Below are 72,089 nucleotides of genomic sequence, written 5' to 3'. Positions count from 1 at the left end.
CTTAAGCAAAGACATAGGTCATTGGAAAGAATAAGTGGGAAGCTTGGTATGTCTTCTATGCTTTCCCTGTCATTAGGACTTGAGGCACACAACTCTTTGTGAACATAGAAGCATTTGTAGACCTCTTGGGCTCATGTAAATAATATCCTCATGTAGGGATGAGTGATAAAACACAGCAAATTACACAATGTGAGCATGAGATGTGGGGCCTTGCAGGGACACAGCCAAGAAGACTTGCCGCTCAGGGGCATCTTCTACTGTACATAAGTGCAGTGCATTGTGCTGGTGTGCACCCACAAGCTCACTTTACTGCATTTTTAATTTGTGTAGTGGCTTTTGGTTAGAGGAACTCTGCAAGTCATACAACAAACATGCAGAGGGTGACCTCAGATTGTAAGAATTATCACTATTAAATGGTTTGTAACAAATTTGAGTCTCTTGCTCTTCCAGCTGGGAAACTTTAAGGAACCCTAGTTTATAATGCTTGATATACTAGTTCAGGCTGTTCTCATAGAACCCTGTTTGCTTTGTCCTTCTTGTGACTTAGTCTGCATGCTACGCCTGTGGAATTCATAGGCTGATGATTTGAGATAATTTAGCTCTGGTGGTAAACCAGGTTTAGAACCTAGTTACCTGATCTTATGTGTTTTTCATACACACTAAATTTACATAAGCAGAATATGTATGGATATCTTTTCAGGTCTCACAGAAGATATACCAGTGCAGAGAAAAATGACTGAATTCCAAGCCCCTCACTGATGGGAAGATAGCTATTTGGCATCTTCTCTACCCTGACCAGTTTGGTGGCTGTGTGTTGGGATCCTTTCTGGCCTCCCTGAATGTATAAAGCCAGCTCTTGGACTCTATCTAGACCACTGGTAAACCCACAGAGGGCAAGGCTTTTCCTGAATTCAGGAGACAGAACCAACTTTGGCTTTCAAGACATTTGTCTGTTTGGACTGGACAGGTGAAAGACACATAAATTCCCTCAGTGAGGAGCCAGCACTAGGCAGGAAACAAGGAAAGAAGATAAAATAAACATCTAGGATGACAAAACACTGGAAGAAATGACTAGAAGTTAGAATGAAGCATGTCACATGTGAGACAAGCCAGCAATGGGCAGAAAACTACTTCAGGGGAATCTAGGTTAGTTTCTTGATACCTAGCATATTGTTCTCAGGAACATCTTTAACCTTCTAGTTGGTTCAATTGCCTCAGTTTCCTTTTATCCTTGAAGAAAGCTTGTATCCAGATGACTATATGCTTTGGTTTAAGGTCACTGTTTATGATAACTGGTGACCAGAGGGCTCCCATGCCTTGTTTGTTTGTTTGTTTTTTGTAACAAAGACCATTGCAATACATGTCAGAGGGGCAGTCAGTGTAGATCTGCCAGTCCCTCTTCAGATTCATTGCTGAATTCCCTGGACACATTGCTTCAGGACACATTGCTGAGTTCCTTGTAACTCAAAAACATAAGCATGAGGGAGTCTAAGCTGTGGGAGGCATAAAGTACAGAGAGGCCTTGCTGGATGATGAGTGGTCTCTGACACACAGAGTAGTACAGTTAGAGAAGTGGAAAGACAATGGAACAGGACCCTGAGTCTCCAGGGATGGCAAGTTGTGGGAGAGTAAACACATGGTAGGTAAAGCCTAGTGAGTAAAGCTGGATACGTTGTTTTAATGAATGAACTCTCCCTTATCTGCTGCTTCATTGCCTTCTGTTCACGGTCATGTACTTCAGCTTATAGATTTTCTGGGGTGGCATATGAGTCTCCCATGATGTGTTAAAACCATGTTTCTTTTCCTTCCCCCATCGTCTTTGATCTCTTCATCTTTATCCTCTTAGCACATTCAAAGTATAACATATTCTAGGTCTGGGGATGGGAAAGTGCAGGTTGGTAACAGAAGTTCTCCTGAGACTGATATGCATGAAACTAAGTAAACCCAATCCTTTACATCTGTGGAAAGGGGTTTGCTATGGACCATACACCATCACCTGATCTAGAAACTTGCATCAAGAAGTCTTCAGTTAAGAAGGAATGAAATGTGAATCTATAGCCTTAGTGTGACTAGGTCTTGTAGTCATTCTTGCATGTGGTGCCAACATGACGTCCCAAGCTGATATTATAACTTCAAATATATTAGTCCCTTCCCCTCACTCATCTTTTTTGAAGCCTTGCTGTTTTGTTCACTGCCAATCAAATAAGATTACAATTTGGCCCCCTGTGTTTCAGGAGTACCATTCATACCTCCACCATGAGCCTCACACATAGTTTTGCTTTCTGCAAGTAGAGGCATGAGTCTCTGACAAACCTGTTTTCTTTCCATTGGTCATCAAAGTAAATTGTTGGCACCAGTCCTGCAAAATGTTGTACCTCATCTTTTCACTTTATTGGTGGAGGGGCAAAACATTTGGCAAATGGGGATTGTTATTTTATGACTTGGTTTTGGACAAGCTTTGATTTACTCATTTGAAGAAGAGAAACTTGGTCTAGGCTTCTTTAGCTTAACATCTGCAGTTGAAGAAACACTAGGTTCTGTTTTCTCAGTTTCCTCTTTGAATAGAACCAATGTGAAAATCTAATTTTCCTTGAAATTCTTGCTGCTGTGGTTGAGTCTGACATTCAGAAAAAAACAAGTCAGTTAACAATGTTTGGTAGAAGCTTTAAATGAAATGGCAGCAGCATGCACACTGGAGGATTAGCTGAGTGGCCTCATGATAAAGAACATCTTTTGACAGTTATGTGGGTCCCAGTCAGTCTGAATTCAAGAATCCCCTAATCAAAACACATGAATCCTGCACTCTGGTCAGTCCGGGTTCCTCTGGCCACTTTGGTTCTGGATGTTCATTGGTGAGGTCCTCTGTGAGGCATAAATGGAAGCCATAAGTAGAGAGCCTCACCAAGGAAAGTCATGAGTTCACTTGAGTCAAGAGTAGAAAGATACTGGTCATAGTAGAACATAAGACCAGAACTAGGATCCAAAATAATTGGCCCGGAGCAAATGGGAGATAGTAACTTGACAAATCTTGAAATACTAGGATTGGAAGAGGGTAAGGATTATTGCTTGGAAGAAAGAATTCGTATACCTCAGATATCACATCGATATGGAGTACAGTTACTATCCATCGTGTTAGGGTAATAGAGGAATGGGCCTAGACATCTCCCGGACTTAGATGGTCTCCCTTTGAATGGAGTAGCCTTCGGAGTGTCTAAGGGATATACAAGCTTGCTTTCACGCCCGAATTAAGTGTATCAGTTTTAATTAAAATGAAACACCTTGACTGCTAGCTTTTGTCCTCTTATATGCAGACACCAAAGTGGGATTGGATGTTCAAAAGCTTTGAGAGTGGGAAGAAAGCCCGGGGAGGGAAATTGAGGAGGGAGCTGGAGGAGTCTGGGAGTATCAAAAAACAATGCATGCACATCTTACCTTCTCAAGGAAAGAAGAAAGGTCGGGTAGGAAGTGGCTTAGACTGAGGAGTACAATACTAAGTGTTTTGGCAAAGCAGATGGCAAGTCCCAGGTCCCAACTTGCCCATTTGGAGTTCCAAGTGTCCTAAATGAGCCTGCCATAGCCTCCCAGCTGCACTGAAGCATCAGCTGGAAGCAGCATGTAGGAAGTGTGGTGTTCTAATGGACCCACAGTTGGCCCCTGTGCTGCACAGATCTACTTCCCTACATCAGTCCACAGAGCAGTGACTCCATGTCCACAGGCCTCTATTTTTGAGAGGAAACTTACACAGAAAGATGTTAGGGGAAGAAATGCAACTCCTGTGGCTGAAGTGGATCTTGGCTCACAACTACTTCTCCTCTTCCACCACCAAAATCCACCCTGAATTCCCTTTGCACTCAGCTATCGCCTCAGCTGAGGATTGGTGCTGATCTGGTGGTGTGATCCACACCTTCATCCTGAGGTATTTCAACCTCTAGTGAATAGATGCTTAAGATAGGGCTGCCTAATGCCCCAGTTACAATGGGACAAGAAATAAGATACTCAAATGGAATACTTGGGTTCCATTCATGTTCTTTACTGCTCCAGGGTGCCCAGTCTCCTGCTGGTCATTCTGTTGCCCTGCCACAAGGATGACTCAAAGTGACCAGCAACTCACTTGAAGCAATAGAAAATGAGACCATTTTTCCTTCTTAACTGTAGGTTGCAGCATCCCTGTAGTCATTCTACTGGGAATCAAGCACCTCTGTAATGTACTACTGCATCATGAAGAAGGGCACTCCAAACTCTGAGCACATTCACTCAGTGCTGCTGCATGGCTTTCTGAGTCTCTCAGTGCTGAGGTCACCTGATTCAGAATGTTGTTGTATGATACCAGGTATGCCTGTGGAAAGAACATTGCAAATGATCCCAGATAGTGGTGGTGGTAGAGATTCCTCAAGGAAGAAAGGGAAATCCATAGTAAGATAGTTGTCTATTCCTGTGAGTGTATATGGCTGGCTCTTTTAGAATGGAAAGAGCTCAATGTAATCAACTTGCTAGCAAGTGGTATGTTGGTCTCCTTATCAGGGTGCTATATGGGGGTGCAACATTTGTCTAAAGAGCTGCACGTTCAGAGTTACTAGAGTGTCTCTAGAAATTGGCATTACATGCTGTTGGGCATGTGTGTAGCCTCCATGTCTGTTGCCACTATAGCCTGTATTCATTTGCTGATTGGCTGATAACTGGCAGTCATTTTGTCTGGGTGGCTCGGTGAGTTTCTGTGGTTGGTGCTCTGTAGTGTGTCCTCACATGTGAAATGAAATTTACATGTCTACATGCACACACCTTTTCAGGGTTCCTTGTCTGACTTTGCAGTCCATTTGCATCTGGTCTACTGATCAAGTGGTCGGGCCATGGGCATCTGTTGTAGATTCATAGTAGATTAATTTGAGCTGTCAATTACTTCCTCAAAGGTGAGGGCCTAGGAGGCATGTTTATTTGTGTCATAGCCATAGAGCATAGCCAAGAGGCTTTAGAATTAGAAATAGTGTTCTCACTTAGCAATTTAACAAGTTTGTCTTTCTTAATCCCAAAGTGGTACTAGTTTTGCTGATATAAGCTAAAACTCGTGAAGAATATTGCTTTATGACTTAGGTATATACATGCCTTGGTGTCTTGGCCCTTCTAATAAGGAGATGAAAAATATGTTGGAAATACATTTGGATTCTCAAAGTTGAAAGCAGGCTGGCCCTGGTATTCCCAGTACGGGTCAGTAATGCTTTGGCCTGCTCACAAAGCCTTGAGCCAAGGGTCAAGACAATGAGGAAGAAATACCCATCTGTGCTGAGCTGAGTGTGGTGGCAGAAATAGGTTTCTTGCTCAGATGGTATCTTCTCCCTTCAAGCCCTCTTCCTTTTGGAAAAAGTGAAACTTCCTTTCATTGTCCTTGTCTTTAGGATGGGTTTGAAATCTGCTGTGAGTTTAGACCTTTATCTGTTTCACAAGCCTCCCTGTATTGAGTTGAGCATGAAGACTCATCTTTCCCAGTTCCCTAATAAGAGTTCCCAGGCTTAAAGCTCTATGAGAGGTATGTCCAAACACACTCAGGCTTGGAGGATGTATAAGAGCTCTGCCTTCTAGCCCCTTGTCTTAATGTCCCCAATTTGTATGCAGAGTCGAACTATGTCACAAGTTTCCTAGTTCATAGACAGGCCTATAATTGAGTGATGGGGGATGGGGGATGGGGGAGCTTGACCTGCCAACTATGGCAGTCGCCTGCATGTTCTGGGGGAGTGGCTATGCCTGCATGTTCTGGGGGAGTGCTAGTGAGCCATATTTGGTGTTATTGGTTATGGAATAGGATATCACTGTTCTGTGGCACAGTTATATATTCTATATTTTCCTTCTAAATTGGTCATCTTTTATATCGTGGGACAGGCAAGGGTGTAAGTTAGAGCCTTGACCTTGGTAAAGGTTGCTTGGCACTTGGCACTTTGTTTTTTGGGGAACCAAGAGTTTATTTCTGCTTTTTAATCAGGGACGCACTCAACAGAGGTCTCCATGTGAAAGCAAGTCTGTACTAAAAAGCTAAACAGCACTTCTGTAGACCTCTCAGTGGTTATTTGATTGGATGGCTCAAAGTGTATCAGATCGTGAGGCTAACTTCCTGTTTGAGGGAGATGGCTTTAGAGTCCAGGATGAGGTATCTGAGCCCACAGGACACTGCTAGAAACTGACTCGCTGACTTCTATGCCTCACGAGATATGAGTGGTCCTGTGTATCCCTCCCAGGGTTTCTGGAAGTGCATGTGGGGTATAGAAGAATCAGACAAGTCCCAAAGGTAAACTGCCGGGGCAGAAACTCTGAAACCTGTTGCACTGTGTTGGCCGGAAGAGGGCAGCACTCATACAGCAGAACAACTTTACACATTCAGTGACTTCAGGAAGGATCCATACTCAGAGCCAACAATCCCTGAGAAAGCTTGGAGACAGGTTGGGGCCTCAAATGAGCAGCTTCTTAGTGATGTTTCTGGGAAGAAAGAATGGGCAGTGAGTGGCCTCTTGGCCTGATAAGTACTTTGCACTAAAAGAGATAGCAAGGCCTCAGAAGCAGTATCAGAAACAGTCAGTCTCTGACCTTCTGTTCTTTTGTCTCCTGTTTGTTCTTCCCAAGACAGGTCACAGATACTAGACTTCCTCTTCCTCAAGGCAAGTCATAGAAACTAGAAGCCCTCTTCCCCAAGGCCAGCTGTAAAACCTGGAAAGATTGCTCACTTTCTCCTTGCCTTTCTGTATAAGGACTGGCCATGAAGAAATTCTGACCTACCTTGACTAATAGTAGGTTATGAGACCCTCATTCCACAAGGGTCCTGCCACCAACCCAGGCAGAAGAAATGCCAGAGACAAAGAATCTATACAGGCTTAGGTGGCTTTCCCAACTCAGTCTATTAGCATTAGGTCATATACCTCTGACCATTTACAGTCCTAGATGGCTGTTCGTACATCATTAAACCTAAGCAGGAAAATAGAAAGTTTTCTGTTTCTCCATGGGTCTTCATTCTGAAGGTTCACATGTCAAATTTTGATAGCATTTCAAAAAATAAATTTGGGCATACAGCCCTGGACAGAGGCACTTCTTGGTAGGGAAATGGGTGAAGGTAAAAGGAAATCTGTCTCAAAGCAGATGATCCAGAGTAGGTGTTGGAGAAAGATCTCAGTGGGGGACCAGATGCAGAAAGATTAAAACAGAGCAAAGATCCAGAGAGGCAGAGTCAGCTCTTTGGTCAATAACAAGCACCTTGGTGAGTGGATGGTCACAGAATGGCATGTTTCTCAGAGGGACCTGTGCTTGAGCAGCACATACCTGCCTTAGTATCTTGGCCCATCCAATAAAGGGATGAAAAATATGTTGGAAATAGTTTGATTCTCAAAGTTGAAAGCAGGCTGGCCCTGGTATTCTAAATCCATCATGTGAGCACATTTCTCTTGTGTGCATAAAACGGCATCTCAGAAGGTGTAAGTGTATGGATTAGTGAGACTTCGATGCTTTTACCATGTATTTTTTATTGCTCACAAACTTTATTCAAACATGAGCTTTCCTAGGCTTACTTAATATTTCCCTTTGTGTGACTATCAGTGACAAAGTGCAGTGAATTAAGCAATGTGAGCATAAGATATGGGCCTTGTGAGAACACAGTGCACGTGGAAGGCCGTCGGCATCCTCCTTGCACTCATGTGCAGCTGGATTTGCTGGTGAGCACCCACAGAGTCATTTTTGTGTGTTTTCTGTTTGCATAGTGTCTCTTGCCTAGAACACTTTCCCAGGACATAACAATGACTACAGATGGTGACCTGAGATAGCAAAGAAAGTCTATGGTACATTGGTTCATGACAAACTCGGTCAGCTTTTGGCTCTTGTAGAGAAGCTCATGTTTTAAGAAAGAGTATTTTATACTAGTTAAGGAAGTTCTTAGAGTTCTGTATGATATGACTTTCTTGGGATTCTAGTCAGCATAATATGTGGAATTTATAGGCAAACAACATCCTAAGGTAATTAAGCTCAGATTTTAGTCTAGTTTTGAAACTCAGTTCTGACTTTACTGAGTGGCTTTTGTTACCATACATTTTCTGCTTATGTAAATTTAATGTTATCTACACCTAGGTCTCAAAGCATGCGACATTACTGATTTTTCTATCATTTTTTCTGAGGACTCTACTGGTGGGAAGATGAATATCTGGTCCTTCATTTCCTACTACTAGCTTGTTGGCTCTGAGTATGAATCCTCCCTAATGTTGCTGAATGTGTAAAGCCACTTGGGTGCTATCTAGGGTAAAGTGGGCAATACTTTACACCAATTCCAGGAGGTAGAACCAACTTGGAGGTTTTAGATGTATATGTGTTAGGTTGGATAAATAAGCCACACAGGAAGTGTTCTTGAAGAGCCATACACTAGGCAAGAAACCATGCTTAGTGGTAAAATCACTGCAATCGAGTGCCATAATGAGGTAGAAAAGTTGGCATGCAAATACTGATACTAGAGATGTCTAGGAACCATGACAGATCATGGAGTTGCCAGAACTGGGCAGAACATGTAATTGGAGAATGTTGAGAGTTGAGGGAGGACTTCATTGTAATGAACAGGCATTCTGGGCACAGAACAGAGGAACTGCATTTCTCTATGCCCTTTTGCCTGTGTTGTAGATTAGACTGTTTAGAATAAAAATTGAAGTGGAGTTTGGCAGGAAGTATGGTACGTAGAGATCAAATTCTATCCTGGATGGGAAAGGAAGCAGGATTGGGCGACAGGAGCACTTAACTGCAGTGCAGGCCCAGCAATGCCCTGGCCAGTGTTGGTATTCATGTGGCCCTTCAGGCTGTTCCATGGTGGCCTGAAATAGCTGACCTTTATGCCTCTGCTGCAGTCAGTGATTGGATGGGGGCTGCATGGGAAGGGCATGCCCTTGGAGCTGAGGCAAACCCTGAAGTTGACTGGAGGCTGCTGCCAGTGCTCCAAGCAGCTAGGGCAACATGTTTTTGAAAGGGATCTGGTTGGAGCATTCCCTTGCCCTCTAAATCCAGTGATTTGGTGGAATTCTCTACCCTTTCTAATCTCTGGCCTGTGTTAACACATGCATATGCTCAGTGTAGCTTTCTTTTTCTGGCCCTACCTTTCCTACTGAGCTCCAGATGGAATCTGAGCTTTAGGTATTAGATGACTGACATGAGAGACAGAAGCTATGAAGTGACTAGACAGGTCGGAGACCACTACATACCCATTTTCACTCCCATAACCTAATGAGGTTCTTGTTTGTAGAAAACTAAACTTTCAGAACAATTTCATGACACATAGCAAGTGCAGTCTATAGGCCTCCCACATGTCACTTCTACAGCTTACAAAATTGACCAAAGTAGTTCATGCTGTCTCCATGTCCCAGATGGTTTGGACCACAGGGAAAATTCACTTTCTTAGCCTTGGTCATAGGTAGGTCCAGGCTGTAGGACTTTGTGTCTTAAATCCATCCTCAATCTTTACGCTTCACTGCTTCTTGGAATCTTGCAAGAAAATGTGCTTAGGGCTCCTGTGACCCTTGCATGATATGTAAAAAGGATTGTACTGGGAGTCCCTCTTCAGGAATTGTGGCCCAGGTGCATTTAGCGGCCTGTGCACACTACTGATTAGCAGTGTCTGGGAGTGCCATTTGATGTTCCAGCTCTGAATAAGGGCCATTACCTAACAGCATATCCTTTGTAATGTCTCCGTGTCCAGCAGCACAGTTCTGTCTAGTCTGATCTGCACACATCTCTTGCCAATTTAAATTCCATGTTAAGTATGCACTAGCAGACAAACAAGTGTGAGCCAAATGTTTTACATCAAAGGGTAGAAGGAACATAGCACCAAATACGGATTCCAGCAATCCTAAAATGAATGGGCTCTGTACCCCATTATTAACTACACTAGTTTTTAATTCCTTCAACAACTTAAACTCTAGTGGGGCATGTTCATGAATAAACTGCTGTGGATTGTTTGGATCAGGCCTTACAGAAATAGGAAAACTGCAAGGTCCTAAGGGCTCACCAGTTATGGCAGCAGAGTTTAAAATTCTTTGTATTGGGGTCTCTATTTCTGCTACCAAAGGAGGTGGTACAGATGTTTCTGCTATTGGAGGGGGCAGTATAGGCCAATTTTTATCCTCGCTCTCCTGTTTTTTCATTTTCAATTTGTGCTGTGAGTGGGACAACAGATTCTTTCAGATTTTAAAACTCAGAACATGACTCCGGCTGTCCAGCAGAATAAGGAGATAATGGCAGAAGGACAGTATGAACTTAACTCCAAGTGGAGAAAACAGAAGGATCAAGTTTAAGATCTTTTTGATGAGCCATTTTAACCCTTCTCCTGCTCTGTCCCAATTTTCCACATCAAGAGTGCCTGTCTGTGGAAACCATGGGTTATGAGTAATAACCTCCTGCAGCATCTAAATGTCTGAGAATTAACTTGATCACCAGATTGTTTCAACAAAACTTTAAGCAACTGCACATAAGGTTTTCCTCAACAGACAAATTATGCCCCCATGTTACCCTGATTCAGAAAACTTCCCATTCCCAGTACTTCTTTAGAGCACTGACCTTGTATCACTCCCATTACCTCTTTAGGGCACTGATCAATACCTCTTTAGGGCACTGACATATCTGCTCCTGGCAGACTCATCCCAGGGTCCCCGTTCATCTTGTCAATTTCAATTCCTCTGCTCCAGCAGACCTTCTTTGTTCACACCCTCTAAGTCCTTGCATTTGGATGCCACTTGATGCGGATCCAATCCCTGTTGGACTGGACAAAGGAGAACGAACATGGGAATAAAGATAAAGACAAAAGAGTACATTTGGAATAAAAGGTCAGGGGGCTCCTTGCTTCTAGTGAACAAGGGCACTGAGCTTTAGAGCCCTTCATATTTATTGAGTAAAGGAGATAGGGAGAAGGGGGGTGGTTGTCAGTCAGCTGCTTGACTTAGAGCAGGCTTGCACAACAGCAATCTTTGAACAGTAATCTCCGGATGTTCCAGTAAATAACCTCAAGGAACACAGTGCCAGGGAGTGACTGCCCTCAGCAAGCCTTCTGTCTGCAGGAGCAGAAGTGAGATTGCCCACATTCTGCATTCATGATAAACAGTTTGTTGTTTGATCATATAACCTCAGTGAAATGCTGAGTTGGTCACTACCCACAGGCCTTTGGCTCTCTACACCCTACCTGACTCTCTCTGCACGTGAATGCAAACTGCAGGAGGGCAGGGACTTACTGTTCACTGCTGCACCTTCAGTGCCTAGGATTGTACTTGTCTGACAGTTTGGATATGGTGGTCATGCAGTTTGGTGCATGGAATATCACTGCTAAGAGTACAACATTTTTGTCAGTGCTTGGAAGGACTTTTGTACTTCTGAGATTACCTGGGATTCCTAGAAAATAGATCCTGAGGTAGAACTCGGGTGCAATAGTTTATTGGGTAAAGGAGTGCCTAGCCTCAGAATAGCAAGAGTGAGGGGATAAAGAGTGAGGCAGGAAGAGGGGAAATTGGGTGATTTTAGCTGCCCATAGCTTTACCAGAAGGACACAGCTGCTTGCCACACCATGCAGGCAAATTTTTCCATTGTTAGGAGAGAACTGAATTTATTTGCAAACATATGTAATTTAAGACTACGAGATTCAGGCCAGCTGTGGTGGCTCACGCCTGTAATCCCAGCACTTTGGGAGGCCAAGGCGGGTGGATCACCTGAGGTCAGGTGTCCAAGACCAGCCTGACCAACATGGAGAAACCCCACCTCTACTAAAACAAAAATTAGCCAGGCGAGGTGGCGCATGCCTGTAATCCCAGCTACTCGGGAGGCTGAGGCACGAGAATTGCTTGAACTTGGGAGGTGGAGGTTACGGTGAGCTGAGATTGTGCCATTGCACTCCAGCCTGGGCAACAATAGTGAAACTCTGTCTAAAAAAAAAAAAAAAAAGAAAAAGAAAAACTATTAGATTCATAGAGGCTTACTTCTGGCAAACTGAAACTTGCTGCTCACATTGGTTAATGATTTTATCTCAGGTCACCATCTTGTTTGGATTTTTAAACTAGCTCTTGTTATATTGCTATTATCTATTCCATCTTTGTTTTGGAAAAGTAACACACTTAAGGGATTGGGAGTTCAAATAGAATTTTAAAATCCAGTCTGGTAATATACTCTAACCAGATATTAGAAATCACAAGTGTCCATCTACCCTTATACTTTGTTTTGTTCTTGTGCTTCAACTCTTTTTGAGTTATGGAAAGAAGGAAAGCAATAAGGGGTTGTTACCAAAGGCCGTGTTCTCCTTGAGTATGTAGGGTGTCTCTCACAGCCTAGGTTCTCCTGGAGTGACTGCTGACATGGAGTTTGGGGTGCAAGTTTTTGGTTTGTATAACTACTGCAGTGGCTTTGTTTCCAAAAGTATGATGGCGCCTATGGCCTGTCTGAAGGATGAAGGGCACATAACCTACCTGCCAGCATCCTTCTTCCTTCTTTCCCTGTCTGCATCAAGTACTCCATATGTCCAAGTCATCATTTGTCCCCTCCAAGCAGCTGCTGGGAAAGCTGGCTCTTATTCCCCATGGTGTGTGGTGGTCTGCCTGAGTCCCAGTGGTGACGGAGGCATAACCTCTGCAATGGCGGTTGAGGCTAGGGCTCTCCACTGGGAAAGCAGCTGAGAGTAGGGCTGAGCTAATGTAAGGAGCATAGCAATCTGGTCTGTATCTCTAAATCATAAAGAGGTTGATAATTTAGGTGACATACATAATTCAGCCATCATATTATAGGCTATTTTTCTCAATTAAAATTAAAACAAATGTAAATAGCATTATCAAGGTTAGTACATTCTTCCTTTGAGCTGGAGCTGCAAGGCAAATTAAAAGCTAGTACATTCTAAAAAAGCATACTCATAGTTTCACTTCTAGTTAAATGTGTAGGGATAATTATGATATTAGCCTAATATTTGAAAACAAGGCAACTTACTTTCATTTCTAAAAGTGTCACTAAGATGGCATTGATGGCAGCAAAGTCTATTGGGTTAGCTAGAATAAGCAGTGAGAAATAGAGATAACGCTGGTTCTCAGATCCTTGTTTGGATACTGCTTTAAGGTATAAATCATATAAAGGTTATTTAGAAAATCACTATTTCCAAAGAACTGCCTTGATATACTGTGACACTTGCAAAAATTAACCTACATCTTCAGGTGGGTCATATTTCATTGATCACTATTGAATAAAAATTCTGGGGTAGAAAACTTAAGTCTTAACTTTCTTCAAAGAGACCTTTTAACACATTACATGTATCTGAGACATAAATGGCGTCTCTTTTCCCTTCTGGCTGTTCACATACACGTTTAATGTATTGATCATTCTTTTAACTGAAATTTAACACTACAGTTGAATGTATTTGCTCCTTCTGTTTGCAGACTTCATGATGATCAGAGTCCCAGAAGGAAGGGGAACATTCTGCACTGACTTCAGACTTTAGGGGGAACTTTGCAGAGATAGGGATAGATTACCCTAACTCAAGGATGTGAAAAGCCTAAGGGCTAGTGCCGGTGAATGACTTTACCACTACAGGCATGAAAGTGCCATGAGAAGGCATGGAATAAACAGAGCCAGGTAAAGGGGGTGAGGGGCTTCAACACCAGGAGCTGTGGTTCTAGAAGGTACAGTTTCTGGCAGAAGTGAGGTGCTGAGGATCTGAGAAGATGGGCGAATAATCACCCACTACCCTCCTGGGTGCCTCCTATTGTATAATCCCACTTGGAAGCAAGAGGGCAGAGGACCACATGTGATGTAATTTGTAAAGAATTGGCACAAACAGGCACAGATCAGGGCAAAGATGGAAAACCTTCATAAAGGAAGCAAGTATAGGAAAGCGGTGTGATTGTTTCATGTGGGAGATGTGCAACCTCCATTTCTAAAAGTGTCACTGAGATAGATGGGCACTTATTTCAGTTCTTTGGAAATAGTGATTTTCTAAATAACCTTTACATGATTTATACCTTAAAGCAGTGTCCAAACAAGGATCTGAGAATAAGTGTTAGCTCTATTTCTCACTGCTTATTCTAGTTAACTCAATAGGAGTACTAGGAGGGCCCTAAAAAGATATCTGGGGTATGAAACTCTGGATGGAGGCAGTTTTTGGAAAGGAGAATAGGTTAACCTAAAGAAAATGGGTCTCAGAGCAGATGACCCACAGCAGAAGGTGTTTTGAAGCAAGAGGATCTCAATGGATGAATAGATGCCGAAGCTTTAAAGCAAAGATCCAGAGAAGCCAGAGTCAGCTCTTCTATGTCAATAACAAACACCTTGTGAGGTAGATTAAGGCCACAGTAGTGGAGGATAGCATATTTTCTAAGTATGTTCTTCACAAACAACATGATGTTCATTTTTTTCTGTAATCATAGAGAAAAGCCATTCAAAGGAATGTAGGAGGCTTAGTGTATCTTTTACGCTTTTCAGTATATATTATGCAGGCAATTCTTCCTGTAACATAGAAGTATTTTTTGGCCTTAGGCTCATCTAATTTTCATTTGTAGGTAAGAATAATAAATCCCTACAAGAAATAAATCCCTACATCCCCACAATGTGAGCATGATATGGGTCTTGTGGGGACATAGCAGAGAAGATGGCAGCTCACTGGCATCTTCTGCACATAAATACAGCTGAATTTGCCCAGTGTGCACCCAAAGATTGATTTTACTGAATTTGTTGTTTCATAGCTTTGGTTAGAAAAGCTTTGCCAGTTGTACAAATAGGCAGAGGGTGTCCTCAGATAGCAAAGAATATCACTGAACTCGTTGATTCACGACAAATGTGTCTTTTGCTCTTCCAGAGATCCTGGAAGGCTTAAAGAATGCTAGTTTATAATGCATTTTACTCGTCTAGGCAGTTCTTACAGAGCCCTGTATGCTTGTTCCTTCTTGGTGCTTAATGTCTGTGTTACCATATCTGAAATTCATAGGCAACACTTTTCCCAAGATAATTTAGCTCCGGTATTAGATTTAGAATCTTCATCCTGGTTTTTTTGGTCTAGTTTCTCCCAAACATTATTAAATTTACGTAAGCATATTCATCTACATCTTTTTAGATCTCATGGGAGATATACCAGTACAGAGAAATGATGAAATTCTCAGCTCCCCACTCATGGGAAGACAGATATGTGGCATCTTCTCTCCCCCAACTGATTTTGTGGCTTTGTTGGGATCCTGCCTGGCATCCCTGAATCTGTAAAGCCAGTTCATGAACGATCTGGACATTGATAAACGCCATGGTGGGCAGTGCTGCTCCTGGATTCAGGAGGTAGGGCCACCTTTGGCTTTCTTGGACATTTGTTTCAGTTGGATAGGTGAAAGACACCTAGAGAATTTCATAAGTGAGGAGCCAACACTGGGTAGGAAACCAGGCCAGAGGATTAAATAAGTATCTGTGGTGACAAAGCACTGGAAGAAATTCCAGAAGTTGGAATAAACCATGTCCTGTGCTGTAACCACCAGAAATGGGCAGAACACCTCTTCAGGGGACTTGAGGTTAATGTTTTGCTACCTAGTAAACTGATGTCGGGAAGATCTTAAACCTTCTAGTCTGTTCAACTCCTTCAATTTTCCCTGAGCATTTAGGGCAGCTGGCATCCAGATGATTATTCCTTTAGGTTAAGGTCTGAGTTTTACTTACAATTACTGATTCCCAGAGGACTTACTCTCATTTTGGATAGTGAAGGCTGTGTGCTTGTCAGAACAGGGTTGTAAGTGTAGTAGAATTGCCAGTCGTCCTTCCAGGTCATGTTGCTAAAAACTCTGAAACTTAGAGTAAGGAGATTTCTAACCTACAGTAACCATAGACGCTATAAGCTTTGCCGGGTTCTTAGGTATTCTGATAGGAATGGGGGAAAGTGACCTGGGTTGCGGCAGGTCCTTTGAGGAACAAATGCCAAGACAGTATTAGATGGACAGGAATTCACTGGGGTAGATGTCTATGAGAGAAAAGAGTAGGGGCCACAGGAGGGGCTTTGTCCCACAAAGTAGAGAAGGAGGTCAGTTATAAAGCCTCAGATTGCAATGAGTTGCACAAGGACTTTGGGTAGGACAATAGCAAGTCTTTGATTCAATGTTTGACAGGGATCCCACAGTGAGTTAATGGGCTTGCCTTCATGTCTTTGTCATGGCACCTTGGCTGGACGTTTTAGTCAACTGCACTCCCTTCTGAAGGCATCTGAATGGAGCTTTCCTGTAACCAGTAGAGCTCTACCTGAGAAGAATCCTAGAATTTGGGTGTAGATCTCAGGGCTGTTTGTTTGTTTGTTTGTTGTTAAGGTATAAAGTCCACTTACATCTGAAGCAAGGTGTAGATCTTCATATTGCTAGCTCCAGATTCTACAGGGTGAAATAATCAGCTACTTAAATAGTTCTTGTTGTAAGCTTCACTGAGCATCAAGAAATTAACAACTTATGGCCAGGTGCGGTGGCTCACACCTGTAATCCCAGCACTCTGGGAGGCCGAGGCAGGCAGATCACGAGGTCAGGAGATAGAGACCATCCTGGCTAACACGATGAAACCCCGTCTTTACTAAAAATACAAAAAATTAGCCGGGTGTTGTGGTGTGCGCCTGTAGTCCCAGCTACTCGGGAGGCTGAGGCAGAAGAATGGCATGAACCCAGGAGGCGGAGTTGCAGTGAGCCGAGATCATGCCTCTGCACTCCAGCCTGGGAGACAGAGTGAGACTCTGTCTCAAAAAAAAAAGTTTTTTAAACAACTTATGCCTGAGTTTCATGTGCTACAGGTTACTACTTAACAAGTCTTTTGTAAAACAGGTGGCGTGTCCTGAAGTCTGGTTGGGAAACTGGAAATGCAATACAATCACTTTCTCCCTGGGTATATTGCATGCATTAGAATATTAGAGGTATTAGTGTAAATGGATTTCCTCTATTTGCAAGGTTAAAATGAGTCACTGGTTAGTAAATTTGGGGAGTTAGGAAGGTGGATTAAATAATTAAGAACCTGTCAACAGGGTAGCTCCTTTGGTATGGACAGTGAGAAGAGGGTACCCCCAATCTTAGATTCCTAAGGAACTGTTGTCTAAGCATAATACATCATAAGTGAGCTCACAAATAGACCACAAACCTGAATTTTTGAGTAGGCTAACAAGAAATGATTAGTATCTTTGGTTATCCCTTGATGTTAATCACATAGAGCAACACGACAAGTTTCAAGGTATAGTAGAGTCTAAGCTAGTCTTGATTTGAGTGAGAACTCCTCAGTGAGCAAGGTAGCATAAGCTCAGAGATCTAATGATTCTGTATACTTGTCTTGGGTTTTATAGAAGAGAGTGCGAGCGTTCAACATTTATTGCCACATTCTCAGCCAAACACATCCCTGACTTTCTTCTGGAGAGAATCTATTCCCCATCTGCCTCTCCCCTTGGTCATTCTTAGCTGTAGGTCTAGATGACTTTTTATTAGGGTAGTATCCCATTTCCTTTCCCACATCCCCATAACTACCATGACTAGTTCAAGGAAGGGCATGCTATCTAGATTGTCATACTACTAAAACTCAATATGTGCTAAAACTGACATCTGTTCCAGAGCAGCTTTTGGAAGAAATATTTGCAAAATAATGCATTATGGAGCACAGGCTCTCACAAGAGTATGAAATTCCCAATCGGGGGGGGGGTGGTATTAGGGCGCTATGTGGACTGTGAGAATGAATCTGATACCAGGGAAGGTAGAGGACACAAGAAAATCTAGTTTTTGGAGAAACTGAGCCTGTCAAACCAGCCTTACTTGGACCAGTCAAACTCAACCAGCGTTGACTTTATTTATTCCCTAACCTGTCATGCTGCCTTATGTGATTACGATCAAGGGATACTGTTAAAAAAAAAAAACAAAAAAAAAAACCTGGTCATTTAGTGTTGGTTCGCCTACTCAGAAATGAAGTTCTGCTTTCTGGTATATTTCTGGGCCCACTTATGTGGATATTACTGTTTGTGAGCCAATGACTTATTTTCACTTAAGCTAGTGTAGTTAGGTGTTTGTCACTTGCAGACCAAAGAATCCTAAAAGTTATAGCCCAATGCATCACTAATGTAGGTATTAGAGTAAATGGGTTTCCTCTATTTGCAAGGTTAATGAAGTTAGAGTGAATTGAATAATTCAGGTTTCTCAGACTATGCATTTTAAAATGGGAGAAGGTAGTTTCCTAAAGGGATCCAGAAAGCTTATGCCAAGGCCAATATAATGAAATTATTTCATACCCATGTGGCTATCTTGTTTTTAATAAAACTAGCATATATGCCACTTTATAAAGGCAAGATAGTGCTCTTAAAGTCATGACTAATGCATGCATAAAAAGTTAGGTATCCCCTACCATATGTGGGACTACTGTCCAGAAATGATGCTAGTTAAAGCAAAGAAGAGGCTTTAAATGAAATAAAATACAAAATGAAGGACTAGCTCAGTGGTGTCATGGTTAATAACAAACCCTTGTGCAAGCGAGTTGCCTGTATCCTAGTGAGTCAGTAAATCCAGGGAGCCTCCAATCAAAATAAATGAATTCTGGCCTCATTGGTCAGCCTGGATTCCTTGGGCCACTTAATTTTGGATCGTCCTTGATGAGCTGCTTTGTGAGACATCAATGGGAGCCATAAGAGAGCTTTGCCCAGGAAAGTCACAAGTTCACTTGGGTCAAGAGTAGAAAGATACTGCTTGTAGTAGAACATAAGGCCATAACTAGGAATCCAAAATTGGCCCAGAGCAAATGGGAGGTGACAACTTGACATACTTTGAAATACTGGTAGTAGTAGGGAGTTTTAGAAGGGGAGATCCATATACCTCAGACATCACATTGATATGGAATCAAGTTAATAACCATAGTTAGGGTAATGCAGGAATGGTCCCAGTCACCTCTTCTGACTTAGATGGTATTTTTTGCTACTCCATTTCCTCTGAATGGAGTAGTCTGTGTCTACAGGGATGTGCAAGATTGCTTCCACATCTGAATTATAGGATGAAGTTTCATTTGAAACTACTCTATGCTGGCTTTTGTCCTCTTACGTGTAGATGTCAGGGTAGAACTAGATGTTCAAGAGATCCAGAGGTAAGAAGAAAGTGCTGTGAGGGAAATTAAGGAAGGAGCTTAGAAGAGTCTGGGAGAAGATCAGATCACAGTGTAGGTCTGGCCTTGTTAAGGAAAGAGAAGAAAGATGTTTGTTAGGAAGCACCTTAGACCGAGGTGCAATACTAAGTGTTCTGGGAAGGCTGAGGACAAATACCAGAGCCCAAATTGCCCATCAGAGGAGTCATGAGTGTCCTAAATGAGGCGGCCTTAGCAGCCTGGTTGCGTTCAGGCAGAATGAGGCAGTGGAAGTATAGCATTCTAATAGCCCCTACAGTTAGCCCTTGTTGTGCAGACTTACTACTTTGCAGAGTTCAGAACAGTGATTCCTTGTCCTATAGGACACCCTTCCTGAGAAGAATTTCAAGAGGATACTACTAAGATGAAATAAAGCTCCTGCCACTGAAGCTGATCTGGGGTCACAACAGATACTCATCTTCTGCCTCCTTTACCATCTACCCTGCTTTGCCTTTAGCTGAGGTTTAGTGCTTACCTGATGATGTGACCCAAACCTTCATCTTAAAGTGTCTGAACCCTAGTGATCATGTGCTTCTCAAGAAAGGGCTGCTGAATGTTGGGGTTACAATAAGGGCAAGAAAAGTATGAGGAGATACTGAAGTGTATCACCTAGGTTTCATCCATATTCTTACTGCTCTCAGAGTGTAAGATAGCACAATCTCTTACTGATCGGTCACTTATCCCTGCCATGAGGAAGACTCTAAGTGACTAGTGGCTCATTCAGAGCTATGGAAAATGGGGTCATTCTTCTAAATGTTGGGCCCTGCATCAGAACAGCTTATTAAATGTTCTTGCTTTTAGTGAATGGAAGAGTTTAACAGGATTCAGGTGACTGTAGGGGAACACACTGCACCAGTGCTGTCTTCCCACTGGGGATACAGGGCTCTATAGGTGCTTCTGTAATATACTGCTGCATCATGAACTAGGGCACTCCACACATTTAGCATGTTTACCTGGATTAATGCTTCTGCTGTGTTTTCTGAAGGCTCTTCCAACACTGAGGCTACATGCTTCTGAATGGTGGTAATATGACCAGTTGACCTCATGAACAGGGGCCCACTCTGTAACTTCTATGACCTCAGTCCATTCATAAGATCCTTTGCTAGGTATGATTCCACATCTGTGAATGATGTCATGCAAATGTCTCCAGACAGTGGTTGTGGTTAAGAATCTGCAAGCAGGAAAGACAAACCTATACCAAAACATATTCCTGTGAATGGAAGCAGCTCAACGTAGTCAACTTGACAAGTGGCAAGTCTTCTTAAATAGTGCTGTATTGGGATTCAACACTTGTCTCACAACAGGCTGGGCATTCAGCCATAGCAGTAGCTAGGTTGTCTCTAGGAAATACAGTCCAATGTTGGGTACCTAAGTAGCCTCAATCTCAGCCACCATGATCATTGTCATTTTCCCATTGTCTGACAAACATTGGCTGACAACTGGAAAGGCTATTTTGTCTGGTTGTTCATTGAATCTTCTGTGATTGATGCTCTGTAGTGGGTATTGATTAACATCTGACATGAAATCTACATGTCTTTCACATGCATGTCCTATAGACTTTCTTGTCTCTAGTCCTTCCCATCCAGGCTACTGACCAGATGACTAGGCCATCAGTCCCTGCTGAGAGATCAGTATACATTCTCTTCTTGGGCCATGTATTGCTCCACTTAAGGTAGATTCACAGTGAACTAGCTCAAGTTGTTAATTATTTTTCCCAAAGTTGGCATTTTTATGGCTGCTGAAACCAGAGTCTAGGTAAGATGCTTTTGAATTGAAAATAGTGTCCTCAGCATTTGGAATACAAGTTTGTCTCTCTCCTAATCCCAAAATATTTTTTTTCTGACAAAAGCTTATAAATTCCTGAACAACCTAAACTTGGATTCACTGACATATGTGGACCCTTTTGATAAGGGGTCCTTTTGATTAAGGGGTTGAAGAAAATATTTGATTACTTGATAATGAAATTCTTGAAGCATTGTTTCTCACTTAATAGAAGTTGAAAGCAGGCTGACCCTAGAATATTCCAGGTTCTCATCAGCAATGCCCATGAATGCTCAAATTCCATGTTCCAAAAATTCAGGCAAGGAGGCAGGATTGATGCCCGTCAGGTTTGGGCTGAGGAGTGATAGCACAAACCAATGTCTTTCCCAGGTGGTATAACTTGATTTCAAGCCTTAGTCCTTATGGATTAGGTGTGATGAAATACACAGCTACTTACCTTTGCATCTGTAATGAGTAGAATCTATAACCTAGGGGTTAAGTACTTTTCCTTGGTGGAGTCTTTCCAGTTGGTGTGAATATGTGACATAAACTGGTATGTTTCTCAATAGTTCATTTGTCAAAACAAATACTTAGCCTATTGGCTATTGCCTGCATTTCTGCATGAAAATACTATAACTGGAAGTTTTTCCTCCTCTTGTATTTCTTGAAAATTTTTAATTTCCGTAGGTTTTCAGGGAACAGGTGGTATTTGGTTACAAGTAAGTTCTTTAGTGGTGACTCGTGAGATTTTGCTGCATCCATCACCCGAGCAATACACACTGAACCTGAACCTGATTCGTAGTCTTTTATCCCTCACCCCTTCGCATCCTTTCTCCCTGAGTCCCTAAAGTCCAATGTGTCATTGTTATGCTTATAGCTTAGCTCCCACTTATGAGAACATATGATGTTTGCTTTCCATTCCTGAATTCACTTAGAATAGTCTCCAATCCCATCCAGGTTGCTGTGTATGCCATTAATTCATTCCTTTTTATGGCTGAGTAGTATTCCATGGTGTGTATGTATGTGTGTATATATATACCTGCTACAGTTTCTTTATTCATTCATTGATTGATGGGCATTTGGGTTGGTTCCACATTTTTTGCAGTTGCAAATTATGTTGCTATAAACATGCATGTGCAAGTATCTTTTTCTTCCTTGTGTAAGCAATGTCCCAATAAGAAGAGTCTGCCTACTAGCTTGAGAGGGAGTCTGTTTCTTTCTCTAAACCTGTTTCCTGATCTTTGTCAGGCATCACATTTCATCTACAAGAGTTGAGCAACAGAATGCATGGGAAATCACTTCGAATGGAATAAACTATATTTTTTTCCAGAAGATATATGTGCTTAAGGAAGAATGGCAGAAAAACTATTTCTGTGGGCCAAAACTTGCAAGCTTGCCCTAACTGGACATTCTCTTGACCCTGTGGCTGAAAAATTATCTAAATGTGAGACTGGACCCTATTATATGCTGGAAGGAAACTACTAGGATAGCCAAAGAACCTGAGCTTTTGTTTAGGGATCTGTAAGAATTTATTTTGTGACTGGATAATGAATGACTCTAATGAGTAATTCATATACATTAGTCTCAACCCACATTCAAATACAACTGTATGTGTGTTCTATACCATGGACATTTTACACTGAAAAGTAGTGGCAAAAGCTCCTTACTTGTTCTTGTGGTCTAAAGCTTAACCTGCACATGTAGACTCTACACATACCACCTGTGTGCACAAAATCTGAGTGCCCCAAGTAAAATAAGGATAAAGGAAAGTCAGTGTTACAAAATGTGGTCATGCAACTGTTGCTGAATGCCAGGGGTTCTGCCTAGGTCTGGTTGCTTTCCACACAGAAAGCCAATTACTGAGACAATGAGTATTGCCAGGGAAGACCGACTTTACCCCAGGTGATGTCAGCAGGGAGACTTCCTTTTTTAGGAGCTCACTTTTCTTGTCTGATAGTTGGTTTCCTAAGGAGGGAACTCAGACAAGACAAAGGTAAGTTTCTCAAGGTTTAAGACTGGAGGGTCAATTTTTATGTCTATTCAAAAAAACACGTAGGTATCAGTTATCTGGGAAAATTCGGCCAGTTTCACAACAATCTCAGTTAATGGCAGATTAGAGCAAATCAAAGATGTGCTGTATGCACTGGCAACCTTAATGAAAACAGGACTGCTGCTTTCCCTATCACAAACCCACTCCACATCCTACTTTGTTTTCTTCATAGTACTTATGCCTGTTTGTATCCGCATTTGAGTTCAAACTGCAGGCAGAGATTTATAGTTCACTGTACCTCAGTGCCTGGGCTCATGCTGGCCTGACTCTGTCAATGTTCGATATGTTGCTTATTGGGTACAGCAGTCACATAGTAGTGCATGGAATATTATCACTAAGAGTGCAACCACATTATTGCTTAGAAACAGGACTTGGGTGTTTGAGATTACTTACCTGGGATCTCTGAAAGATCTTGAGAAAGCTTACATGCATTTGTATAATCTTTTGAGGAAGGCAGTATACAGGACAGCCAGAGTAAGAGAATGAAGTGAGGCAGGAAAACTGTGGTGACTTCAGCTGTGCACCACTTTACTGGAAAACACACAGCTGCTTGCTTCCTCTGCAGGCCAAGTAAAAATAATGTAACAACATCTGCTGGAGAACACTGCAGTGTAGTAGACTGCTGAAATTCTTGCAGTTGTGAACTTCCATGTACTTCTTAAGGTTCCTATTAGGTTGCGAAAGTAACTGTGATTTCGGCCAATATGCAGGAGGTGGAGGCTGTGGTGAGCCAAGATCGGGCCACTCCACTCCAGCCTGGGTGACGAAGTGAGACCCTGTCTTCAGAAGATTAGAAATCACAAGTGTCAATCCACTGTTTTGTGACTTCTGTTCTATTTTTGTGCTTCAACTATATTCCTCAAGTTATGGAAAGAGGGAAAGCAGTAAGGGGCTGCTACCAAAAGGACCATGTTCTCCTTGATCATGTGGGACCTCTCTCACAGCTTGGGCTCTCAGTCATTGCTTCCATGGAGTTTGGGGTGCAAGGTATCCTTTTGCATATCTACTCCAGTGGCTTTAAAGTAGTATGGCTCTCATGGCCTGTCTGAGGGGATGGAGGGCACAGAATCTAACTGTCAGCATCCTTGTCCTCCTTCCCCTGTGCATGAAATTCCCTGCACTTCCAGATAGTTGTCACTTGTGCCTTCCAAGCAGCTGTTGAAAAAGTCAGCTCTCACACCCCACGGTGTATGGTCTGCAAGAGTCCCAGTGGTAACGGAGGCACATGACCTTAGTGAGATGATGGTTGAGGCCAGGGATCTCCACTGAGCATGCAGCTGAGAGGCAGGGAGGGCTAAACTGACTTTAGAGATGCATAAAAATTGACATACTTCTCAAACCATAACTTTTACAAAGCTCACGGGCATATATATATATATACCTATGATAATGGCTATAACTATGAATATTCTACACTAATTGTCTCTTGATAGTCATATCAAGCCTTAACATTAGCACATTCTAACAAAGCATACTCATACTTTCACTGATGAGTTAGAATAAACAGAAAACTAAAGCAGTATCAGAACAAGGATCTCTGAGGACCAGTGTAAGCTCTTTAAGGTCACAAATTATAGAAAAGTGGTTATTTGGAAAATCACTTTATTTCCAAGGAATTACTTTCCTACACTACGACACTCAAAATTAGCTATAAGAATTGATCTACATCTTCAGTTGGGTCACATTTCAGTGAATGCTATGTGACTGGTAGTGACTGTTTACTACCAAAAAAAAAATCTCAGGACAGAAAACATATAGAAAGTTTTGCCTCTTTTCAAAGGGACCTTATGACATAATACATGTACCTGCTGTGATTGTGTGCCTGGGATTCCTAGAAGACAGATCCTGAAACAAAATATAGAAGCATTTGTGTACTGGGGAAAGGAGGCTGCAAACCCAGGGCTGCAAGAGCGAGGGAATTAAAGTGAGGCAGGAAAGAGTTATACGACTGCAGCTGCTCAGTTACCAGAAGACGCTCAGCTGCTTGCTTCCTGTGCAGGTCAAATAAAAACACTTTAAATATTTGGAGGGGAACACTGCTGTCTTGGCCTGCTAAATTTCTCCTTGCAGTTGTGACCTTTCACATACACGTTAAGGTTATCAGATTCATAGAAGCTTGTTTCTGATGAATTTATATTTGCCAAAATTAGTTGGTGACTTTATTTCAGATAATCATTTTGGTAACTCTACCAGCTCTTTTGATACACTATTCGTATCTGTTCTCCTATCTTCTTACTCAAAGTGATATACTTAAGAAATTGGAAACATATATAGCACTTAAAAATCCAGTCTGACAGTGTTCTTTAACTAGAAATACTAGAAATCATGAGTGTCAACCTACTGTCTTTGTGTCTTCTGTCCTGCTTTTTGCTTTCTTTGAGTTACGGAAAGAAGGAAAGCAGAAAGGGGTTGACACCAAATGGGGCATATTCTCTTTGATTGTACAGGATGCATCTCTCAGCCTTAGCTCCATAAAATGTCCTTGCTGAAATGGAGTTTGAAGTATGAGATTGTCTATAAGGAATGGCTGCCTATGGAAGGGAGGGGAAGAAGGCAGAATTAGAGAAGAGGTCAGCTGTGATCTGGGCACCCCAAAGTTTTCACTAATGTGGTAGAGAGTTCCAGAGCTAGTATTGCTCCTCAGTGTCTGTGATGGTTGGGCCTCTCTAGGCTACCTTGCTCAGATATCAGATGTAGGCTGTATCCCCACCGGCTCTCTGTAGCTGAGGCTGACTTTGAGATGTCGCCTATCACAGCTGGACCATGGAGACAGTGCCAGAGTGCAGTCATCTTCCTGGGGGAAGCATAGGTTGCTGGCAAAGCCAGAGATGGGGGGGTTGCGGGTGGCAGGGTGGGGGTGGTGATGGTTGAGGCTGGGGTTCCCCACTGAGCAAGCAGCCAAGGGCCAAGAGGCAGGTAGGGCTGGGCAAATCTGGAAAGGTCAGACCAAATTGACACATCTGTAAGACACAGCTTTTATGTTTTACCGGCTCTTAAACTCACAGGACTAAATTTAGGAATATATACAATAATGGCAACAAATTTTGGTATTTCTCTAGGCTACTTTTCTTATAATAAAGAAATATTGAATAGTCTTGTCAACATCAGCACATTATAACAAAGCATACTCATATTTTTCCTATGTTAAATAGTATTTGTAGAACTATAATCATACTATTAGCTTACCGTTTCAAAAATAACTTTAGATTCAGGGGGTACATGTGTAGTTTTGCTACCTGGAGAGATCGTGTGATACTGAGGTTTGGGGAATGATTGATCCCATCGCTCAGGCAATGAGCATAGTGCCCAGTTGCTTTTCACCTCCTGCCCCCCTCTTTTCTTCCCTCCCCCTTTTCATCCCCAGTGTCTATTGTTGCCATCTTTATGTCTATGAATACTCAGGGTTTAGCACCCACTTACAACGGAGAATATGTGATACTTGTTCTATTCCTGCATTAATTTGCTTAGGATAATGGCCTCCAACTGCAAGCATTCTGCTGTAAAGGACCTGATTTTGTTTTTAATGGCTGCATAGTATTCTGTGGTACACACGTACCACATTTTCTTTATACAAGCCACTACTGAGGAGCACCTAGATTGACTCCATTTCTTTGCTACTGTAAATAGTGCAGTGATGAACATGGGTGCATGTGTCTTTTTGGTAGAATTTCTTGTGGATACATATCCAGTAATAGGATTGCTGTGTCAAATGATAGTTCTAAGTTCTTTGAGAAATCTGCAAACTGCTTCCCTTAGTGTCTGAACTAATTTACATTCCCACCAATAGTGTATAAACATTTTCTTGTCTTTATAAACTTGCCAACATCTGTTAGTGACTTAATAGCCATTCTGACTCTGAGATGGTATCTCATTGTGGTTTTGATGTGCATTTATATTTGATAAGGGATTTTGAACACTTTTTATGTGGGTACTTGGCCACTTGTGTGGTTTTTGAGAAGTCTGTCTTTTGCCTACTTTTTATGGGCTTATTTTTTGCTTATTGATTTAAGTTTCTTAGGCTTTGCTTTGACAAAGGTCTAATCTCCATAGTTTTCAAACACTTTCTCCCTTTCTGTAGGTTGTCTCTCTGCTCAGTTTCTTTTGCTGTGCAGAAGCTCTTGTTTAATTAGGTCCTGCTTGTCAATTTTTGTTTTTGTTGCAATTACTTTTGGAGTCATCATGAAATCTTTGTCAGAGCCTATGTCCAGAATGGCTCTGACAAATGGCTTCCTATATCTTCTCTAGGATTCTTATAGTTTGCGGTCTTATGTTTAAATGTTTAATCTATGTTGAGCTAATTTTTGTACGTGGTAAAGGGTGGGGGTCCAGTTTCATTCTTCTGTATATGGCTAACCAACCATCCCAGCACCATTTATTGAGTAGGGAGTCCTTTCCCCTTTGCTTATTTTTCTTGGCTTTGTCAAAGATCAAATAGCTGTAGAGGTATAGCTTTATTTCTGGGTTCTCAAATCTGTTCCATTGGTCTATGTGTCTGTTTCTGTGTCAGTACCATGCTGTTTTGGTGACTGTAGCCTTGTAGTATAGCTTGAAGTTGGGTAGTGCGATGCTTCTGGCTTAGTTCTTTTTGCTTAGGATTGCTTTGGCAATTCAAGCTCGTTTTAGTTGTATGCAAATTTGAATAGGTTTTTATGAGTCTGTGAAAAATGTTGGTAGTTTGATAGGAATAGCATTAAATCTGCAGACCACTTGGGCAGTATGGCCATCTTAACACATTCTTCAAATCCATGAGCATTGAACGTTTTTCTGTCTGTGTCATCCATGATTTCTTTCAGCAATGTTTTGTAGTTTTCCTTAGATCTTTAGCCTCCATGGTTAGGTGTATTCTAGTATCTTTTCTGTATGTGTATATTGTAGATGGGATTGTATTTTTGACTTAGCTCTCAGCTTAAATGTTACTGCTGTATAGAAATGCTACTGATTTTTACACATTGTTTTTTTCTTTTTTGGAACCTGAGAATTTACTGAAGTCACTTAGGTCTAGAAGTCCTTTGTCAGAATCCTTAGGGTTTTCCAGGTAGAAAACCATATTGTCAGTGAAGAGAATCTGACTTCCTCTTTTCCTATTTGGATACCCTTTATTTCTTTCTCGTGCCTGATTGCTCTGCCCAGGACTTCTAGTACTATGTCGAGTAGAAGTGGTAAGTGTGTGGGCATCTTTGCTGCCTTCTGATTCTCAAGAAGGATGCTTTCAGCTTTTTCCCATTCAGTTTGGTTGTGGGTGTGTCATAATGGCTTATTTTTTGAGGTCTGTTCCTTCAGTGCCTTGAGGGCCTTCATTGTGAAGGGATGTTGGATTTATCGAAAGTGATATTGTCTTACCATTTAAAGACAACTACAAAAAGTAACTCCCTGCTTATTTTACATCTCTAAAAGTATCACTATGATACATTTTTATTGCAGTAAATTATTAATTAGAATTAGCCGTGAGAAATCAGTCTCAGAACAAGAATCACTGAGGGCCTAGTATTAGTTCTTTAAGGTCACAAATTATGTAGACAAATGTTAGTTAGGAAATCATTGTCTTATTTCTAAAAATTGGCCCCAGGAATTAATCTACATCTTCAGTTGGGTCACATTTCAGTGAATGCTATGTGATTGAAAATGACCACTATTGAACAAAAATCTCAAGCAGAAAACAGGAAGTGGGAAAAGTCTTATTTCTCCCAAAAGAGTTATTTTAATATCTGCTGAGACACTAATGGCATTTAATTTATTTTATCTGTTCAATGCTCAGCTGAGGCTGTGAGGAAATGGGGGACTAGTCCCCCACTAATCACCTGGGTCCCTCCTCTTTAACCCCACTGGAAACAAGAGGGCAAATGGCCACATATGGTGCAGTTTGTAGATAATTTGCACAATTGGTCACAGAGCAGCAAGGTAAAGAAGGATTTAAAATATTTATAGAGAAAGCAGTATAGAAAAGCAGTTGGATTGTTTCATTTTTAATGGATATATCATCTTCCATTACTTCCGAAGAGTCAGTTTGCCAATTCCATAAACAAGGTCTGCTGGTATTTCTGAAATAGCTTGAATCTGATCAATTTAGGGAGATTTTTGAGTATGTTTTCTGGCCACTTTATCAGGGAAGTCATGTTGGCATTTTGAGTGTCCTGTACCATTATCACTCAGATCCTCTAACAGCCTTCAAATGAGCTGGATATTTTCCTTTTCCCATGGCACAATTAATCTGGTTAATGACTTTGTACCCTTTAGAGGGATCCCACACCATGGCAAGTGTACAGCTAGTCCTTCAATCCTTGTCCAGGGTGTTGGTAGCCCATTTGATTAATAAGCTCTATGTCTAATAAGTAGCTGAAGTGTAGAAAATGAACAGCTGACATTTGCATGTTGCTATTCTTGTATTGATCATTGATTATACAGGTCATTGGCTGTCCATCTGTTTTATCCTTAGTAACATTGGTTTATTGGGAATTGCCAAAAATCCTGTGGGTTGGAGCTCCAACAGCCATTGCAGCTTTGCTGCCTATCATAGTAACCACATCCACTTAGCTTCTGCCAGCTAAATGCTGCCCTCTTGCTGCTATTCCAGGAGCCCACCTTACATATATGAGAAAGCCCCGTTTTCATAACGCTGTCTTGCCATCAACCCGGGACTTTGTAAGACAGCCATGGTGAAAATCTCAAAGATGCCAGTGCTACTCCTGCTAATACACTTACTACCTTGGTGAAGGTTGTATCTTCCAGGCACTCCCAGGGAACATAAATGCATGATGAATTATCTAGTCTTAAATTCATTCTAGCTTGCCCAACTCTGAGCCTTTTGACTACAATACTCAACCTCCAGTAAATAAGGTGGAAATTCCAGAAATGCCTTGGCAACAACTTCTCCCATGCTTAAAGGAGCCATCCTGTGGGGGCACTAAGGCTCATACCAGGTGTCTTTGAGAATATTTCAGATTCCCTTTGGAGGAGTGACTTGACCCAGCTACTGGGAGTGTTGTCCGTATACAGCCTTCAGCTATCTGCTTTCAATTCACCCAAGAACATGCCTTTCTTCATCTAATGACTATGTTGGAAGTGTAAAGGCCCACCCATGTTGGCCCAGTGTGGAACAACTCTAATGGGTTAATTCTCCAGAACTCTCTAGTGTTGGGTGAGCTTCTTAGCTCTCTATTGCAGTTGATTTCTCCTATGACCAATCCTGCTACCTCCCTCTCCCATAAATATTCTTCCCAAATAAATACTTTGCATGCCAAATTCTTAACATCTGCTTTTGAAGAAGCCAGCCTGAGGCAGCTGGTGTCAGAAGTGGTCCAAGAAAGCAGGTAATACTACGGTACTTGATTTAGGCTGGATTCTTGGCTGTCCACCTGACTCTGAAGACCTTATTGGTGGCAGGTGGAACACAAACAACCCTCCACAGATAGCAGTCCAGTTGTTAAATGGTCTCCCCAGTGATAAATTAGGATGGTATACTGGTAGAATGAAGTGCATTCATTAGTATAACATAGCATATTTGAGAAGCACAAGGGAAATAGTCCTAATTCTTTTATTGGCTATGTACCATTGATATTGGAGATCCATAGTGTCATCCTGGCCCCCATGATAAAGTAGGCATGTACTATGGCCAGATTATGAACAGAGTCATGACCAAAGTGCAGCAGGTTATAGGCCCATTGCATCCAGCCTGGTGATGACTTCCCAAGTCCCAGAATATATTGGAATGGACATCCTTGGTGCCTGGAACACCTCTCACTTTGAGTGTTCTTGGCCTTTTCTGCTATAATAGCACTTACCTACAGGCCAAGTAGAAGATGTTTAAACTGTTACACTGAAAAGGGCTGGTTAAAATCAGTGTCACTCATAAGGATCCAAATAACATGAGATTGGTGGTTCCTATCACAGTTCCTTTTCATTTACCAGCCTGGCCCCTGCAGAACTGAGATAAACCCTGGAGGATGAGAACAGGCCACTGTAAATGCAGTCAAGCAGCCTGAATTGTAGCTGCTGTTCCAGGTGTGCTGTTATTGCTAGAACAGAGTAAGGCTGCCTTAGCTATGTGATAGGCACCCATAGATAAACTGCATTTTTTTTCTGACCAGAAAAGAAATGGTCCACACTAATGTGCAATAGAAAACTCTACAGGGACAGTTGTGCCTTTTGTTACTGCTCCTGCTTCTGTCATAATGCAGTCTGAAGAGATCTGGACCACTTGGACATCCCACAGAACATCACACTGGACAGGATAGGCAAAAGGTGGCTAGCATGCTGGAGGTCTTGGTAACGTACAAGTGACTTAGATGTAGAGAGATAGCCTATGGAAGTTCATGGACTTATCCCTCTAGGGAGGTTTTCAGGGCCCAGTAGCAAACGGTGTTCCAGGATATACCTTTATACCTTCCAACATGAAAGACAAAGTGTTGCCTGTTGTAAAGAAGAAGCACAGGGCCTAGTAAGCTGCTTTAGATTGGAAGACACCATGTTTCAAGACTAGGGATCCTGCTCTAACCTTATACTAGGTGCCATTCTATTTCCACCCCAATTCTCTTAGTACTTGCGAAGCTAGAGCATGCTAGGGTTCTGCCCTTCTTTCTACCAGTAATAGAGCCCCTTTGCTACCTGGCTAGCAAGTGATTCTATCCCAGAATTCCTTCCTAAAATCTCATTCCTGAGATCACTTCTGGAAAGAATTGCCTTAGTTTGGGTAGCCCCAGAATGAGACCTTGAGGCAGGTTTTCAAACATCAGTGGTTTATCAGCTGCCTTTCCTCTGTCTCAACTCCCCAATCTTTTACTGATACATTCTTCTAAAATGGTGCATTACCAAGTTTGTCATCCTGAGAACAACTAAGGGGAATTCTGCTGGGGAGGGTCTGGTGGCCAGAGTAGATACACACTTCAGAATGGTCCCAGCCTGAGAGTCAGGGGATCTGGGATATTTATCTACTGACATACATCACCTATTATTAAAGGGTTGTTACAATGTAGTGTTGATTTCCTAATATATATTAACTTGCCACAACTGCATTGTTGCCTGAGAGAACCTCAGGTGAAGACATGCAGGCTGAGGCGCACTGAATTTGGCAAGACTGAGGTGATACAGATGGGGTGTCAACTATGCTACAGTCAGTCTAACCAAACTACATGTATAGAATCACTTTAGCCATTTCATATTATTCCATTTACTATGCTTCTACCACTCTTCTTGCTCTCCATTGCATGGGTCAAATATTTTGCTAGATTAGAAGTCATGCATTAAGCCTTACTTTTTGGCTTATTTCAGTTCTGTTTCTGCACAGAAGATACATAGGAAGGTTTAGAAGTACTAATTCCTATCCTAGTTCATTTGTTATATTACAGCATAAGCATTAATAAGGTCACTTTAAACTACATTGTTTTTAATGTCTGCAATGTTATGTTTTCAGATGCATTCTTTTTTTTCCATTTTTAACATGCATTTATTAAATATAGAATAGATGCAAAGAAACATTTGTAAATATCTGTAGTTTAAGAACCACAGCAAAATCAATGCTTATCTCTGGACCATAATGTTTTTTGTTTATTAAATCACTTACTTAGGGCATACGTCAAAATCAGGTTTGTTAATATTTCCCTCCCCACCCCACAAATCCAAGATGTGTTGCCTCCATCTGTCAATTCCTCCCTATGAGTGAGAACATGTGGTGTTTGGTTTTCTGTCCTTGTGATAGTTTACTGAGAATGATGATTTCCAGTTTCATCCATGTCCCTACAAAGGACATGAACTCATCATTTTTTATGGCTGCATAGTATTCCATGGTGTATATGTGCCACGTTTTCTTAATCCAGTCTATCGTTGTTGGACATTTGGGTTGGTTCCAACTCTTTGCTATTGTGAATAGTGCCGCAATAAACATACGTGTGCATGTGTCTTTATAGCAGCATGATTTATAATCCTTTGGGTATATACCCAGTAATGGGATGGCTGGGTCAAATGGTATTTCTAGTTCTAGATCCCTGAGGAATCGCCACACCGACTTCCACAATGGTTGAACTAGTTTACAGTCCCACCAAGAGTGTAAAAGTGTTCCTATTTCTCCACATCCTCTCCAGCACCTGTTGTTTCCTGACTTCATCTCACATTTAAAAGTCAGGAAACAATCAGATGCATTCTTTTGCACACCTCTGCCTGCCAGGAATATCTTTTTTTGGGTGCTGCACTTTTCGTTCACTTATTTTTTTAGTTAATATCATTTTTGACAGTTGTATGTATATGGGACACAATGTGATGTTTTGGTGTGTGTATACAGTGTGGCGTGATTAAACCAAGATAATGAACATATCCGTTACCTCACCCATCATTTTTTATGGTAAGACATTTGAAGTTGACAAGTTATTTTGAAATACGTTATACATTACTGACCATAGTCACCCTACTGTGCAATGGATGTCAAAACCAATTCCTCCTATCCGAAAAGTTGTACCCTGTGATCGACAACTCTTTGCCCTCCCTCCCTAACCCTATCCTCTAGTACCTGTAGTTTGTGTGTGGTGGTGGTGTTGTTTTGAGATAGGATCTCTGTCACCCAGGCTGGAGTATAGTAGTGCGATCTTGGCTCACCACAACCTCCACCTCCCAAGTTCAAGCGATTCTCCCACCTCAGCCACCCAAGTAGCTGGGATTATAGGCACGTGCCACCACGCCTGGTTAATTTTTGTTATTTTTGGTAGAAATGGGGTTTTACCATGTTGCCCAGGCTGGTCTTGAAACCCTGGGCTCTAGTGATTTGCCCCCCTTGGCCTCCCAAAGTGCTGGGGTTACAGGTATAAGCTCCTGCACCTGGCCTGTGATTCTACTTTCTACTTCTGAGTTCAATTTTACTGCGTCCTACATATCAGTGAGATGGTATGGTATTTGTCTGTCTTTGCCTGGCTTATTTCACTTAGGTGAATGTGGAGGAAATCTTGCTATGTTGTCACAACTGATGAGACTTCTCCCTTTTTAAAGGTTGGATAGTACACCATTGTGCATGTATAACCCTTGTGTATATGCACCACTTGTTCCTCACCCATTCATCCATTATGGACCCTTACCTTGTTTCCTTATCTTCATGTATTCAATTCTTGTGATCGTTACACCTACATTTTCTATAACCAGTGTTTTTCTGGTTTTTATAACCACTGGTTATAACCAATGTCTTCCTTCAAACTAATGAATTTGCTTCCATCTTCACTCCATAATTCTCTGTCACCCTGGCCCAACATATACACAGTTTTATTTTCATGAATTTTGGTTCTAGGTTGACAATGGACACTCTACTGAATGTTTATTCTTGTTCATCTTGTAAAAATGTTACAAGCATGAAGATGCAAGACAAAGGGGACAGAATGGAGCTGCCCAGCTCTTGTCCTGCTGGAAAGTGACCAGCTTCTACGTTCTTATGGAATATACTTACCCCAGAAAGAGGGTGAACGATAGCACAACTGGCAGCAAGAACATGGTTGGGAGTTCAGAGGTAGCTCTGGGTCAAGTGAAGCATGGCAGGCAACTATACTACAGGTCTCTCCAGTGAGCTCACTAATAGGGCTTCTAGGATAGGCAGTAGCAATGGCTAACTAGAGAAGCAGAAATATTTTATTGCAACTGCAATCCGGCTGAGCAACCTGAAGTTGTCTTTTTGCCTCTAGGGCCTTCTGTTGACTATGCTAGCATAGACTCGGAGTGGGGAGGAGAGAACATGCTTAACTTCACCCCCTACCCCAGGCAAGTTCTTATGGCTAAACTCCTTCCCCTATGTTTACTTCAAACATGACCTGAGGACTCCAGTTTCAAATTGAATTGGATAGTCAGGTCACTTTCAGTTATTAATATTAAAAGTTATAGAATCATCTAGGGAAAGATTTGACAAAATGATTGAGGTTAGGGAATGGAGAAAAGTAGCAACCTTGTATTTTTTACTCTAAAGTTCAGAACAGTTCAGTAAAGTGGTTATGAATCACTTATCTTTTTCTTTCCCAACCTCAGCAATGACTGTCAACTTTCTCCAATTGCCATGTCCCTTGCTCAACTTCCATGCCTGTTCTCCCCCACTTGACTCCTGACATCTACTTTTCATTATCTCAGGATATCTTGTGTTGAAGGCCAAGTTTTCCCATGTACTTAACACCTGCACCTACCACTTGACTCTACCAGTTATGCCTCCTTAAGTTTTCAAGCTGTTCCCCTTGCTTCTCCTGCCTCTTTGTCAGCCCATAATTAAGTCGGTGTTTTAGTCCATTTGTGCTCTTATAATAGTACTACATACAGACTGGGTAACTTAAAACCAAATTTATTTTCATATAGTTTTGGAGGCTGTGAAGTTCAAGATCAAGGTGCTGACTAGTGAGGGATCTGGTCTCTGTTTCCAAAATGGCTCCTTGTTGCTGGTCTTCTGGAGGGAGGAATGCTCTGTCCTCCTGTGGTGGAAGGACAAAAAGCCTAATGCTACAAGGAAGCCCCTTTATAACAGCCTTAACTCCATTCATGAGGGAGGAGCCCTCATGGCTTATTCATCTCTCAAATGCCCTACCATTTGAGAGATGAAATAATTTACCAGTGGTAAACGATTATACTGGCCATTAAGTTTCAGCATGTGAATTTTGGAGGGAACATACTTAAACTGTAGTATTCTACCCCTGGTCCCCAAAATTTATGTCCCCTCCCTACATACAAAATACATTCATTTATCTCAATGGCCCCCAAAGTCTTAACTCTTGCTAGTATCATCTGTAAAGTCTCGAATTTCATCTAGATATCACATAAATCAGATATGGTAAGACTCAAAGGTATGTTTCATCCTGAGAAAAATTCCAGCTGTAAATCTGTGAAACAAAGTTATTATATACTTCTAAAACACAATGGGAAATATCCAGGACAGATATTTCTATTCTAAAAGGGAGAAACAGGTAAGAAAGGGTTTTAACAGGTCCCAAGTAAGTCTAAAACTCAACAGGACAGGCTGGGCACAGTGGCTCACACCTGTAATCCTAGCACTTTGGGAGGCTGAGGCAGGGGGATCACGAGGTCAGGAGATCAAGACCATCCTGGCTAACATGGTGAAACCCCGTCTCTACTAAAAAAAAAAAAAAAAAAAAAAACACAAAAAATTAGCCAGGCATGGTGGTGGGTGCCTGTGGTCCCAGCTACTTGGGAGACTGAGGCAGGAGAATGCCGTGAACCCAGGAGGCAGAGTTTGCAGTGAGCGGAGATTGAGCCACTGCACTCCAGCCTGGGCAACAGAGCGAGACTCCGTCTCAAAAATAAATAAATAAAACTCAACAGGACAAAACATAAACAAGACAAAAAATATTTTTTTTGAGGTCATAGTCATTCATTTATTTCACATTTATTCTCATTGCACTGGGTGAGGAGAGGAAGGAATCATGTACCAACACACACAGATTGTGATATTTTTCAGTCTTTCTGATAGAATCAGGATCCAGATTCTAATTGTCTTCAAGATCTGGATTAGTCAGTAGAGATGGACCACTGTGGTGGGGGGCCCAGGGCTGCTGAGAGAAAGGCAGGATACATATATGGAACTGACCATGGTGGGTTCACGTTCCAGGGCTCCCATCTGGATACCTGAGGATTTTCCACATAGATCATAGGTATTGGGGTCCACATCGGCTCCTGAAAGGCTATGGGAATGCCACAGGCCTTGGACTGGTGTTCGGGAGGTGTGAGGTCAGCTACATTTGCACAAGGGAGGACCTGAGAAGACGCTGATCTTCCATCTGTATCCCAGAATCCTGTGCAGGGCCTCTGTAGGAGATCAGTCAGGGTGGTGGGAAAAGTTGTAAGTTATAGGGAAAGACACAAACCTTCTTGAAAGGCCAGAAGGTTTTGCAAAGCTTTGGGAGAGAATAAAAGCTGAAGGCAGCTAATTCTCTTACCCTGCGGCAGAGGGCAAGAAGTAGGTGCAAGGGAATGTAGGGAAGTTTATCTAGATAAGTTTACTTATGTTGTCCGGGAACCGACCTTTGGTCATCTGTGGCAAGACTGCTCCCTGCAAGCGTGGGATGACAATGTTAATTATTCACAGGTTGTGTTGGCTCCAGGCCTTTGTCATTAAATCTGTACTGAATAAATACAAGCATCTCCAGCTTATCTGCACTGCTAACTCTTTGGCCCCTAGTGCCGGCAGTCCCCTAGCCCACTCTTTCACTGCATACTTGTGTCTGAGTACTCCTTTCATCCGTTGCTTGGCCAGAGTCTGCAGGATGGGTCCGGCAGGCTTCTCCATGAGGACATGGCAAGGTTTGGCACCTTGGCCTCTGGTTGGCCTCACGAATAGTGAAGTATAAGTCCTGCAAGCTTATTAGCATCTGGAGACGTTTCTGCCAGCTCTTCTTCATATCCTTCTGCTTGAGACACTGGGTAATTGTTTTTCATACTATGTGATACCCTGTATACTTCATGCTCAAGAAATTCCCATTCTTGCAGGAAAGTCTGCATTTCCTGGTCACTCCGTGGTTTAATTAGCTTTTCTGGTCCCTGGGCTGCTTTTTTCTGCCTCGTTTCTGGATGTTTCTGGTAGTTTCAGTCTGAAGTGTCACTTTCTCCATTTTTATTCCTGAGGTTTCTCCTGGGATTCTTCTCACTGTGCCTGCAGGGCCTGTTCTTGGGATGGTGGAACACTGGCACTTACTCTGCTCTAATGGAACCTAGGAGAGTCAGGAGGAACCCAAGTTTGGAAATGTGTGTGCTTCTCTCTGCTTCTGGAGGTCTTTCAGGATATAAAATCCTAAACTTTTTTTATGGAATACCTTGATAACCCTTGTTGACTTTGCCATTGTCTTTTTCTTTCTCTGACTCTTCTTATGTCGTGACTTCCAGATACACTGGATGTGGAGTGGGGACGATGGACCCATGGCTTTTCTGGGTTCAGCCCATGCAGCAGCTCCCTGGTTAAAGTCAAGTGGCTGCAGGTCTCCCAGGCTGTAGTTGCATACTGAGTGTACAGTTCTGGGGTCTCTGAGACTGCCTCACCCTGGTGACTCCAGTAGGCACTCTCCTAGTTAGGGTGTTCTGTAATACCCTTGGAGATCCTCAAAGGTTGGGACCACTGCCGAGAGTCCCCATGGCTCCACTAGGCATGAGGACGTTCAGTGGTGATCCCACCTTCGAGGTTTTTTGAGGCATCCTTGGAAATCTAGGTGGAGGTAGCTATGCCTCCACAGCTCCTACACTCCCTATAGAGTTAGCGCCACATGGACACTGCCAAATTTCACTGCTTGTGCTCTCCAGAGTGTAAGCCCAAGCTGCACCTGGGCCTGCTTGAGCCACAGCTGAAATGGTCAAGGAGCACTGCCCTGGAACACAGGGAGCAGACTTGACACAGCCCTGGACAATGAGCTCTGAGGTCTCACAGGTGCTCTGGGTACCTCTCTTAACCATTCTGCCCCCAAGGCCCTGGTACCCTGGGGCCTACGATGGGCATGGCAGCACAAATCTCCAAAATGCCTTCCGGGTCATTCTCCCTTTATCTTGATGAACAGCACCTGGTTTCTATCCATACTAATCTCCTTATCAAACAATTGCTTGGCCCCACCATTTTTTTCCTCTCCTAACCATGCTCTAAATATTTCACATGGCCAGGATGAAACTTTCCAAATCTTTATATTCTGCTTTCTTTTAAATCATGAATTCCATCTTTCTAGATTTCTCCATAAGCAGTTAAGAGAAGCCATGCAGCACCTTCAAGACTTTACTGCTTAGAGTTCTTCCATCAAATACTCTAGTTTATTGCTCTAATTTCTGCCTTCCACAAAGTCTTGGGAAATGGACAAAATTCAGCCCACTTCCTGGCTACAAAATATAACAAGGATGATCTTTCCTCCAGTTTCCAGTACTTTCTCATTTGAAACATCAAAATAGTGATCACTATCCATATTTCTACCAGCATTCCATTCATAACCACTTAGATCACCTCTGAGATGAAAGCTGTCTTCTTTCCTGTGAGCTGCCACCAGAATCTCCCCTTACTTCTCTGTTCATGGCAATGCAGGCCTTTTCCAGCACTCAAACTGTTTCAGCTGCTACCCATTACCCAGTTCCAAAGCTGTGTCTGTATTTCCAGGTGTTTGTTATAACATGCTACTTGTCTGGTACCAATTTTAGACTATTCAGAATGCTATAACAATATAACAGACTGAGTAATTTATGAAGAACATAGGTAACCTATAAAGAACAAACAGTGGTGTATGCCTGTAATCTTAGTACTTTGGGAGGCTGAGGTGGGAGAATTGCTTAAAATTGAGAGTTCAAGACCAGCCTGGGCAACAAAGACCCCAGCTCTACAAAAGAAAAGAAATATCCAGGTGCAGTGGTATGTGCTACTTGGGAGGCTGAAGCCGGAGGATCACTAGAGCCCAGGAGGTAAAGGCCATGTACCATGATCATGCCACTACATTTTAGCCTGGGCAAAAGGCAAGATGCTGTCTCAATTTTTTTCCTTAGTTCTGGAGGCTAGGAAGTCAAAGATAGAGGCACCAGCAGATTTGGTGTCTAGGGAGGAGGAAGGCAGTGTCTCTCCTTCCAACGTGGCACCTTTTTGCTGCATCTTCTGAAGGGGAGGAATGTTGTAGCCTCACATGGCAGAAGGTAGAGGGGAAAGGAGCTACTAGATGCTAAGTAAAGCCTCCTTTAGAGGTGCCTTTATTCCATTCGTGAAGGAGAAGCCTTTTGTGATCTAGTCACCTCTTAAAGTCCCCACCCCTTAGTATCACATTGGCCATGAAGTTTCAACATGTGAACTTTGGAGGAGACATACTCAAGCCATAGCAGCCTGTCTCCTGTCTTAGAAGCACCACCCTTGATCTCATGCCGCCCTCTAGCCACTGCCCTTTTCCTCTTCTCTGACTCAAACCCTAAAGTGGTTTCTCTACTTCTCTACTGTTCTACTTCTCATCCTCTGCTACCTGGCTCCACACCAAACTACGGACCTTCAATACGATCAATGATAAATGGATGCATTTCATTCAGTAGTATTCTATAGTATTGGAAAACATGATTACCCTGACTCGTATAATGGTATTTGATGTATTAGTGTGTCTACGCTCTGGTTTCCAGTCAATTTGTGTTGCTGTAAAAGTAATTTGTAGATGTGATTAACGCCTATAATTAGTTGACTTCAAGTTAGGGAGATTATCCTGTACAATATGCTGGGCCTGGGTCAACTAGTTGGAAGGCCTTAAGAGCTGAGCAGAGGCTTCCCTGTTGAAGAGATTCTGGCTGATGACAGCAGGTTAATCTGCGACTGAGTTCAAGCCTGCCCTTCCTGAAAGATTGCCCTATAGATTTCAAACTTGTCTGACCAGCCTCCAGAATTGCAATGTAGCACGATTTGATAACCTTTAGATGAAGTTATTTATCTGCTACCTTAGAACCTTTTAAACACAATAAGTGCAACAGGATTGGCTGAATGCTTGTAACAGCCTTGGAGAAAGTCGGGAAAGAAAAGGCTGAGCTTAAGGCTTCAAATTCTAAGCTTAATCTCTGTATAAATAACCTGAACTTTCATATCTGTCCTGAAATGACCCTTTATCTGCTATAGCTGCAGGGTCAAGATTTCCAAAAGTCAAACCCAGAGTATCACATCCAGTGAGTGATTGAATTCTGATTTGAATTGGATTCCCAGCCTCATAAGATGACTTCTGTTTAAGTGAGAGCGTTGATTGAGAAGAAATAGGATTCTGAATACAGAAACTTGGGCAGATTCCAATGAAGCTGGAGATATCAAATTCCTAAATTCTGTGGATTTTCCTTGGCTGGTAAAAACAGCCCTTCTACCCCTGCCCAAGCTCTCCATTGTCTGAGGTTGTTGCTTTGCAAGGCACCCCTGATTCTCCTTAGGATATATTCCTAGCATCCATTTCCAGACTTAGACTCATGTTCCAAAAGCTCCTAAAGGGTGAAGTACAAAGTATGACCCATGAGGAGATGCACAACCTCAAAATAGCTGCATGACTTTTCCTTATTTTTATACAGAAATACAGGGAATATATAGGAATGAATTTTCAGGGAGGGGTCATGATGAAAAGAATATAAAGTTGGATCAAGCTAAATTTATTCATGTGTCCATTAAGCACAGATTCTAGGTTTATTTTAGCTTTAGGGGTCATAAAGTATTCTGTCTGTTTAAAATGTGGATGCAAAGGTGGCCTACACTAAAAGAAGTTGAAATGCTAGACCTGTGTGGGTCTGCTCTAGAGGAAGGGTATCAGAAGGCTTAGGGAGGTAGGAATCCTATAATGGATTTGTCACATAAGACCCTTTACCTACCCCAGGAGGGTCTAGAGGACCTGCTTTTTATTACTTTGAGAAATTTGAGTGTTCCAGCACTGTTCTAAGAGCTTGGTTGTCATTCTTTGTAGGTCAGAAATTACACTGGGAACTGCTACCATGGAACTGCTACCATGCAACTGCCATCCTTAAATACAATAGGGATAATGGAATCTTAGGGTTTCAGAAGCTAGGTGGTAGTACTTAAACACCAGAGACAGGCAGGAATAATTAGTGCAAAACCAAAGCAGTAATCAGAATAGAGTGACTCGGAGACCCATGCTATTCACTGATTGATCACGATATCCCTAGAAAAGTAATAGAAAAGTAAATTCTTGAACAGCATAAGTAAGAGTTCTAGTAAATGGTCTAACTTGAATCACCAAAAGTCACAGCCCCTCAGTCAATACCCAAACATCAACTAGTTCAGACCAAGAATCGTTTGAAGGAGAGACTTGGTCTCTTTGAGGAATGATACTGCTGTACGACTAAAAGTTCATACTGTTAATATTTTTTCCAGCCTTCCCCAAAAGGGCTTTTCAGTGTGACAATGCACTAGGGAAAGGGAGATAATCAGGCTTCTCAGGGATAACTAGACACTGGCTATGAACTGACAGTAACTCCTGTAAACCCAAAATATCACTACAGTAAAAAGGGGAGAGGCTTATGAAGGTCGGGTCATAGAATTTTAGCTAAGGGTCAATTCACAGTGTGGGTCAAGTGAGTCCCCAAACTCATCCTGTGGTTATTCCCCCAGTCTGGAATGTATATTTATAACAGACATACACAGCAACTAATAGAATCCCCTTGTGTGTTCCCTGACCTGTAGAATGAAGACTTTTTGGTAGTAAAGGCTAAGTAGAAGTCATTAGTACTACCTCTACCTACAAAAACAGTGAACCAAAAGCAATACTATATTCTAGGGAACAGTGTCAATATCAAGGACTTGAAAGTTGCAGGGATACTGCTTCTTGCCACATTCTTAACTTGCCTATTTGGCTTACGCAGAAGACAGATTTTGGAGAATGACAGTTCAGGATTGTCAAACTTAGTCAAGTGGTGACTCTAGTTACTGTTGAAGATGTGATTTGTTATTTGAGAAAATTAATACAACATTTTGGTACCTGGTATGCAGCTATTGATTTGGCAAATACATTTTCTATACCTGTTAGTAAAAACCATCAAAAGCAATTTGCTTTCAGCTAGCATGACAATATGTTTTCACGATTCTACCTTAAGGTATCAACTCTATCCCTATGTCATAGTCCACAGATCTTGATTACATTTCCTTTCCATAATATATGCTGGTTAATCATGTTAATGATATGCTGATTGGGCCTTGTGATCAGGAAGTAGTAACTAATCTAGACATAGGATTAAGACATTTGCATGATACTAGAAAATGAATGCCACCGAAAATCAAAGGGCATTCACTTAAGTGAAATTTCCAAAGGCCCAGTGGTATGGGGCACCTTAGGTACGTCTAAGGCAAAAGTTTATTGCAAATGGCTCCTCCTACTGCCCAAAGAGGCACAATGCCTAATTGGCCTTCTCGGATCTTCGCAGAAACATATCTTACTGAGGTATGCTACTCCAGCTCACTTACCAAGTGACTCAAAGCTATAAGCTTTGAATAGGTCCCAGAACAAGAGAAGGCTCTGCTACCATTCAAGGTGCTTTGCCACTGGCCATATGGTTTAGCAGATCCTGTGGCGATGAAAGTATCAGTGGCAGATAGGGATGCTGTTTGAAGCCTTGAAGAGATCTCCCATAGATAAATCAGAGTCAGGATTTTAAGCAAGCCCTACAATTGCCTGTGGATAACTTATTTTTAGAAACAACTTTTGGCTTGCTACAGGACCTTGTAGAGACTGAATGCTTAATCATTGTCATCAAGTTGTTGTGTGACCTGAGATGCCCATGAGGAACTGGGTAGTGTATGCCCCACAGTTACAAAGTTGGATATGCACAGCAGCACTTCATTAATAAATGGAAGCAGTATATTTGAGATTGGGCTTGTGCAGAACTTGAAGACACAATTTGCGTGAGGAATTGATCCAAATGTTCAGAGCTTCTGTTCCCATCCCACATTACCTTCTCCCAGCTCATAACTATGGGCTCATGAAGATTTTTATATGAGCAGTTGACTGTAGAAGAGAGAACTCTGGCTTAGTTTACAAATGACTCTCCATGATATGCAGGCATCACAAGTAGACAGTTGCAGCACTACAGCCTATTTCTGAGACATTCTTAAAGAATGCTGGTGAAGGAAAATCCTTTTGAACAGTTAATCTGATTGTTCATTTTGCCTGGAAGGGGAAAGGGCCTGAGGTAAGAATCTGTAATAGTTCCTAAGCTGTGGCCAATGGTTTGGCTGAATGGTCAGGGGTGTAGAAGGAATACAAGTGTAGAAGGAATAAAATTAGAAAACTGGAGACAATAAGGTCTCGGGGAGAGGTATGTGGACTGACCTGAAAGGTGGAAATGGCCTTTTGAAAACTAAATTATGGCGTCAGCTATTGGCAATACCTTGCAGGGCTGAAGCTAAGGCTTCTAGGATTCTATGTAGTCTTTAAATCACTGTCCAATATAACCGTTTCTCCCATAACCAGGTTTCAAAGGTGTAAGAATTAAGGGGTGAAAATACAAATAACTTTACTATTATCCCCTAGTGATCTAATAAATTGTTTTATTCCCAAGGAGTTTGGAACTAAGGCCCCTAGACAGCAGAGCCTAAGGGAGGAATGACTCTACCAGGAGACAAAATAATGACTCTGTTAAAGTTGAGATGGCCGACTGCCTCATACATCTGATTCAAAAGTAAAGGAGTTGCTGTACTGGTTAGGGCGATTGTTTCTGACAATCAAGGGGAAATTGGACTGCTACACAAGGAGGTAAGGGCTAATATGCTTGGAATACCCAAGATCCCTTAGGGTGTCTCTTGACACCACCATGTCTTGTGATCAGTCAAGTGAATACCATACCAACTCCATTCAGAAAGGATTGCTAATGGTCCACACCTTTCAGGAATGAAACGTTGGGTTACCCAACACAGCAAAGAACCACAGCCTGCTGAAGTGCTTACTGGAGGTAAAGGAAATATGGAAGGGGGGTTTGGCAGAAGGTGGTTATAAATACTAGCTCTGACCATCTGACTAGTTGTAGAAACAAAGACACTGATAGTTACAAATATTTGTTAGGAATGTTTGCATATAAAGTAACTATTTGTGTCTCATCTTCTTACAGTCTAATATAAATGTTAATACTAGTTGACCTAGTATTTGTTATGGTAGTATTCAAACTATCACATATTAAAGAAGAGTAAACTGTACCCAGGTAAATTTGCACCCCCTTTTGGAGAAAGGGTTACTGTGTTTTCAGTTGTACACGGGACAGCTGTATTATGTTAGGCAGAATTGACTATTTTGAGATTAACTATGTCTTAATGTGAGGCCTAAGGGTGCCAAGTTGATAAGGGTACACTGTAATGATTTTTTGATATGCCTACATTGCCAGACTACTGTCTCCAATTCTAAAACCACTAATGTAGGTGTTGCTTTAGAAGTATCATGTAGATATGATTAAACTTCACAATTAGTTGACTTGAAGTGTAAGGGATATTCTCCCAGATAAGTTTATGGGCCTAATCCAATCATTTGAAAGGACTGAACAGAGCTGAGGCTTCCCTAATGAAGAAATTCTGCTGCGGTCAGAAGTTTCAGCAGCACCTGAGTTCCTGCCTGTTCCTCCTGAAACCCTTCCCTATCTGTGGATAATGGGCTTGCCTTGCCAGCTTCCACAGTTGCATAAAACAAGTCCTTGCAATGAATCTCAACACATATTAATATGTATCTTCTGGTTCTGTTTCTCTGGTTAAACCTTGCATGATACATCCTCTTAATATCTGATACCACTTCTAAGGTTCAAGAATGCCAAGAGCAGCAGTTCTGGCCTTGCAGAGGAAAATGAAAGTGACTTCTGTAAGTCTGAGCCTTCGGTGTCAGCTGTCTCATAATTTATCCACCTTTGCCCTCTTCTGGTGATACATGGAAATTCACAGTGATGTCGGCTAAAGAAATGCCCCTCATGATTCTCAGGCAATTCTGCTGAGGTCTCATGGAAAAATAGGCATTATGCCAAGGGTACAACCAGATAAATCATACTTTTCTATTTTTCCATTATTTGGAGTTGCCTTCCTAGCTGAAAATAACGTTAGAATGTGAACATTCATGGCAGCCATCAGAATGTTTGTTGCTTTTTAAAAGTTTAGAAATAGAAAAGCAGTTTTTTGGTAGAAAGTCTTATATATTCCTCTTGGGATTCAAAGTCTTTTTCTCACTACCCACCTCTCCATCCCACTTGCTTGTTAAAAGATTACTTTAAAATACTTTAAGTAGAAGAATAAGGTTTCATAAAAGTGCTGATAACTTATGTTTTTATGCAATTTCCTTTCTATACTTGATGTATCTTGGCAATTTATCAATAAGATCCACTCATTCCTAATATGTGCACAGTATTCTATAGTATGAATGAACTGGAACTTAGTGTTTGCCTTATGGACAGACATTTAGGTTGTCCATCTCCTTGGCAATTAAAAATGATGCAGTGGGCCGGGCGCGGTGGCTCACGCTTGTAATCCCAGCACTTTGGGAGGCCGAGGCGGGCGGATCACGAGGTCAGGAGATCGAGACCACGGTGAAACCCCGTCTCTACTAAAAATACAAAAAAATTAGCCGGGCATGGTGGCGGGCGCCTGTAGTCCCAGCTACTCGGAGAGGCTGAGGCAGGAGAATGGCGTGAACCCGGGAGGCGGAGCTTGCAGTGAGCCGAGATCGTGCCACTGCACTCCAGCCTGGGTGACAGAGTGAGACTCCGTCTCAAAAAAAAAAAAAAAAAAAAAAGATGCAGTGAAGAAACACAACATACCCTCACTTCTCTGTGCTCCTATTTCTGTAGGGTAGATGCTTAGGCAAAACCCCTTTGATACTCATGCTGGGTAACATGTCCAAGAACAGAGGTAATAAATCTAGCATAGGATTGTCCTTCCATATTGTTTGCTATTATCCCTATGTACCTTTCAATTCACGCAGTCACTAAAGATGTGGCCACAGAAAATGCTACATGGATCTCCCTTCATAGAAAAACTTCTTATTCAGCTATTAGCACAGATGGTGGAAAGCCTCCAGCTGTCCTTCCGGATCCACTTGGGCTTTCAAGCCAAGGTCATGGTCTTCATGGGCAGCTTCCAGCCAACAACTGAGTCTGGTAGTTATAATTAGAGACTATTTCTGCCAAAATACGTGACTCTGCTAATTTTTAACTGGTGGAGACTTTGTCAGATCTGCCTCAGAACTGAAGTCTGTATGCCTAGTCCTCCTCTGCACTTTAGATCTGCACAGCCACCTGAAGGCTTTCCTCACTGTGATGGGTGGAATAATGCCCGCAAAATATTCGTTCCAATCCCATGAACTTGGGAGTATTCCATACATGGTAAAAGGAACTGGCATCTGTGATTAAGTTGAAGACCTTCAGATGAGATTATTCTGGATTATCTGGGTGGGTCTAATGGCATCACAGGGGTCCTTAAAAAGGAGAGGAGATAGGATAATCAGTCAGAATGAGAGGAAGCAGAGATTAGAATGACTCAGGGTCACAAACCAAGGGGTACAGGCAGCCCCTAGAAGCTGGAAAGTGAGTAGGTGGATTTTCCCCTAGAACTTTCAGGAGGAACGCAGGCTGCCGCCAAGACCTTGACTTTTTAAGCTCGGTAAAACCTGTTTATTTCGGACATCCAGAACCATAAGATGCTAAACTGGTGTCTTAAGCCAGTAAGTGTGGTAACTTGCTATGGCAGCAAGAGGAAACTAATGCACCAGCTTGACCTTGTGTTCACCCTTCACTGTTCACAGGCATTACCCCCAGGAAACCTCTCACTCCAAAACCTTTCTCTCTGCCTCTGCTTCTCAGAGAGCCTGACAAACTGGAAAGGATTGAATGTTACCAACTTCTGACCAATACCTTGCTGCAGCAAAATTCATGAGAGCCTGCTGATCATTGTCATGACTCAAGTTTAAGAGCTACATTTAAATGATGAAAGGAAAATCTTGAGAGAAGGATGTAGAACAATCACAAATGACAACCAGCTTCTCAGAAACATCTTGGTTCTCAGAATCAACTTATCTAGCGGCTTCTAAAGCAGGGAATTGAACCAGGAGGACAGGATTCACTTGTCAGCAGCCTCTGTGGCTGGTGTTCAGAACCACGTGACCCCTCTATCATTGCTCACAATTGCAGTACCCTCATTTTGGGGCACTACACTAAATTAGGAGGCACAGCTTGGGAGTTCCATGTAATGGGAGGCATAGATGACAAAACATTCTATAAAGAGGCCAACCATATGTATACTATGTACCATGTATATAAGCTCATTTACTCTTCATGAAAATCCAATGAAGTAGATGTCATCTCACCACATAGAAACAGGCCACCATCTCAATGCCATCACAGGTTGGAATAAACTGAGACTCAAATGGATGTGAAGTGCATGTAGAAGAGAGCAGTTAGTAGGATTAGCTCTACCTCTTACTGCTGCACTTGGTCCTGAGGCCATACATGGCTTTCTTCTTTCTCTGCTGCCTACTCAGGATTATCCTCAGCCTTGCCTTAGTACTTTTCCTGGGCTAAAGAGCTTGCCTGGTGGCCCAGACTTTTATCTATGGAAGCCTGAGTCCTTAACTCCTAGGAATGGCCATAGCCCATGTGGATATATATAAGCCTAGCCCTGGTCTGCAGAGGACAGCCAACGCTGGCCCCAAAACAAAATCATATTGCAATAGATAGAACTTCTGAGTGGTACTGGTGCCCCATGCTCAGTGCATTCCTGCAGGCCTTAGTGACATAGGCCTTTACTGGGAAGTGCTAGCGCTTACTAGGGAAGAGTAAGCCACCTCTGTAAACCGAAGGTTCAGGGGGTCTGTAGAGCCAAGACTCTCAGGCATTCATCCAGATGTCCCCATCCCCCAGTTTTCCCCATGAAGGTCCTGACCTGAACATAACAGACACGAGCTGGCTGGGCACGTTCATTTCCCACCGAAGCTCTGTTTTTCTTACTTGTCTTTGTTTAGCTGTGTTTACTCTTTTATTGTAGGAAATGAGGGCCTCTTGATAAGCTGCCAAAGAGGCCCTCTGGTTCTTACACTTAAGGATTTTTAATTTTTGCTTTATAAGTTTTTAGATTTATTTTTAATTGAAAATATATTTATGGGTTACAATGTGATGTTTTATACCTGTATACTTTGTAACAGTGGCTAAATCAAGCTAACATACCTATTTTCTCACTCTTTTGTGGTAAGGATATTTATTTTGAAATATACAATATATTAACTATAGTCGCCATGCTGTGCAATAGATCTCTTGAACTTACTCTTCCTGTCTAGCTGAAACTTCATACCTTTGACTAGTGTATATTAGATAATCCCCACCTCAGCCCCTAGTAACCACCATTCTACTCTTTGCTTCTGAGTTCAACTTTTTAAGTTTCCACATATGAGATCACATGGTATTTGTCTTTCTGTGCCTGGCTTATTTCACTTAGTGTTTTCCAGGTTCATCCACATTGTTGTATATAATACAATTTCCTTCTTTTCGTAAGGCTGAATAATATTGCATTGTGTATACTTACCACATTTTCTTTACCTATTCATTCATTGATGGACACTTAGGTTGATTCCATATCTTAGTTACTATGAATAATGCTGCAATGAACCTGAGAGTACAGATATCTCTTCAACATACTGATTTTCTGTGGATAAATACTCAGTAGTGGGATGGCTGGATCATATGGTAGTTCTACTTTTAACTTTTTTAGGATCCTCCATACCTTCTTCCATTGTGATGGTTAATATGAGATGTCAACTTGACTGGATTGAGGGATGCCTAGATGGCAGGTAAAGTATTTTGGGGTGTGTCCGTAAGGGTGTTGCCATCGGAGATTGACATTTGAGTCGGTGAACTGAGAGAGGAAGACCCACCCTCAGTGTGGGGGGTGGGGTACCATCCAATCCGCTGCAGGTGCAGCTAGAACAAAGCAGGGGGAAGAGGAAGAGGGACAAGCAGCTTGTTGGATCTTCCGGCTTTTCTTGTGCTGGACACTTGCTTTCTCTCCTCTTGTCCTTGGACATCAGACTGCAGGTTTTTTGGCCTTTGGACTTACACCAGCTGCCTCCTGGGAGTTCTTGGACCTTTGGCCTCAGACTGAGGGTTGCAGTGTTGGTTCCCCTGGTTCTGAGGCTTTCAGACTTGGACCGAGCCATACTACTGGCTTCTCTTTCCCCAGCTTTCATGCCTTCTCTCTTCCCCAGCCTGTCATGGGATTTGCCATGTAATTGAGCCAATTCTCCCCAATAAACCCCCTTATATATACATACGTATATCCTACCAGTTCTGTCCCTCTGGAGAACATGAGTATTAATATATCCATAATCACTGTACTACAGCCATTTTACAATTTTCAATCCCCACTAGCAGTACATAAAGATTCCCTTTTCTCCACATCTTTCCCCATACTTATGTTCTGTCTTTTTGATAGTCATTCTAATAGAAGTATGAAGTGACATCTCATTGTGGTTTTACTTTGTATTTCCCTGATAATTAGTGATGTTGATTTTTTAATATATATGTATCTGCTGGCTATTTGTATGTCATCTTTTAAAATGTCTGGCCAGGTCCTTTGCCCATGTTGTAATCTGATGGTTTTCTTACTACTGAGTTTAAGTTCTTTATATATTTTGTATGTTAACCCCTTAACAGATGTACAATTTACAAATATTTTCTCCCATTCCATTTGGAGAAAAAAGGCAGAGGAAAGGTGAAGTTTTTTTTCACATGATTTTTCACACTTTTTCACACAATCTCTTTTTCACACAATTTTTTCACACATCCTCTGTTTTTCACATTTTTTTTTGAGATGGGGTCTTACTCTGTCACCCAGGCTGGAATGCAGAGGCACGATCTTGGCTCACTGCAACCTCTGTCTCCCATGTTCAAGTGATTCTCCTGCCTCAGCCTCCCAGGTAGCTGGGATTACAGGCACCCACCACTGCACCTGGCTAATTTTTGCATTTTTAGTACAGACAGGGTTTTGCCACATTGACCAGGCTGGTCTCGAACTCCTGACCTCAAGTGATCCGCCCACCTTGGCCTCCCAAAGTGCTGGGGTTATAGGCATAAACCACCATGCCTGGCCTCTTTGACAGTCTTTGACACTCCCTCTCACACTCCCTCTCACACTCTCTGTCTCACACTCTTTCACACACACACTCTCTCTCACACACTATCTCACATTCACATATGCACTCTGTTGCACGCACGCACTCTTTCACTGTGTCACACATTGTCTTTCACACACATTGTCTTTCACTCGCTCTCTTTCACACACTTGCTCCTGTCTTTCACACACTCTCTTTCACACACTGTGTTTCACACACTCTGTCTTTCACACACACTTTCTCAGCTGGGACACCCTATTTCTGTTCCTAGATGTCAGAACTCCACGCACTCTGCCATTTGGACTCTGGGACTTAGACCAGTGGCCCCACAAGTTCTCAGGTCTCCAATCTCAAACTGAGAATGACACCATTTTCCCTGGTTCTGAGGTTTCTCGACTTGGACCAAGCAGCACTACCAGCGCCCCAGGGTCTCCACCTTGCAGATGGCCTGTTATGGGACTTCTCAGCGTCCATAATCATGTGAACTAATAAATGTTATGTACGGTCATGTGCCACCTGACAATTTTTTGGTCGATGATGGACCACGTATATGGTAGTGGTCCCATAAAACTATACTGTATTTTTACTGTATCTTTTCTATGTTTAAATGTTTAAATATACAATTACTATCATGTTATAATTGCTTACAGTATTCAGTACAGTAACGTGATACAGGTTTGTAACCTAGGAGCAATAGGTGATACCATATACCCTACTTAGATTTTTGGAGGCAGCACATTCCTCATTCATTGTATTAAAATAGCCCATCTACCAAGTGACCTGAAAAGCTGCTCATTTTGTGTGGGGCCCAGAACAGGGAAAGACTCTACAACAGGTTCAAGCTGCTCTGCCATTTGGCATATGATCCAACAAATTGAATGGTACTCAAGGTGTCAGTGGCAGACAGTAATGCTGTTTGGAACTGTTGCAAGGCCCCTGTAAGTGAACCATAGCAGCAGCCCTTAGGCTTTTAGGGCACGGCCCTACTGTCACAGATAACCACTTTCCTTTGGAGAAAACTCTTGGCCTGCCACTGGGCCTTAGTAGAAATTGAACAATTGACCAAAGGCCACAAATGTCCTTTGTCTATTTTTTAACCATGCAACCTGAATTGGGTGTTACTTGATCCACTAAACCATAAAGTTGGGTATGCACAGCAGCACTCCATAAAATAGTAGTGTATATGTGGTCAGGCCTGAGTAGGTCCTGAAGGCACAAGTAAGTTACTTGAAGTGGCCCAAATGTCCATGGCTTCTACTCTTGCTACACTGCCTTCTTTTCCCCAACCTATATCTGTGCCTCATGAAGAGTACCCTATGATCAGTTGACAGAGGAAGGGAAGACTGGAGCCTGATTTACAGATGGTTCTACACAATTTGCAGGCACCATCCACAAGTGGACAGCTTCAGCATGACAGCCCTTTCTGGGACATTCCTGTAGATAATGGGGAAAGGAAATATGAATAGGCAGAACTTCAGAGAGTATACTGGTCATGCATTTTGTTTGCAAGGAAAAATGGCAATATTTGAGTATACAATCGTGTGCCACATAATGATGTTTCAACAGTGGACCACATATATAACCATGAACCCATAAGACTGTAATGAAGCTTAAAAATTCCTGTCACCTTGTGATATCATAGCCATCATAGCACACTGCATTACTCACATGCTTGTGGTGATGCTGGTGTAAACACACCTACTGTACTGCCAGTCATGTGAAAGTATTGCACATAAAGTTATGTACAGTACATAATACCTGATAATAACTGTTACTGGTTTATATATTTACTGTATCATTTTAGTGTATTCATTCTTAAAATTGTAAAACAGCTTCAGGTAGGTCTTTCAGGAGGTATTATAGGAGAAGGCATTGTTATCATAGATGACAGCTCCATGCACACTACTGTCTGTGATGATCTTCCAGTGGGGCAAGATGTGGAGGTGGAAGACAGTGATATTGATGATCCTGACCCTTTGTAGGCTTAGGTTAATGTGTGTGCTTGTGTCCAAAAAGTTTAAAAGTAAAAAACTTAATAGAAAAAAACTTAAGAATATAAAGAAAATATTTGTGGAGATAAAATGTTTTAAACAAAGTGTTATAAGAGTCAGACTGTTAAAAAAACTTACATTTATCAGTAAAAATTATATGAGCAAAGGTTAATTTATTAAGGGAAAAATATTTTTTATAAACTTAGCCTAAGTGTACACTGTTTATAAAGCCTACAGTAGTATGTAGTATGTAGTAATGACCTAGGCCTTCACGTTTACTTACCACTCACTGATTCACCCAGAGCAAATTCTAGTCCTATAAGCTCCATTCATGGTAAGCACCCATTACAAGTATACCATTTTTTACCTTGTACCATATTTTTACTGTACTTTTTCTATGTTTGGTATGTTTAAATACCACAAATACTTACCATTGTGTTACAATTGCCTATAGTATTCAGTATAGTAACATGCTGTACAGGTTTGTAGCTTAGGAGCAATGGGCTATACCCTCTAGGTTTGTGAAAGTATACTCTGCGGTCACGCAAGACAAAATTGCCTAAAGCACTTATCAGAAGGTATACCTATTAAGTGATGCATGACTATACTGACATGGGCTGTGGCCAGTGATTTAGCTGGATGGTCAGGGGCTTAGAAGGAACATGATTGGAAAACTGAAAAATTTGGGAATAGGTACATGGATAGATCTGAGTGGGCAAAGGATGAGAAGATAGTTACATCCCCTGTGCATGTTCAAGCAGAGGAGGATCTTAAGTAGATAGGATGACCTGTTTTTTGGATTCTAGTCAGTCTCTTTCCAGCCACCCTTGTCATCACCCAATGGGCTCATGAACAAAGTGACCATGGTGGCAGGGATGGAGGTTATGCATGGATTCAGCAACATGGACTCTGAGTCACTAAGGCTGACCTAGCTATGGCCACCACTGAGTGCCCAATCTATCAGCAGTAGAGACCAACATATATCCCCCACCTGGCAAAATTCCCAGGGTGATCAGCTACCTGATGACAGGTTGATTGCATTGAAACACTTGCATCACGAAAGGGGTGGAGTTTTGTCCTTACTGGAATAGATATTTACTCTTGATTTGTCTTCCTGTATACAATGTTTCTGCCAAAACTACCATCCATAGACATACTGAATGCCTTATCCTTCAACAGAACATCGCTTCTGACTAAGGCACTCATTTCACAGCAAAAGAAATGGAGCAATGGACTCACGCTCATGGAATTCACTGGTCTTACCATGTTTGCCATCATTCAGTGGCATCTGACTTGATAAAATGGTGGAATAGCCTTTTGAAGTCAGTTGTGGTACCAGCTAGGTAACAGTACTTTGCAGGGCTGGGGAAGGGTCTTCCAGAAGGCTGTATATGCTCTGAATCAGCATCCAGTGTGTGGTACTGTTTCTCCTATAGCCAGAATTCACAGGCCCAGGAATCAAGGGGTAGAAATGGGAGTGACATTCCGCACCATCACCCCTAATGACCCATTAGCAAAATGTTTGCTTTTTGTTCTTATGACTTAAGCTCTGCTGGCTTAGAAATCATGGTTCCAGAGGGAGGAATGGTCCACCAGGAGACACAATGACTCAATTGAGCTGGAAGTTAAGACTGCCACCTGGTCACACTGGACTCCTCATGCCTCTGACTTAGCAGGCTGAGAGGGGAGTAATGGTGTTGGCTGGGGTGATATATGTAGACTGCTACTCTGCAGTTGAGGTAAGGAAGAATAGTTCTGGAATACGGGATATCTCTTAGAAAGTCATAGTATTACCATGCCCTGTGATTAAGTTGAATGGGAAATTACAACAACCCTAGCCAGGCAGGACTAGGAATGGCTCAGAACTTTCAGGAATGAAGATTTGGGTCACCTTACCAGGTAAAGAACCGTGACCGGATGAAACACTTGCTGAAGGCAAGGGGAATACAGAATGTGTCCTAGAAAGATCATTAAAAATACCAACTATGACCACATGACCAGTTATAGAGGTAGACTGTCGTGAGTATTTCTAAAGAATGTACATACCCATTAATATATTAAGCAAATTTCTATTTTCATTCTTATTCCTTTATCATGTAATACAGGACTTACTGATTTATTTTGAGATGGAATCTCTCTCTGTCGCCCAGGCTGGAGTGCAGTGGCATGATCTCAGCTCACTGCAACCTCCGCCTCCCAGGTTCAAGCAATTCTTCTCCCTCAGCCTCCTGAGTAGTGGGGACTATAGGTGCGTGCCACTGCACCCAGCTAATTTTTGTATTTTTAGTAGAGACGGGGTTTCACCACGTTGGCCAAGCTGGTCTTGAACTCCTGACCTCAGGTGATCCACCCACCTCGGCCTCCCAAAGTGCTGGGATTACAGGCATGAGCCACCACGCCAAGTCAGACTTACTTATTTTATATGAGTATTTTACTGCGTAGTATTTAAGCTGTGGACTATCGGTAGAAGAGTAAAGCTCACCCAAGGATTTTACATTTTCTGCGGAAGGAATTAAAGTGTTTTATTTGTAGGATAGTTGCATCATGCTAGGTAAGGAGATGCAAATGGGTGCCAAGTTGACAAGAAGTGGACTTGTGATGGCTAATTTTAGATGTCAGCTTGACTTGATTAAGGAACACCTGGAGAGCTGGTAAAGCATTATTTCTGTGTGGGGGTGAGGTGCTTCCAGAGGAGACTGTCATGTAGGTTGGTGGACTGAGTGAGTGAGTGGGGAAGATCCACCCTCAAGGTGGGTAGGTACCATTCAATTGGCTAGGGACCCAGATAGAACAAAAAGGCAGAGGAAAAAAATCTCTCTCCCAGAGTTGGGACATCCTCCTCCTCCACCTCCTGCTCTTAGATGTCGGAACTTCAGGTGTTCTGGAGTTTGGACCCGGGGACATACACCAGTGACCACCCCCACCCCACCCCCGGTTCTCAGGCCTTTAGCCTCAGACTGAGAGTCACACCCTTAGCTTCCCTGGTTCTGAGGCTTTTGGACTTGAACAGAGCAGTGTTCCCAGCATCCCAAGTTCTCCAGCTTGCAGATGGCCTGATATGGGACTTTTCAGCCTCCATTAACACATGAGTCAGTACTCCTAGTTAATCCCCTTGCATATATTTGTTTCCTATTGTTTCTGTCTCTGGAGGACCCTGACAAATCCAACATCCCTCAGTTTACTATCCTCCTGCAGGGCATCAGTAAAACTTAGTACAAATTAGGAGGTGGCTCTAAAGTATGCCTAGTAATCATTGTGTTCTTCACCTCCATGACCTTGCAGTAAAATTAAAATGTGAAAAGCCAGAGAATGTCCATGATGGAGCAGTTAAAATTAATTTTATTGCCTCTTTTAAGTACATGTCTGATGTTCTGCATGATGAAATGGGAAGTACACACATGATGAAATGGGAAGTACACATAAAGCTTATGAAAGTATGATGGCTGTCTTAAAGCCAAGAACTTGTGCAATTGTCATTCTTCCAAGTAGAAATGGTATTCCATGAAGAATGTAGTTCAGCTCACAACTCAAATTACTGTGGCTCAGACTTGGATTTTGGACAGACATTTTCTTAAATGAATAAAGTGAGCTAGTCACTTCAAGAAAACCAACTGATGGTATTGGTTAGCACTGGTAAAAATTTGTGTTCAAGTAAAACTTAGATTTTTGGAATCTGCCTCCTTGAGCTTGACAACTTCCTATTAAAGACTTTTGTAATGAGAATAGTCATATTAAGAATGTGAATTTTTGCTATTTTATAATGAAAATACCAACATGTAGAAGGTCTGCATAACTCCACGAACAAACTTTCCAAATGACCAGTGTATGATAGTACAAAATCACGTGAGATAAGAAATCCATTTAAAAAATAGATCAATGGACTTGAAAAGAGCATGATGTTCATTGATACAGCTACTAATTCCAAAGTGCAACTCATCTTTACCAGTTGAGTTTTGGTATAGCATTAAACAAATATCCACAGTTACCTAAAAAGGCATTAAAAATATTTCCTTGTGAGGCTAGATTTTATTTATAAGTTTCAAAGTAACATTGCAACAGATGGAATACAGAAATAGGTATGGGAATTCAACTGTCTTCTAATCCACCAGGTACTTGCGAATACGTAAAAAAAGTTGCTATTCTATTTTTTGTTTAAGAAATTTTTTCATAAAATGACATTTTGATGAGATTAACATTTTTAAGTTAAATATTCTCAAACTTTAAAAAAACTTAGTATTGTATATGTCAATAGATAAAACTCACCCAAAAGCTAATTGGGCTTTCATTTTAATAGCATAAAAGGGTCCCAAGGCCAAAATGTTTGAGAACTGCTCTACAAGTTCTTTTTTTTTTTAAGGGCTCCCCTCAGATATCTCTTTTATTGACAGTATGTTGGTATACAGGAACTACAGCCATTAAATAAGTACTGTATTCTCAACCTAGAAGATTTGGTGGGAAATAACTTCTGAAATTGATGTTGAACAGAACAAGTGGCTTCCTAGTTAATGTTTACAGATACTTTGGTTCTTCCTGAATGACTTGTGAGTTTTATCACATTCCTGCAATTACTTGTTTTTTTTTTTTTATTACACTTTAGGTTTTAGGGTACATGTGCACAATGTGCAGGTTTGTTACATATGTATCCATGTGCCATGTTGATTTGCTGCACCCATTAACTCGTCATTTAGCATTAGGTATATCTCCTAATGCTGTCCCTCCCCCCTCCCCCCACCCCACAACTGTCCCCAGAGTGTGATGTTCCCCTTCCTGTGTCCATGAGTTCTCATTGTTCAATTCCCACCTATGAGTGAGAACATGCAGTGTTTGGTTTTTTGTCCTTGTGATAGTTTACTGAGAATGATGGTTTCCAGTTTCATCCATGTCCCTACAAAGGACATGAACTCATCATTTTTTATGGCTGCATAGTATTCCATGGTGCATATGTGCCACATTTTCTTAATCCAGTCTATCGTTGTTGGACATTTGGGTTGGTTCCAAGTCTTTGCTATTGTGAATAGTGCCACAATAAACATACGTGTGCATGTGTGTTTATAGCAGCATGGTTTATATTCCTTTGGATATATACCCAGTAATGGGATGGCTGGGTGAAATGGTATTTCTAGTTCTAAGTCCCTGAGGAATCATCACACTGACTTCCACAGTGGTTGAACTAGTTTACAGTCCCACCAACAGTGTAAAAGTGTTCCTATTTCTCCACATCCTCTCCAGCACCTGTTGTTTCCTGACTTTTCGATGATGGCCATTCTAACTGGTGTGAGATGGTATCTCATTGTGTTTTGATTTGCATTTCTCTGATGGCCAGTGATGATGAGCATTTTTTCATGTGTTTTTTGGCTGCATAAATGTCTTCTTTTGAGAAGTGTCTGTTCATGTCCTTCGCCCACTTTTTGATGGGATTGTTTGGTTTTTTTTCTTGCAAATTTGTTTGAGTTCATTGTAGATTCTGGATATTAGCCCTTTGTCAGATGAGTAGGTTGAGAAAATTTTCTCCCATTTTGTAGGTTGCCTGTTCACTCTGACGGTAGTTTCTTTTGCTGTGCAGAAGCTCTTTAGTTTAATTAGATCCCATTTGTCAATTTTGGCTTTTGTTGCCATTGCTTTTGGTGTTTTAGACATGAGGTCTTTGCCCATGCCTATGTCCTGAATGGTATTGCCTAGGCTTTCTTCTAGGGTTTTTATGGTTTTAGGTCTAACATGTAAATCTTTAATCCATCTTGAATTAATTTTTGTATAAGGTGTAAGGAAGGGATCCAGTTTCAGCTTTCTACATATGGCTAGCCAGTTTTCCCAGCACCATTTATTAAATAGGGAATCCTTTCCCCATTGCTTGTTTTTGTCAGGTTTGTCAAAGATCAGATAGTTGTAGATATGTGGCATTATTTCTGAGGGCTCTGTTCTGTTCCATTGATCTATGTCTCTGTTGTGGTACCAGTACCATGCTGTTTTGGTTACTGTAGCCTTGTAGTATAGTTTGAAGTCAGGTAGCATGATGCCTCCAGCTTTGTTCTTTTGGCTTAGGATTGACTTGGCGATGCGGGCTCTTTTTTGGTTCCATATGAACTTTAAAGTAGTTTTTTCCAATTCTGTAAAGAAAGTCATTGGTAGCTTGATGGGGATGGCATTGAATCTATAAATTACCTTGGGCAGTATGGCCAATTTCATGATATTGATTCTTCCAACCCATGAGCATGGAATGTTCTTCCATTTGTTTGTATCCTCTTTTATTTCATTGAGAACTGCTCTGCAAGTTCTGATCACTTATTTCTGTCATGCTGAGAATAGATCTTGAAGTTGCCAGAGGTCAGTACTTCAGTAGTTTGATCCTTCTGTTTGCCACAGCTTTCAGTTGCCTATTTATCCTTTTCTATCCACCAGACGGTGGTACTTGGAAATATCAAAGAAATATCAGAGAATAAACAACTATCCAAGAAGAGGATAGTTGCAATCTGAAGAGTCATTGGCCTTCAAAGAAAAAATTGACTAGAGAGTACATGTAGTTAGACTGCATATATACCTTGGCAATATTTGTCTTCAGTTCTGTTGGAAGTTAACCTCATGTGTTATCCTCCTACCTTCCTGGGGGCAATAGCCTACTTCAGGATGTGAGATCTGTAGGTGTAAGAACCTGTCCACGTCACTCATAAGAAACAATTCTTTCAATGTAGGTTTAAAGTTAATTTTTTTAAATGTGTTCTTAAGAGGATTTCAGTCATAACAGCTACTTGTTAATTCTTTTTGTGTCTCTCCCTCACACCAGCTTACATCATATATTACAAACTTTGGCTCTGGTGAGTGTTTCCCTAATCATTATTTTGCACAAGTATGTACAAATTTGTGTAGATACATTTTTTCATAATGTTCATTTGGATTTTATTACATGTTCAGCATGTTTCCATGACCACAGAATAGGTCATGAACAGATTTCTAAGGACAAATGATTCAATATTTTCAAATGTTGCATAAAATTGGATGGTTATGGACTTTGTATAATTTTTAACCCTTCCCATATAGTTTGTTGTGCCCAAATTTTAGTTCTTATAACTGTTCAAATGAACAGGCATATACATCTATCCTTACACAGTTTTAGAAGTGCTTCCATAAGATTCATGGCAGTGCAGTACAATCCTTTTAATTCAAGGAAGTGGGATCCAGAAGGCAAGAAATTTATCTAAGGCCAGATTCAAACCATAACTGTCATCAGGGATCATAAAATTTCCACGATGCCCTGTCAGCTGCTGTTCAGCTTACATGGTTAACAAGGAAGAAAGGGCTCTTCCTTTATTAGTGTGATGGATAGACTACTTGAGTAATGGTTGAAAGCCTAGGCAGTAATTGTCATGTTAAGTATGTCATTCTAAGTATGGCTCTTAAATGTCAGGGACATTTTTCTTGGCAGAATGAACACAATTTTTGTGTGCGGGGGACAGAGTTGAGCTCCTGGGACTGCAGGATTTTTGTTTTGCTCCTCCAAGGTAGTCCATAGATATAATTTGAGTGCTCCAGTATAAGAACCTATGCCATAGGGATAGAAAATAACTCTGAACAAAAGAAGGAAATCAATGCCCTGTGATAGAGAATGGGGTTAAATAGATACAGCTGCAAGAGGTGAATGATCAGCTCCACTTGGAGATTCACAGTGAGTGATGCTTGAGTTGAGATTTGAAGGGTGAGTAGACGTATATCTTGGAGGGCATTCAAATCATAGAGAACAGCACATGGAGGGGCTCGGTGTTCTGAAAATCACTGATATGTTCAGGCAATTATCTTTTTTCCTATCCTGGGATTGGTAGAAGTTGCAGTGGGAGGTAAGCAGGATCACATCACAGAAGGCCGATCCCCTGTTATAAATTTGGTCTCTCTGCCTTCAATATTTGCCTGAGTTACTGTAATGACCTGGATGAGAAATGAGGGCCTGAACGATGGAATAAAACAAGATGGATCTGAGAAATTTAAAGACTGAACAGATGCCAGCTGAAACTTATCCAGGGTCCTAGTTCTGTTGAGCCTCAAAATAATTGGGAGACAACTGGCTGCCCAGGGATGGGAAAGTTGGTAGTTATCCAATTTGATTCAAGATTTCCTGAGTTGAAATCCAAGTTCACATCACTCAGGGGCAATAGAAGGCATTTAGCCACACTGCTAATATTTGATTCTGAACTTCTTTACAAGACAGTGTGAGAGCAGTCAGACCTTAACAAACTACAAATCTAAGAATGTAATAGGTTATGAGCACAACTCAAAGCTTTAATGCTGGTCACTCCTAATGTAAAAGGTTGGTGAAACTAGTTTTCATACAATTGATGTCCAGTGCCAAGGTCCATACTAAATGATACTCTCTAATTTGATTATACTAATATAGTAATTGAGATGTGCTGAGCTAATCATCTAATGCTTCAAAGACAAATAGTTGGACATTTGTACTATTCTCACTCCTAAAATTCTCCCCCATTTGCTTTCCCTGTAACTTCTCTACACTAATGTGGGAGTTTGGACTGCCCATACTGGGAGATCCCTGGCTAATCAGTTTGAAAGAGTTTCAAATGAATGACATTCGATTTTAAAACAAAAAGCCCCCTGGCTCATGTAAACAGAAATAAATGTAATGAGAGACGAGAGGATATTGGGTAGCTCATGCAGTTATCAGGAGCAGGGAACCAAGCTCAGAAAATGTTGGGGGGATAGTTGACAACACAGCCCAAGAATCAACTGAAGGCATCAGTGCTAGGATCTCATGCAGCTGGCAATGCTGTCATCAGTCAGTCTGGCGCAAACAACACCAAGAAACAAAGACACTGGAGACTTGACACTTTCATTAATAGATGCAGCAGCACTCAAAGTCTCATAGGTAAGCATTTGATTAACTCATTCTAGGTCATGCCCAGCTCCGAAGAGGATAAGGGAAAGTTGAGAATACATTTGGACTGCTAGGTTTGTAGAAGGAAACAGGCTTTGTCATGTGCAAGATCCATGTAGGAACCCATATAGTAAGGAGTTCTATTGCCACACTAATGTAAAATCACTCCAAAACTTAGTGGCTTAAAGCAACCATCTACTATGCTCACAAGATCATAGGTCTGCTTGGTGATTCTTGTGGTCATAGCTGGGCTCACTCTGGTGGTTGGCTGGCTGGTAGCTAATTTAAGATGGCCTTAACTGGGACCACTGGCCCTATTCTATGTGTCTCATCTTCCAGCTAGATTCTCTGGACACAATTCTCATGTCAATCACAGGTCTCTAATATCTATGCCCAGAACTGTCATATTGTCAGTTCTACATTCAGTTTGCCAAAGTCAAGATTCAAAGGAAAGGGAGATTGTGGTTCCTTCTAGTCATCAAGAAGTAGAACCTAAGATTGGATGCAATAATAGCTTCAGTTCTCCACCTCTCTCACATCTGCACTTTTTTTACTCTTAGAACGAGGGACAAAGTCTCTTGTCCACATTTTCACTGGGAAGCTCTGTTGATCTTTCTATTCTTTCAGCTATTACCGGCACCTATAACTAAATATGTCTGATTCGTTCTTGTACAAATTGCATATTTCACATAATTCTGGGTCTTTTTTTTTTTTAAAGAGTCTCACTCTGTTACCCAGGCTGGAGTGCAGTTGCACCATCTCAGCTCACTGTAACCTCTGCCTCCCAGGTTCAGGCAATTCTCCTGCCTCAGCTTCCCAAGTAGCTGGGATTACAGGCATGTGCCACAATGCCTGGCTAATCTTTGTATTTTTTTAGTGGAGAAGTGGTTTCACCATGTTTGCCATGCTGGTCTTGTACTCCTGACCTCAGGTGATCCACCTACCCCCAGGTGATCCACCTACTCCGGCCTCCCAAAGTGCTGAGATTACAGGAATGAGCCTTATTTTCATGTCATGTAACTTAGAGATTATCTCACTTATAGACAAGTCAGTAGCATAAATTTCTGGAAGTATAATTACTGGGTTGAAGGATATGTGCATTTTAAAACTCAGTAGATATTGACAGCCTATCATGAGAAACAGTACATATATAGCACCCCACCCAGAAATCTGTGATTACTTGCTTTTTCACCCCCTTGCCAAAATGACAATGATCAAACCATTTTATAAACACACTTTTTCAAAGGTATCTCAGTGAATCGTTAAAACTCATTTTGAAATTTTAAAATTACAGAAAAGTTGTAAGAACAGCAAGGAGCTACTATCTCTCTTTTGCGCAGACTCTCCAATTATTGACTTCATGTATTTGCTCCATCACTCTTTATAAATATCCATTGCCATTTTCTGAACCACTTGAAATCAAGTTGCTAACATGATACTCCTTCACCCCTAAATACTCTAGTGTGTGTCTCTGGAAAACAGGGACATCTCTTATAAAACTGCAGTGTAACCATCAAAATCAGGGTAAGCATCCCTGAAGGAACTCTGCCATTCAGAAGTGATGCTGTTCTCTTATCAGTGGATCACCTCAGGAGGCACATGACCTTGACCTGCCCCACCACTGGTGTTAACCTTGATCATCTGCCCAACTTACAGGTAGAGAAACCTGCCATTTTCCCCTTTGTAATTGAGAAATATTTTGTGGGAAGGTCTCTGATAAATGGGATATTGGCCTAGTCTCAAACTTCCACTCACCAGCCTTAGCATCCATTGACTCCCACTTGAATCATCACTACAGTCGTTGCCAAATGGTGTGTTTATTTCCATTATTCTACATTTGTTGGCATTCAATTGTGAGGAAAGTAATTTCCTTCTCATGTTTATTACTATATAATCATACAATTTAATTCAGTGGGTTATAATCCATTACTCTCCTCTATTTTGATGCTAAAATTGTCTCAGATTTGGCCAGTAGAAGCCCCTTAAAGCCAGATCCTATGTCCTCTGAGCATTTAGTTTCTGGCATGAGATGTCCCAGACTCATCTTGTACTTTCCCTGACCTAGCCCAGGAATCAGCCATTTCTCCAAGGAGCCCTGGTTTCTCCTAGTCAAAGGTCAGCAAACCTTCTCTGGAAAGGGCCTGACAGTAAATATGTTAGGCACTGTGGCGCATGGGCTCAGCATTGACTGCTTAATTCTGCTGTTACAGTGCAAAAGCCACAGGTAATATATAAATGGGCATGGCTGTGTTTCAGCAAAAGTGTTCATAAAATCAGGAAGTGGGCTGGATTTGGCCCACAAGCTGTAGATTCCCAAGCCCTCTTTTTAGTGACAAAGCTATTAAGAAACCAAGATCTGGGCATTTAGTATACTCATTGCTATTGGGATGTCTTATTTCCAGATTCTTGCAAGAAACAGAACTAGAGATATATATATACACACCTGTATTTATAGTATATAACTTTCACACTGTTGGCTGCAATTTCAGTCCCACATCTCAGGGTTCCTGCTAGCCTTCTCCCTTTCCGTATTTGTAAATTCCTTCTCTGGCTCTCATTATTCCTCAGACTCTGGCTGCAGCAAATCTGAACATGCTGGACAGCTTCTTGGCTCCATGCTGTGTCTTAAGCCCCGCTGCTGCCACCACCTCATCCCCACCACTTCCAGGGAAAGGAAGGAAAAGAGCTCAGCATAGTTTTAACTTGAATGTATCTTATAAGTGAGGGCCACCATCTTTTTTTTTTTTTTTTTTTCATTAAAAACACCAACTTAAGGATGGAATCTTGCTCTATCACCAAGGCTGGAATGCAGTGGCACAGTCATAGCACACTGCAGCCTTAAACTTCTGAGCTCCTCTCATATATTTAAGAGCTTTTTCCTTTTTTTTTTTTTCTTGGAGACAGATTCTTGCTCTGTCACCCAGGCTGGAGTACAGTGGTGCAATCTCGGTTCACCGCAACCTCCATCTCCCGGAGATGCCACTTTTCATTTTCACCTCACTCAAAATATTGCAATAGTACAAATGTTAAAATTCGTGAATACTAATAACCATATTGGAGCTTAAAGGATGGCCCTAAGAATAAACATTCTTTACTTGATTTCATGAGTGATTGTCCTGCCTCAGCCTCCCGAGTAGCTGGGACTACCGGTGTGCACCACCACGCCCAGCTAATTTTTGTATTTTTAGTAGAGACAGGGGTTTCACTACATTGACCAGGCTGGTCTTGAACTCCTGACCTTGTGATCTGCTCACCTTGGCCTCTCAAAGTGCTGGCATTACAGGAATGAGCCACTGCACCTGGCCTCCTTTTTTGAATTATATGTTCATTTACTCTTTGCCTAGAATCTTTTTTGTCTTCCACTTCTGTCACCCCGAGATAGCAAGACAAACTCCCCCCTCTTCTTCCTTGTCATCCTACTCAAGGTGAAGACAAGGATGAAGACCTTTATGATGATCTATTTCCATTTAATGAGTAGTAAGTATATTCTCCCTTCCATATGATTGTTCTTTTGTGTTATTATAAGACTACAGTTATAATACACAGAAAATACACAATATGTTAACTGGCTGTTTATGTTATTGGGTAAGGCTTCTGGTTAATAGTAAGCTATTAAGTTATGGGGGAGTCAAAAGTTAAACATAGATTTTTGAATGCATGGGGGTGGGGGGTCAGCAACCCTAACATTGCTCAAGGATTGACTGTTACGTGTGTGTGTGTATATATATATATATATATATATATATATATAATAAAAAAGCTCATAGGAAACAGAAGGCTGTGGAAAATGCAAAGAAAAATATAAATTATAGGATAACATATTGAGTCATTAACTGCAGTGAAAATGGCACTCCAATTTGTAATGATCAAATTCCAAACTCCTAGCCTTCTTGAAATTTTTCACTTTGCAATGAGCTTTCCTCTGTCAACAAAATTCAAATGTGGTAGAGGGTAACAGGTCCTGAGAGGTTAAGTAATTATAGCACTCCTTATATGGGGAAATTAGCCCTTCAGAAGTCTATTTTGATGTAATCAAATTTGTAAGCTGAATCTCCTCCTTTTTTTTTTTTTTTTTTTTTTTTTTCGATCTTGGCTCACTGCAACCTCCACCTCCCGGGTTCACGCCATTCTCCTGCCTCAGCCTCTCCGAGTAGCTGGGACTACAGGCGCCCGCCACCACGCCCGGCTAATTTTTTGTATTTTTAGTAGCGACGGGGTTTCACCATGGTCTCGATCTCCTGACCTCGTGATCCGCCCGCCTCGGCCTCCCAAAGTGCTGGGATTACAAGCGTGAGCCACTGCGCCCGGCCTGAATCTCCTCCTTTTGCCAGCAAGCTAGATGTGTTAGGTGCGCTGAATATTCTCAATACGCATGAAAACCAATTTTACTGGTGTTGATTATGACAAATGGCCTGGCCCTGTAGCCAGGAGTTGCATGACCACTTCACAAGTCAGCAGGCAACATCTGAGTTGCAGCTTTCTGATAATAAAGCAGCTTCCTTGGCCACTCAGTTCTGTGGTGTGGCTCTGGGAGCCATGCCTGGACACATGCTGGAGGCTTTTTCTTCCCTCAGTTCTGTAAACCATTTGACAGGCTTTTAAGTTTCTTCCTACGTTTATGAGCGGGAGTAGACTCTGCCTGTGCTGGAACTCTGAATGGAGACAGTATTGTTATTGTATTGTTGGATTAAGATGCCACTTTTCATTTTCACCTTACATACTCCAAAATATTGCTATAGTGCAAATGTTAAAATTTATGAATACTAATAACCATATTGGAGCTTAAAGGATGGCCCTAAGAATAAATATTCTTTACTTGATTTCATGACAAATTGGGACATAGAGGTAGTAGCTGGTGAGAGGGAGATCAAAAGACCCCCCTTTGGTAGCTGATAAATAGATTGGAAAAAATGTAATTTAGATTGTTCATCAAAAAGACTTGTGACTAATGCACCCCAAATTAAACTCGGCATACACAGACCTGGACATTGTCAGGCCTCCCTAACAAAGTCCAGCTCCTGAAAACTTATGCATGGAGTAGAACAACAGATGAGCACACATGTTCCTCTGCAGAGAGGGGGAGGAGCTGAAGCATCTTCCACCTCCTTCCCTGAAGCTTGTCAATGAGGCCAGACTGTAAGCTGCCTGCCTCCAGTTCTCAGGTTGAGAAGCTTCCACTTGCAGTAAGTGTTCCCTCCACTTTCCAAAGCGTGTGTCTCAAAACTTCAGTCACTTCATCCTACTAAGATTATTTTCAAGGGTTCTCATCCTTTTTTTTTCTCTGATTTATCTTTCTGAAAATGAAAATGATGGCTTACATAAAATATCTTTTATGAAAATTAACTCGGTCTTGATCAATGGATACGTGCAGTGGAGTATACATCCAGCATCAGGCATGAGTGGGACTCATGCAGGCCACACGCAGCAACACAGGTAGTGCTGACTCCAGGTCATTTGTCACTATGTCCTTCCCCCAGGTTACACCTAAGGCAGAATCAGGGTCCCTTATGACCAGATGATGGAAAGGATGTCAACCTTAGAGTTCCAGCTAGCCTAAACTGCTCTGGAGGATGGCATGGAAGAGACACCATTCTACCAAAGCAATGAGTAATGTGCAGCCAAGAGGGGCATCAGCATCACTGAGCAGCTCAGTGAGGGCTGCCCTCTGTAGCCAGAGCTGCCATTACAGGACTGGGACCCCAATAGCAAATGGGGTGGATGACTGGATTCTGAACCAGTGGAGGCCTGGTGATCATGCATGACCACCAGAAGCCAAGTGCATAGAATCACTAGAATCAGCAGCAAGGTCTGAGTGGCAGCCAAGGCATTGCAACCTGGCTTGAAGGGACCTGAACCATGAGAACATCCTGTGGAATAGACCATGGGTCCATTAAATAGGTGACATCATAGTAATTTGACCAGATGAACAAGAAGTGGCTAAAATGTTGAAGTCCTTGACAAGGCACATGCATACAGGTAAGGATAAGAGAAAATGAGGATTCACAGGCTGAACGCATCAGTACAATTTTTCGACTAATTCACTGGTATCAGGTATTCCAGCAAGCCCGCTTTCCATAGCTTCTCTATTTTCTCTTTGCTCTGGCTGGGCAACTCAAGCTTTTCCACTTCCCTGGGTTTTGGACATCACCTTTTTCAGGCTTCCAATTTCCATCTCAGCAGTGGGTTTATTCCATCCCTGGGGTCCATGCCAGTGTATTAAACCCAGTGTCTTGAGAATGTCGCCAAGCCAGTGAATTCTTAGTTTTGCAGGCTTATCTTTTGGCCTCTCTTGACTGGGCACCCTCAGTCCAAACCCAGGTACTCCCCTGACTCCTGATGGCACGTGCTAGCTCATTCCTGTAACAGATGTGTGGTTCCCCTCCCTTATCAGGCCCAGCACATCCCCAGCTGGGTTATGCTAAGATTTAACTCTAGTTATTGTCTAGAAGCCAAGGAAGCGGGGGGAGTACCTATCAGGGAGTGGGGAAGCTGTTGTCTAGTGAAGGAGAAATCTCTGCAGCATCTTCAAGCACAAAGTGCTAGCTCTTCCTGGGGAAGGTGGGCCACCTCTGCAAATCCAAAGGATCTTGCAGACTCAACATCTTTAAAGGCATCTATCTAGATGTCTGGATCTAAGTTATAAGGTCTCAGGTCTCCCCAGTAGGGCCTTGAACTTCACATAACAAAATAACTTGGCTGAGCATTTCAATGTTTCTGGAGCTCTGTGCCCAACAGTTTAGGTTTACAGACTGTTTGCCCTTCCACTGCAGGAGGCATGAGCCTCCTTGCAAGCTACCACACAAGCCCTGTGACTCACATTTACCCATTAACTGCTTGATATCTCTCAGCCTCTTATTATCCTGCTGCAGGGCATCAGTATAACTTCCTGTTAAGTAATCAACTCTACTGTCTTCACAGGCTTTGTCCCCCTTGTATTTTTCAAAAGGCTGAATCATCGCACTTGCAGGATTCTGCTTCACAAGGACATTTTTCAGGCTTCCTTTCGTGAAATCTTCATTAAGCCAACATTTTGTAACAGATTCTATTTGTGCCCCTCTACCGAGGATGGGGTCATCTTTGCTCACTGGGCAGGGTGTGAGCCAGTCCCAAATCCCTATATTATTACACTTTTGTCAGACCACCTCTGGTATCACATGAAAAACAGGCCAAGACAGACAGCATTAAACATGCAGGAAACTTATTAACTCCCCTGCTTGTCCTGCTAGAGAGTCCAATGTGAAGAACAGCAAGGGTTATTTGTCCTAGATAGTGGAAACAAGATGGCCAGCTCCACTATTGGGTTGGCTTCAGGGAAATTCCAATTCTATGCCCATTTATTCTGAGGGCAAATTAACCTGGTTGTGGAATTCATTAGACAGTATAGGTTGCTTTTAATTACTACTTGGCACCTTTAACTCTAGTGGCCTATTTGGGACTTAATCAGGTGATAACAAAATGTTGATCAAAATCACTTCCAAGTTACTGTTTTATATCACACAATTTGAGACATCAGAGTGATTACAGATGAATTTTAATTGGGCAGCATTCTTATTTTGGATGAACTGTGAATCAAATATACTTTGTAATTGTTTATTTGATCATCAAGTCCTGAGGGTAAGTTAAAGAACATTGTAATTTTCTGGGAAATGTATGGCAAAACATGAAATAAGGAAGATTGTTATAAAAGGCAAAGGATATCTAAAATAATGGTGCTACCACAGCTGGCTAGTTTGTAAATAATAATTGTATGATTTTATAGGCCAGTCATCTCCTGGCTGATTGCCAAAAACTATATCAGTTACTGCTGCTAAGGAAATATCTCATTGCAAGATATTAAAGTGAGATCTTACTGCAGAACATCCATAAATTTTATCATAAAGTCACAAGATCTTAATACAAATGCAATCAAATCATATAGATATGAGACATGAGATATATTTGAAAGAATACCTTTTGTGGGGGAAAAGTGCCATCAAGACTATGAAAGAAATTGATACTACTTATGTTAGAATTTATTTACTATGTCAATATATTACAAGTTACTATCAAAATCAAAGCTATGGGTCACAGTTGGTACAATTATCACTTCTAAATCACATAGCACTTTCATACTGTGATATACTTACCACAGGTAGTATTAGCTTGGATTTACATACAAGTATATTTACAGACTAAAGATTCTTTGGTGAAACCCTGACCCCTGATCTGTTTCCTGGAGATCTTTTTTTTTTTTTTTTGAAATTTCAGCCACTTCATTTATTTAAATTTTTAAAAATTTTTTAATTATAGTTCTGGGATACATGTGCAGGATGTACAGGTTTGTTACATAGGTAAACATGTGCTGTGGTGGTTTGCTGCACCCATCAACCCATCACCTATATTAGGTATTTGTCCTAATGCTATCCCTCCCCTAGCCCCTGACTCCCGGACAGGCCCCAGTGTGTGATATGTCCCTCCCTGTGTCCATGTGTTCTCATTGTTCAACTCCCACTTATGAGAACATGTGGTGTTTGGTTTTCTGTTCTTGTGTTAGTTTGCTGAGAATGATGGTTTCCAGCTTTATCCATGTCCCTGCAAAGGATATGAATTCATCCTTTTTTATGGCTGCATAGTATTCCATGGTATGTATGTGCCACAGTTTCTTTATCCAGTCTATCATTGACAGGCATTTGGGTCGGTTCCAAGTCTTTGTTATTGTGAACAGTGCCACAGTAAATATACGTGTGTGTGTGTCTTTATAGTAGAATGACTTATAATCCTTTGGGTATATACCCAGTAATGGAATTGCTGGGTCAAATGGTATTTCTGGTTCTAGATCCTTGAGGAATCACCACACTGAGGAGACCCTTTCTAGGATAATGACCTGAACATATGCAATGTGAAATGACCCAGGTTTGGGGAAATATACCAACATATCCCATAGGGCCCCCAGTAAGTCTGGGGATTGGGGTAAGACATGAGATACATTTTTGGGCAAGGAGAATGAGCAGTAGTTTTGATAGTTAGGGTGAACTCCATGTGGTAACAAGGGTGAGAACACACAATCTCCCCTTATTGACAACAATGACATGTGGAGCCACCTTGTCTTAGTCTGTTCACGTTGCTATAACAAAATACCACAGAATGGATAATTTACAAACAATAGAAATGTATTTCACACAGTTCTGGAGGCTGGGAAGTTCAAGATCAGTGTGCTGGCAGATTCAGTGTCTGAGGGCTACTCTTTGCTTCCAAGATAGTGCCATGTTGCTGAAACCTCCAGAGAAGATGAACAACTGTCCCCACATGGCAAAAGGGATAGAAGAGCAAAAGGGACTATGGCACTGCTTTCAACCTCTATTATAAGAGCACTAACTCCTTTCATGAGGATGAAGCACTCGTGATTTAACCAATTCCCCAGAGGTCCCACCCCTTAATACTATCACATTGGATATTAGGTTCCAACATAAAAATTTTGGAAAGACTCAATACACTTAAATCATAGCACACCCCTTCCTGAGCAGCTGGGATCTGGGGCGGCAGCCTGTAGCGTGGGCCTCAAACTCAAGGGAGCAGGTCTGAGTTCTGGCCCTGCTACACAGTGGCAAGACCAACATGTTGGATGCAGTTATCAGTCTTGCCTTCCTGAATCTGATGGAGATGTCAATGTGGGTCACCATGAAAGAAATATGTCCAACAGAGTGACAAGTGACAAGCTCATCAGGATCAGTACCAGAAAGAAACAGCTTACAATAGTCAGGTGAGAAGGTTGAAGTAGAAAAATCTGATAGTCATTCCAGAGTGCATGTGACATGGTACCTTTGTAGATAGCTAGACATCTATGTTCCGTTCCCTACTCTATTTGACAAAAAAATCTTCAGGGAATAGGCTAATAATTTGGCCTCTAAAGGAAGTGTAACTTAGTAGTCTCAAGTTGGGACTCCCAATGGATTACCCTGTGTAAGGCCCTAAGTTCAGTAACTTCACAGGCTGGCAGGGAAAGCATTATCACCCCCCCACCCCCCAAAAAAATCTATTGGCCATTTAGCTCAGAAGCTCCGTAAACTGAGATTTCTTTCTGGCCAGCCCAGAGCAGGATATTTGGCCTCATGGATCTGGGGTCTCCTCCCCACTCTAGAAACCAACTCTGTTAGTGCTAGCTGAGCCAGGTCCTCCCACTGGAGCCTGAATCTTTGACCTTTAAATAAGGCTTCAAGTTCCTGTTAGGCAAAGTACCAAAAGAGAGAGTTACTCTAGTCTTATCAACTGAGAAAAAAATTTTGCCTGTTACTCAAGGGATGCAAAGCCTTCCTAGCAGGCCACTTTGTTGGAAATTTTCACAAGAGGCTTTCTAGAGCGAGAGATGTGGGATGTAATGGGAAATATCTTCCGCGTTCCTAGAACAAAGAATAATGGATTTCATTAGCCTGTTTTTTCATAGCATCCCTTGATGAAAGCTGAAGTTATAACCACAAAATATAGCCCAGCAAACGTGATCATGTGTCAGGCCAAGAAAACTTTGTCCTAGTACATGAGGGTCCCATTCAACCTGAGGGTGGAATGTGGAATAACAAGAGTTGGATGTGCTGCCTGACCTCCAGTCAATTTTTCATAAACATCACTCCTCTCAATTAGCCTTTTGGAAAGAGGCAGCAGATGATTTGAAATGAATTTCTAGGAAGGGTGTATAAAATAATTGTTTGTTCAAAGTTGATCCAATCCCTGAAAAAATAAGGATGAAGTCAAGTTATATCCAATATCCAGCAGCTTAACCA

At 41.8% G+C, this 72,089-nt stretch overlaps 1 pseudogene; it reads right to left on the bottom strand.

The window, feature by feature from the left end:
• Positions 1 to 36,385: 36,385 nt before the first annotated feature.
• LOC131381554 (putative uncharacterized protein MSANTD5) lies at positions 36,386 to 37,485 on the bottom strand (annotated as a pseudogene).
• Positions 37,486 to 72,089: the final 34,604 nt, after the last annotated feature.

This window comes from Hylobates moloch, unplaced genomic scaffold, assembly GCF_009828535.3.
Source record: "Hylobates moloch isolate HMO894 unplaced genomic scaffold, HMol_V3 SCAFFOLD_2, whole genome shotgun sequence".
Taxonomy (NCBI): Eukaryota; Metazoa; Chordata; class Mammalia; order Primates; family Hylobatidae; genus Hylobates; species Hylobates moloch.
Note: the sequence above shows the minus strand (reverse complement) of the source record. Positions and strands in the feature narration are given on the sequence as shown.